Raw genomic sequence first — 72089 nt, 5'->3', positions numbered from 1 at the left:
TATTCAAAGTATATGAAAGATATTGTTACTAACAAAAGGAAAATCCCCAATGAGGAAATTTCCACTATGCTTGCTAATTACTCTTTCAATGGCAAAGTTCCAAAGAAGTTGGGCGACCTGGTATACCTACTATTCCTTGTTCTATTAAGAATAATTATGTTAAAACTGCTCTATGTGACTTGGGAGCCGGTGTTAGTGTTATGCCTTTTTCTCTTTATAAGAGACTTTACTTAGATAAGTTGATACCTACCGATATATCTTTGCAAATGGCTGATAAATCTACTGCTATTCCTGTTGGTATATGTGAGGATGTTCCTGTTCAAGTTACTAATAACCGCTTGATATTAACTGATTTTGTTGTGTTGGAAATGCCCGAAGATGATAATATGTCCATTATTCTTGGGAGACCTTTTCTTAACACCGCAGGGGCTGTTATTGATTGCAATAAAGGAAAGGTTACTTTCAATGTTGATGATAAGGAACACACCGTCTATTTCCCCAAGAGGATTGAAAAAGCCTCGCGGAGTTAATACTATTTCTCATGTGAGAACTATCAAAGTGGGAACTATTGATTGTCCTATATATGAGCCTAAAGAAGAATATCAAACTCTTGTGATTGGATCCATATCAATACAATTCAAGGTAACATGATTGATTTGAGATTTATTTCTTCATATGCTATGTAAAATTTATTTGGTGGCAAGACTTGATCAACCTTGTTAACAAATACCTTTTATATGCATAGAGGAGGTAAACAACATCTCTTTCTTCCTCCACTTGCTTTAGTTGCCTGTAGCACTTTTAATTTGCAAAGTTTCTTAGTTGATTTGAGATTTCAAAAATTTTCCTGGCCAGTAATAATAAACTTAATACCCAGAAAATGTGCATTTTTCAAAGTTTTCAAAAATTCGTGAAAATTATACCGTTGGTCTTATTTTTCGACGAGGCACCTGGGAGCACATGAGGATGACCTGTGGGGCACCAGAGGGCGCCAAACCACAGGCCGGCGCGGCCAAGGAGGTGGCCGCGCCACCATGTGGTGTGGGCCCCTCCTTGCCCCACTTTGCCATCTCTTCCTCCCAGCACCTTCTCTCTCCCGAAAAACTCGAACACATTTCCTCTCACTCGCGTTTTTGCTCAAGAACTCCAGATTTCTCGATCTCTTTGCTCAGCCTCGATTTCTGCTGAAATTTGGCACATTTGCTCCTTGGCATGTGACTCCTCCACCCATCCAAGTAGAATTTTGTTTGGTTGAGTATATCTTGAATATTTTGCTGCTGTAGGTAACATGTTTGGTGAGCTTGCATGCTTGTTCTAATTGGTAGAAATTAGTTTTGATGCATGATTAGTACTCTAGCAAGTTCCTATGGTAGTTTCCCTCAATTGTATGTCACCAAATCAAGTTTTATATTGTTTGTTAAAAATTTCAGAAAATGGAAGGAGGTAGGTACCAACTCAACCAACATGAGTTGGAGGTGCCACAGGTCATGAGAGTTCACCGGGAAGAAGGAGTATATCCCACTTATTATCCGTGTGTGGATTTCATGAGAAGTGCAGGGATTTTGCGGGACGTCCAAAATTTAATCTCTCGTGCAGGATTGGATGATTTTGTTGACGGGGAACCATGCCAATATGTGAAGCTGACTATGTCGGTAGTGCAAGATTTTAAATTCAATTGGTCACGGTCTAACCCCATGGTTCAAGTACAAAATTTATAATAAAACTGTCAACTTGCCATTCGAGTGATTTTTGTGCAAGCAATCAAAGTGCCGCAATGGGGATCATGCGAGAAGATAAAGGGATCGCCGCAAGAGCTCTTGGACCTCTTCGAGATGATTTGTCATGGAAGGAGTTTCTCAGGGGATGATGGTAAAATCAGTAGTATTCATTTCCCAGCTATTCGTTATTTCGCCTATTTCATTACCAAGTGCGTTCTAGCGAGAAAGATTGGAGGTAAAATAACTATCCCGGATCTAGCCTTTCTAGCTGCTGCATTACAAGGTAATAGGACTTATAACTTGGGAGCTTTGATAGCCAACAGACTTGCCACTAATCGTGATAAGGGAGGAATTTGTGGAGGTCTCATCGCCTCTCGTTTATTAGCTATGCATAATGTGAGACCTCACAGTCTTGATATTCCGCTCCCTATGGAGAAACTTGACATAGCTTCCATGATTAAGCATGAATTTCTTTCTAATTCGTCTAATGTTGGGAACCTGTCTTATAGAATAACATTTTACAAGAAATCTTGGACAAAGACTAAGAAAGTTGAAAAATCAGTAGGATTGCCTGCACCTTCTCTGTTTAACCTTGATTTCAGGGGGGATTGGTCAGTCACGGAAAGTGCAGTTAATGCATACATCGAGGGAGGAAGCCATCGTGCACGAGACAACACGGATGAGGTCGAGGAACACCTCGACTCGTCATCCGATGCAGCAAGCTCTTCGCATCCACCAGCTGGGTATGAGGAACCCCCACGCTTTTCTTCGCATCGGTACCTTATTATGACTACTCCACATATGATCCACCGGCGTGGAACCCGGGCCCTCGATGGGATTGAACTCCACTTAGGCCAAAAGCCTAAGCTTGGGGGAGGTATACCGGCATCACTCATTCTTTGCATATTATGATTGCTGGATACTTGTATATACTTGTTTGGTCTCTTTGAGTGGTTTTCTAATGAGAGGAAGATGATATTTGGGGAAGTGCTGCCTGAAAACAGATTCTGGGCTGTTACCGTAAAAATTCGTGCGCCCAGCCAGAACAGTATTTTGAGTTGCAAATTTTTGTGCAGGTTCCCCAGGTTGTTATCTAACTTTCATTAGTTGAACACTTTTTGAACTGAGCAACGTAAGATTTTTGTAAAAATCGATTTCTGTACTGCTGTCAGGTTTTGGCAGATTTCTGCCATCTCGCTTTTCTCGTGTTTCTTTTAGTTTGCTATTTCTTGTTTTTGCTTTGTTCCTTTCCAAAACACAAAAAGACCAAAAATATTTCTGTTGTTTCTCTTCACCATTTGTTTGCTTTGGTTTCTTGCATTTGTTTCGCTTTATTTGCTATTGCTAGTTTGCTATAAGAAAACCCAAAAAGATTTTGCTTTGTTTGCTTGTTTCCTCTTGTTCTTATTTGCAATTTGAAAACACCAAAAATATTTGCTGTTCTTCTTTGGTTTGTAAAGTTCTTTATGAGTTCAATGGTCTTCGGTGGCTGGAGCGTGGTTTTCATTTCATATTATCCAAGCTACACAAGTGAAAAGGCAATAATGACGATCTACGACAATCCGATTGTGGTGAGAGGTCTGGTATGAACTCTATTTGTTTTCATTTTTGTACATATACTCATCCATGTGAGCATGCTTAGTTGGTTCATGTGAGGTATATGTTATTTAAGAAAGTCTAGTAGTTCATGATCTCTCATGATTAGCTCCAATTTATTAATATGAGTAGCATGTCATGGATGTTTGCTTGCATTGTTTTATTCATAAGTAAGTATGGCATTGTGGTATCCTCCTCTGAATAATTCATTTATATCGACTTGGCACATGCTCACGCATGCATATGACTGAACAAAAAGTCAATTAAGCCTCGATGATCTATATTGCTTCGAGTTCTTGTATCACTTTTATGCCTCTGTTAATTTATTTTGCCGCAAGCATGATTATGACGAGTCATCGCTCTCTTGATTTGTCGCTCCCTAGTCTTTTTGCTAGCCTTCACTTGTACTCGAGCGGGAACGCTGCTCGTGCCTCCAAACACATGAAAACCAAGTTATTCCAGAGTGTCCACCATAAATACCTATTCATGGCATTTCAAACCATTCCAAGTAAATTCTCATGCGCTACTTTTAAAACCTTCAAAATGCTTCTCAATTTGTGTTAATGTTTCATAGCTCATGAGGAAGTATGTGGTGTTTAGCTTTCAACCTTGTCATTTACTTTTGACGGACTCTCATATGGAATAGTGGCACATCCGCTTATCCAATAATTTTGCAAAAAGAGCTGGCAATGGGATTCCCAGTCCCGAATTAATTAAACTTAAATAGACACTCCTCCATGGTTTGTGATTGTTGGACGGCACCCGAAGGATTCGGTTAGCCATGGCTTGTGTAAGCAAAGGTTGGGGGGAGTGTCATCATCATAATAAAACTAAAATAAAAAGGCACTCGTTCATGGTATGAGATTGTTGGCGTGCACCCGAGGATTCGGTTAGCCATGGTTTGTGCAAGAAAGGTTGGAAGGAGTGCCAAATAAATATGCAATAATTCATGGGAGCCGCTCTTGAAAGTCCGGTTGGCGAGGTAGTTAGTGTACCCATTACCATTCGTTGACAACAACAAACACCTCTCAAAATAATTTTACTCCTGATTTATAAAAATGAAAAGCTCTAGCGCATGTTAATCCCTGCTTCCCTCTGCGAAGGGTCAATCTTTTACTTTTATGTTGTGTCTCCATTATTTCTTTGAGTACTATCTTGAGAGCACAACTTTCATTCTTAGTACAATATGCTTGTCTCAAAATATGATTGATTGTGGTATAACTTTGATGCATTTATCTTTTGGCAATCACTACTTCTAGTCTTTCTATGAACTCCAGAGGTGCCCGGGCATTTATGTTTTGCCAATCAAATACGAGCAAGCGAGATACCACTTTATCATACTCTCTTATGAACATTGCAATCTTGCTTATGTACATGATTCTTGATGCTTATTATTAATTGTTGGTACCTCTCCATGATTGACATAGCTGTTAGATGATCTTATTTGCATGTGTCTCATTATGAACTCGCTTAAGTATTAGCCATAACATGGGAATATATATACATCATATGAGCAAATGTGTTCGTGAAAGTTCTTTTATCGCTCGCTTGTTAACTCGAATTGCTTGAGGACAAGCAATAAGCTAAGCTTGGGGGAGTTGATACGTCCAAAACGTATCTACTTTCCCGAACACTTTTGCTATTGTTTGGCCTCTAATTTGTCTATTTTGGATGCAACTAACACGGACTAACGCTGTTTTCAGCAGAATCGCTCCGGTGTCTCGTTTTTGTGCAGTAAATCCAACTTTCGGGAAAAACCTCGGAATTTATGCGAAGGCCCTATTTTCCCAGGAAACTAACGGAGCCGAAGGGCAATTGAAGTGGAGGCCCGAGGGCCCCACACCATAGGGCGGCGCGGCCCGGGGGGGCCCGCGCGGCCCGTGGTGTGGCCCCCTCGGCCGGCCTCCGACGCCCTCCTTCGGACTACTTATTCGCCTCGACCTAAAAACGCCAGAAGAGAAGTCAAAGTCGCCAGAAACCCTCCAGAACGCCGCCACATCGCGAAACTCCGTCGCGGGAGCCAGAAGTCTCCGTTCTGGCACTCCGCCGGGACGGGGAATTGGAGGAGATCATCACCGCCATCACCGCCAACGCCTCTACATCAACCAGCCATGTTTCCCCCATCCATGTGTGAGTAATTCCCCGCTCGTAGGTGAAGGGGATGGTAGGGATTGGATGAGATTGGTCATGTAATAGCATAAGATTGTTAGGGCATAGTGCGTAGTGTCCGTAGATGGTACTTTTATGATATTGTTGCAACTTGTTATGCTTAATGCTTGTCACTAGGGCCCGAGTGCCATGATCTCGGATCCGAACATGTTATTGTTTCATCATGATATTCATTGTTTATGGTCTTACCTATAAGTTGTATACACATGTCGTCGTCCGGAACCAATGGCCCCGAAGTGACGAAATCGGGACAACCGGAGGGAATGGCGGTGATGTGAGGATCACATGTGTTCACGGAGTGTTAATGCTTTGCTCCGGTACTCTATTAAAAGGAGTACCTTAATATCCAGATAGTTTCCCTTGAGGCCCGGCTGCCACCGGCTGGTAGGACAAAAGATGTTGTGCAAGTTTCTCATTGCGAGCACGTACGACTATAATTGGAACACATGCCTATTGATTTATTAGTACTTGGATACCGTTTTATTATTATCTGCAAATGCCCCGTTATGATTGTTACATGAGTTTCTCTCATCCATGCAACGCCCGTCATCCGTCCCCGTGCCTACAGTATTTTAATCCTGCTGTTTACTAAAATCACTACTGCTGTCTTTGTTACTCTGTCGCTGTTATTTCACTACCGCTACTTGCTATAAAGCTGTTACTATCGATAAACTCTTGCGAGCAAGTCTCGTTTCCAGTGCAGCTGAATTGACAACTCCGCTGTTAAGGCTTTCAAGTATTCTTTGTCTCCCCTTGTGTCGAATCAATAAATTGGGTAATACTTCCCTCGAAGACTGTTGCGATCCCCTATACTTGTGGGTCATCAATGCTCGTGCCGGCGTGACCGGCGGTGTCATGGTGGTATTCGTCTTCGTGGTCGGCGACGTGGTGATGCTTGTGACCGGTGTGAACGACGATGCCATGATGGTGTTCGTCTTCGTGGTCGACGGCATGGTGATGCTTGTGACCGGCGGTGTCATGGTGGTCTTCGTCTTCGTTGATGGTGACGTTGTGATGCTTGTGACCGGCGTGACTGGCGGTGCCATTGTGGTTGCTTGCTTCGTGGTCGGTGACGTGCTCATGCTTGTGATAGGTGAGGTAAGGTCACCATGTTACCTTATAGGTGAGGCTAGGAAAACCCCGTTTGGGCCTTGTTCGTTTAATCCCTATGCGGCTTGGATTGATCAGTTCCTGGTTTTCCTGCCCTAGGGTGATTTCTTTTCCAACTCTCTAAACTTGGCTCTTCGTTTACTCCCTCCCGGTAAAATTAGCCCATCCAATCCCGTCAACTTCTACTAACATGGTCTGGGAAAAAAGCATCCCCACCTGACATCTGGAAAAAAATTCCTGGCCATGACCGTGAGATAAAGCAAGCCAATGTGTGTGAAGCACAGGCTAACCGAACGGTTAGAAACATGCAAGCGATTAAGGGGGGGAATTAATGAGGGTTGTTGGGGTTTGGGTTGAGGGTTGGGATTAACCCATTCCCTGCCTGGATGGAATCGATGTCTGGATTCAATCCAATCAAACCGAACAGGGCCTTGGGGGGGGGGGTTGGGGCTCCCGCTGGGATGCTCTAACCAGTTAGTTGTGTAGGCACGGGACACGGTAGATTGCGGCATGATCGTTATTGTACTGTACTCTCTCCATTCACAATTACTTTGCGTTCTGGGTTTAGTTAAAGTTAAACTTTATAAAATCTCATTAAATATTTAGAAAAATTATAAATATATATAATGTAAAATCTATCTATACTATTAATATTGTCATAAAGTATACTTTTATATTATCTGCATTGGTATTATGGATGTTAACATTTTTTTATCAATTATTAATTAAAACCGACAAAGTTTGATTTCAACTAAATCCAGAACCACGAACTAAATAAAAACTCCCTAGTAGATGAGTGTTTGCAGTGAGATGAGCTAGGGCTGACGACACAGGAGCGGCAGTGAGGGAGACAGCACTGCCACTATGGCAAGTGGCAGCCACCCTTTGGCTCGATCGCACGGGTGCTTCTGCGTGCGCCACGGGCAACGTCCCAGCACGAGCAAAGGGAACCGGCTCACATGGCGAGCAACCGGAACCGACCACATGGACGGAGGCGCTCCAGACAGACCGGGACACCTCAACGCCGCCGGCCGATCGGGCATCAGTGTACGTCCACGCGTATGGCCAACCACCCCTCGGCGCCCCGTGGAGCCGATCGAGGCGAGCTACCGTGGGCGTCGGGATGCAGGTGGCCGGATCGATCTCGATCTTGAGCAGCAGGTCGCACGCGTCCATGGCCACCCCTCGCGGATCCTGTCTCCCCCTCGCCACCCACACCAACCGCCCCAACGTGCAACCAGCCACCGATGCAAAACGCACGAGCTCTCCCCACCCACCATGTCCCTCCATGGCCGGCGCCGCCCCTTGCCCATATATACACCTCCCAACCTTCTCCTTCTCCTCATCTCACAGCAACAAGCGCAAGTCAACAAGAGCCAACAGCTACCCTAGCTCTCTCTCCAGCAATGGCGCCCAGCTTCGGCCGCTCCATCTCCTTCCCGCTCAGCCCGGCGCGCGCCTCCCGACCACGCGCCGCCGCCTACCACGTCCGCTCCGTCTCCCTCCCCTGCCGCTCACACCCGCTCCTCGCCCACCTCTGTGCACACATCGCCGCTGTCCGCTCATGGGTTGCCGCCCCCGCCTCCCCATCCACTGGCCTCGCCCACCTTGATGCACTCCACGCTGCGCTCTCCGAGCTACTGCTCCTCCCGGAAGCACGCTCCGCGCTCCAGTACGGGTCGGCCACCGCCGCCTGCCTCCTCGACGGCTTCCTGGTCCTCGCCGACGCGCACCAAGGCTTCCAGGAGACGGTCGTCGAGCTCAGGGCCCACGCAGCCGATGCCCAGGCCGCGCTCCGGCGCCGCGACGACGCCAGGCTGGCCTCGGCCGTGCGCTCCCTCCGCCGCGCTGAGAAGGATCTCGCGCGCCTTGCCGCCTCCGTACGATCCGCAGCCAAGTTCCCAACTCCTTCCGCATCCAGCAGCGCGGCGGAGGTCGAGGTGTCTGGAGCACTCGCCGAGGCCATGGCCGCCGCGGCGTGCGCGTCAGCCGCAGTGTTCTCTGCGGTCGAGTCCGTGTCCTCCGCGGCCACGACGGCGATGGCATCCAAGAAGACCATGACATCATCGCTCAAGTCTCTCGTCAAGAGCAGCAAGCCTTCCTCCGACGAGGAGAAAGAGTTGGCCGCGCTGGAGAGGCTTGAGGAGGTGGAGGCGTGCGTGGCCGAGATCGATAGCGCCAGCGACAAGGTGTTCAGGAGCATCCTGCACACCAGGGTCGCGCTCCTCAACATCCAGACTCAGACGTGCTGTTAACTGATGACTGCCCTAGCTAGGTATTAGACCGGTGTAGCCTTTTGGACAAGAACTGTGGTGTCCAAACCCCAAGTGTACATACTCGATTGATCAAAGGATTAAAGCACAGCTCCATAACATACAGTTGTCTTGTTCTGTTATTATCTATATATGAGCTCTCGCTCTCAGCCTCTCACAATGAGTTTGCTTCATGCCAAGCTCTATTTACTGCAGTGGCAGTGCTAGACTTACCAACATGTTGGGTTTCATCAAGATGTCATAATAAACACGAGTTGGAAAAAACGGCAGGAAACAAGTTGACCTTTAATCTAAGATGATCTGAAAAACTTGAGTACCATTTGTGCACTAACTCACAGATCGTTGCATATGATGGAAGGAAACATATGAAGCATCATATATGGAGGAAATGCCTAAGAACCAAAACGCTTGGAGAGGCAAAGTCTGATCCGGTGCTTAGGATTTCTGAAGTGAGAACTGCAGTAGCAAGTCAGCACACAAAGATACCAATCCTTTGTATGTGAAGAACTTATCAGCTTGAGAAGAAAAACCACGGATCGAAGCCAACCAAATCGATCTTCTTTGACTATTATCAACTGGGGATAAAGCTTGTTCTTATCCAGAAAAAATAAAAAAATCTCATAAATCAAGGTATATACAAATCTTGAATGAAACGACAAAATTCAGGACACAAGAGAAAGATGGTGGAACCACGGCTTGAAGGAAACAAAGATGCATATTTTGTCTTCAAAATCTTGTGGGCAAGGCCCATGCTTGGTTTAGCTTCTTGTTCAACTCTCTCTCTCTCTTCTCTCTCTCATCATATCATGTTTCATCACATTAACTTTTGCACCGAGGGTTCTTCTATGCCCATCTAGTTAATAAACTGACATTTGATGGTTATTCATCACCCCCTCTCGTTAATTTATATTGAGTTTATCGTTTTGGTATGCCTACCAACTTAATTCAAACAATAATAGCATCAACATGCATGATAATAAGTAGTTAAGTTTATTTATTATAATGTAATTGGTGAGGTTTTAAGTTTTGATGATCCACAATGAGTAAAATTAAACCTTACTTCCAAATTTATTTTGAATTTTTTTACTTCAAATTAAATTACGTGCTTCTATATATAGTTTTTTTTTGTTAATGTGCCTTTTTAGATACACTATTCTAAGCAGTTTTTTCATGTACACTATGTAGAATTAATTATATAGATTGATATATTGTGAGATACATATTTGTTATTTAGTAATTTTTTATTTACCATTGCACATATTTCTTGATAAACTAAACTAGTTTACCAAAAAATGTTTTCCTATTGTTGCCTTGAGATATTTAATTAAATATTGTATTACAAGCATTTCCCTCTATATAAAGGAAAACCAGGTAGTTTATTTTAAAGGTTGCATTGCACTTTTATATGTCTGATTCATTCGATCATCACAGTTCTACATAAATTTTTAGAATCTTTTGAAGTATATAAATTGTCAACATGTACGAATACCATCAAAAGTAATTCTATGAGGTGTAAAGTAGTTTTCTCAAACCATCTACTCCACTCAGTCCAGTTTTACTAACAATAATATCCTTAAATATCTTGAAGATTCCAACTACATGTCACTTTAACGGCGGCCCTCCGAAATGCACAGACTCTATCTTTAGCATGTGGAAAGTGTTATGTATTAATTTTTCATCTAATGTACATATTATTCTCAAATATCTCGTTCACTGCAAAAATATATAATTGTTTTAGATATACATACATGCCTAGAGGTGAACTTTGACCTTTATTTTGTATATAATTACATATCTCAACGGGACAACAAAAGGGCTATACTCTTTTACTTATATAATTGGATTACTTATTAATTCCATTTTCTCATTAACCTCTTTGTTCAACATGGTATGCAGTTGTGCGTATACAAATAAAATTTGAGCCTGCTATATCAATTTTGGGTGCTATGTAGTGTAGGCTTGTAGTTATATGCATCTTTATCATTTTGTGCTTAGGTATAAACATAAATCTAGTGTGCCATATATCATCTCCCCGCAAAGAAGGAAGGATTGTGCCGAGTTCATTGCTCGAATACATAACTAAAATCAACTTCGTGAAGGAACAATTTTTAATGGATAAGAAAGGATGAAGTCGACGGGCCGCACGATTTATTTCCTATCTAGGAACCTTTCATCATGGAATTGGACAAAAGGCCCTCCTCGTGGCTAATCGACATGTCGGTGGTCAGGCACGACAACTGCCACCGATTGCTTGGCTATCCAGTGGACGACAAGGCCTGCTCGGCTTATGGTTCGCTGAAAGGTGCTTGTCGGCGTCCGTGTAGCCAAGGCTGTATTATTTTCGGAATTCCCTAATTTGCTAACATTGTAAAAATTAAATAAAAAACATATTATTGAAAAATAGCTCTACTTGAATCCTACATGATTTCGAACCTACACGATTTTTTAAGTAGCGTTCGGCTCACAAGAAAATATAAGAAATTATAACATTAGATTTAAGTGGATGGAATTTTTTCCTCCGGAGTGCAATGCAATCCTACAAAAACAAATTTAAATATTGCAAAGGATTCAAAATTTTACAAACAAACAATACACATAGGAAACTTGTGAATACATGAAAATCCTACAAAAAAAAATTATGCATTTCTTTGAATCAAACCAGATCGAGCTCACGCTTACTAGGTTAGTGCAATGAGAATGTTGGCTAATGCATGCCATGGACTATTATAAATGGTGGCTAGGCAGGGGAGGGAGACAGGACGGCACGAGCGGCAACACCCTTTGGCTCGATCGCACGGCAATGGCGACAGCAACGCAGGGCGGCACGAGGAAAACGAACCGGATCACATGGCGAGCTACCGGAGTCGACCACATGCTCCAGTTCAACTGGGACACCGCAACGCCGGCGCTTGCCGCTGTGGATCGGCCGGGCAACAGATCGACGAGCGAGGATCCACGCGTATGGCCAAGGCCGACGGGCCAACCACCTCGTCGGCGACCAAGCGTGTGGCGCTGCAGGTGGCCGATCGATCTGGAGCCCGATCCAGAGCAGCGCACGGAGCACCAGGTCGTGTCCGTCCACGCGTCAGCGGCCACCCCTCGCGGATCATGTCTCCCGCTCGCCACCACCCTCCACCAACAGCCCCAACATGCAGCGATGCCATCGGTGCACGCGCTCTCGCCACCCACCATGTCCCTCGGCTCCATGGCCGGCGCCGTCTCTCCCTCTTATATACCCCGGTCTAACTCCTCCCTCTCCCCAGATCACAGCAACGAGAAGCAACAAGCAAGTCGACCAGAACCAACAGCCAGCTCTCTGTCTCCGGCAATGGCGCCCAGCTTCGGCCGCTCCATCTCATTCCCTCTCAGCCCGGCGCGCGCCTCCAGGCCCCGCGCCGCCGCCTACCACGTCCGCTCCGTCTCCCTGCCCTGCACCTCCCACCCGCTCCTCGCCCACCTCTGCAACCACATCGCAGCTGTCCGCTCTTGGGTTGCTGACCCGATCTCGGCGTCCACGGGCCTCGCCCACCTCGACGCGCTCCACGCCGCGCTCGCCGAGCTATTCCTTCTCCCGGAAGTCCGCTCTGCGCTACACCACGGATCCGCCACCCCAGCTTGCCTCCTCGACGGCTTCCTTGTCCTCGCCGACGCGCACGGCGCGTTCCAGGAGACGGTCGTCGAGCTCAGGGCGCACACGGCCGACGCGCAGGTGGCGCTCCGGCGCCGCGACGACAACAGGCTCGCGTCCGCTGTGCGCTCCCTGCGCCGTGCCGAGAAGGACCTTGCGCGCCTCGCCTCGTCCGTACGATCCGTCACCAAGTTCCCAACGTTGCTCTCAGTTTCCGACAGCGTTGAAGAGGTCGAGGTGTCCGGGGCCCTCGCCGAGGCCGTGGCCGCCGCCGCGTGCGCGTCCGCCGCAGTGTTCTCAGCGGTCGAGACTGTGTCCTCCGCAGCTACGACCAAGAAGACCATGGCATCGTCGCTTAAATCTCTCGTCAAGAGCAGCAAGGCTTCCTCCGACGAGGAGAAAGAGGTGGCCGCATTAGAGAGGCTTGACGAGGTGGAGGCGTGCGTCGCCGAGATTGAGGGCGCGAGCGACAAGTTGTTCAGGAGCATCCTCCACACCAGGGTGGCGCTGCTCAACATCCAAACTCACACGTGCTGTTAATATTGATCTACCCACCTTTGCTAGGTACCGATACAATACTAGAGTAGTGTAGTCTTTTTTAGACAAACATTGTAGTATCCAAACCCCCAAGTGTACACACTCCAGTTGATCAACGGACTAAAACAAACCTTCATAACATACTGTTGTCTTGATTCCTTAACATGTATCTGCTCTAGCTTTCACATTGAGCTTTGCTTTATGACAAGTTCTATTTACCCCAGGTGCAATGCTAGACTTGCAAATTTGTGATGTGATGTTATTGGGTTTTTGCCATCAGGATGTATCAAAATAAAAATGTCTTAACAGACGCGTGCCAGTGCCAGAATACCTGCTGACCAAATGTACGTATTCTGTCTATTTTTTTCTTGAGTTACACGATTACATGCGCTGCATCTCAAATCTAGTGTAGCCTATTTCGTGCTTAGAAAGATATGAACCACCTCGCCGACTTTGTAAAACCTATTTCCTACTTATAAACCTTATCATATCACATGTTTTATCACACTATTTTGATAGTTATAGTTTACACCTCAAGTTAAAGAAAATTAAATTTAGTGTTATACTATGTCCCTCTAATTAATAAACCTAAAATGTGATGATTTAAATTAAATTTGTTTTAATTTTATATAAAACTTATACGACCGAAGCTTTTATTAATATAATCGTAGTTATAAGAGACTAGATGTTACTCTCTCCGTGCCGAAATATAAGACGTCGGCCGTTCTGCGTTCAACTTTTTTTCTACATGAACAATTTCCGAGTTTCCAAATTTACTCTCGGATCGCCTCGCGGTCTGACTCGTCTCCCTTCCCCTCGGTCACTCCTCTGTCCGCTCTCCTCCCTCCGTAGAGTTCACTCCTCTCCCTTCCCTCCGCCGCCGCCCCTCCATGGCCCATGTCGCCGCCTCCTTACCTTCCCTCTCCCCATGGCAGCCTTCTGCATCGCTGGAGTCAAATCTTGCTCCCCACTGCCACTTTTCTCCCCGCAGAAATAACCTCCTTTCGCGGGCAAAGGTCGCAATTTTACGCGCCTGATCTGCGAGGAACAACGACGATACCGGCCGATCTGCGGGGAACGACGACGATGCAGCCGGATTTGCCAGGTCCCGGCCTGGAAGGCGCCGAGAACCTCGAGCCCAACCAGCTGCTGGACCTGCAGAGGATATGCAGCGAGAAGGGTGCTTCCGTGCAGGGCGGCGTTGGCCCCGTTCGGGCTGCTCGTCCTGACCTCCGGTGCTGGACCGTGTGGTGCCGCTGTAATCCAGCTGCGCGGAGCCCATTCGGGCTGCTCGAGTCTGGCCGCCGTCGACTACCTCGGGCTTCTCTTCCACGCTCGAACCAGACGACCTCGCCACGCTAGGCAATGGAGGCACCTCCGCCTCCCTCCTTGTGTCGGCGGTGGTGCTGCTCGCCGTTGTCCTGCCCTGCTGATACCATACCCTCCTCCAAGGGCGGCCACACTGAAGGTCCGTGTCGCCCTCTGTCTCTCTGTACTACTATCTCCGAATCGATAGCTATGCGGATGTTTCTTCAGTCAAACCAAGAACGATGTGTATCTTGGATTGATCTTGGTTCCTGATTTTTGAAACATTTTGCCTGCAGTGCAAGCGTCTGATTTGGATCAAGAGCCTGCTGATCAAGGCCACCACTAGATGCTCATGAACTTGGGATCAGGACTCTATCAACCGCTGCAGCTTCGCCATGGTCACCTGCTCCCCAGACAACTTCGTCACCAGACTGTAAGCAACCTAAACTCAATCACCTCCCACTACTTGATATCTTCTTCTTGAATTTAGTATTGCTAGCTCGTCACCAGTACTCTTTAACACAACAACACTACAACGTTTTTTGTTCCACACAACAACATTGTTTATCAGATCTGGCCAAGAAGACAAAAAGGTAATAATAATCTACCACTCTCACATGCATCTCAGTCATGCACGAAACAAAGTTATTGTAAAGAAGTCTGATGGAATGATGGTCATGTACAGTGTTGTCTCATCTCAAGTCGTTTACTGTCTCAGTTTACGTATGTGATCATTTACATGAATATATTGTTAGTCTAACTGTGAAATCATCTCTGAAACAGTTCAAGAGTGTGTCGACATTGCTACCTCATGTTGTCACCCACGTTTGTGTCGGTGTCGTCCGTGGAGGAGCGTGAGAACGAGTAGGGCATCGCTGCGGTGGAGATCATCAAAGGTGAACCTGTGGATTTTGACCCTCTTCACGCTTTGCATCAGCCTCAGCGTCGTCGTGATCTTCTCCACCATAGCTGGTAAAGATTCAATTCCCCTCCAGTTCCCCTCTCCATTTTTTTGATCAGAGCAGATACCTGTCATGCGTGTGTGCAAAATATTTGGATTATGATGCTTTTATGTCATGTGCATGTGCAGAATCTTGCCATTGTTCATACAACTTCAGGCCATTAAAATTAGCAGATCATTTGATTAAGTGATTAATATTGTTGGAAGCAAGTGGCTTGTAGAAAATGAAGCAGAGCCTAATCCGTAGATAATGTGGTCCACAAGAAGAATGTACAGACATGAACAAATTCTTCTAGGACATTCAGAAAACTAATGTTCTATTACCTGATGGCCGATATGGCACAAGATGAACCAAGAAAGGTCTTTGCCCAGTTGTATTTTTGTGCATATCATGCCTAACATGTCACCTCTTGTATTCTGTACATGTATGTATTCTTGAACAGTTAAGTCTCCTACCTGTCATGCTTAATCGGCCAAGCATAAATGCATACTGCTGATCTGTGTAACAGGCTTAAGGTCCTATGTTAGATTTTATTTTTTAGCTTTATTTGCAGAGTATTAAAAGGATCTTCTGAAGTTTTCTTGCAAATTAGTTTTCTGAATTTAAATTACATTGGAAGCCACTGAATTGCAGTAGATAAACTTGCATGGTAGACATTTAACTCGATTAAGAACAACCTTGTTCCCATTCTCTCTACTAGGCTACTACAGAGAAATGTTTCTCGGTTGATTTGGTTTTCTGCAGAAACTATTAATCGATGTCCGTTTCCCATGTAACATGTTTCAATTTCTCCTTGTATTTGGATAGAACGAGACTGAACCCCACCCTTTTCACTATTGTGTGCTTGTTGCATCTATGTAAAAAACACTAAATTAATAATCACATTACCTAGTGCTCAGGTGCATGGCAATGCACAATACACTAAATTGAAGTTTAACTGTATTGCAGAGTGACAGATAAAACACAGCTATGTAAAAAACAACTTGTACAAGACCATGATCCCCAATCTATGTGCACATTGCATGTTAGATGGATTAGAGAAATAAAACATATTGTGAACGGCACATGGTCATGAAAATAAATCAAATATCTTCATTTTAACAGGTCAATGACCAATTGTTGCAAGCCGGAGAAAAGCAGGATCACGGCAAGCTGCTTGGCTATACGAGATGTGCAAGTGCTTGGCCAGAGATCATGGTGAGGTGTCATTGAGGTGCTTGGCCGGAGATGACAACAACGTGTCGGCGAGGTGCTTGGCCGGAGGAGATCACGGCGAGGTGCTTGGCCAGAGAAGATCACGGCGAAGTGCTTGGCTGGAGGAGATCAGGGCGAGATGGCGAGATGCTAGCTGGGGGCGGAGGAGCTGCTGGGGTGGGCTGAGGAGGAGGAGGAGCTGGGGCGGAGGAGGAGCTGCTGGGGCGGAGGAGGATGAACTGCTGGGGCGGAGGAGCTGCAGGGGCCGGCGAAGGAGGAACTGCTGGGGCGGAACGATCCATGGGCGCGAGATTCAGATCTTGCGAAGGGTAGAGATGTAAATTCGCATGTTTTCACCTGGTCGGAAAATTCATAGAATGTTTTATAAATCCGAACGGAGGGAGTATAAAGTATCCACTGAAGTTTTAACCGTGTGTAGATACTTCACCTTGGTCATCTTGGATGATTTAAAGTAAAATTTTGTTCCAAATTTATATTGATTTTTTTTACTTCATTGTAAATTAAGTGCTACAAAATATGTATTGTTTTTTGTTAATATATATTTTTAGATACACATTTGTAAACTAAATTAGCATGGCAAAACATCCTCTATATTATGGAACAGAGGGAGTATTTAGTTGTACAATTTTGTTATCCACCATTACATTGATTTCTTTTTCTAAGCTAAACTATATTTTATGAAAAGTGTTTTCCTTTTTGTTGGTTTGAGATATTTCTGAAAAAAAATTACAAGCATTTCACTCTATGTCCAAGAAAACCAAATAACTTATTTGAAATTTTAGGATTGTACTTTTATATGTACGCTTATCCATAGTATAATTACATATCAACATAACTTTGTTGAGACTTTGTATAGTCTATAACCGTCAAAGTGTATGAATACTGACAGGTGTAAGTGTAGTTTCTTCTCAAACCACCTCCTCAACTCACGCTAGTTTTACAAACTATAGTATAGTGAAATATCTCGAAGATTCCATGTACTTGTCTAGATATCATCGTCTATTGCTGTTAAACGTCAATGGCATCCAAAAAGACCTTGACATCTAGCTTGATGTCTCCCGTCAAGAGCGGCAAGGCTTCCTCGGACGGGTGGAAAAACTTTTTGGTGAATTTGATTCAATTAATATTTGGCACACAATGGTGGTGGTGGTGCGGAAAGTTGAGGTGGTTTGTGAAATTTCCAAATGTGTATGATCTACTTTTTGTTTCAAAGTTGGCACTTGTCACTCTTATATTAAGCAATTGAGACAGAGTAAACCATGCTGGTCAACACAAAAAGTGTTCACCTTGATGTGCTCTTGGATGAGGTGAAAAGAGTTGGGAGGGTTAGGTTTAAGATTTGCTTAATACAAGGGCTCAAAGTGAGTAACATTTTAATAGTGGCAGATTTGACCATTATCATATGTCACTTGCATTTGATTTTCCCTTGCTTTGATTTGTGTTTCTTTGATTCAAAAGTATTTGTTATGGGTCTAGGGATGTTTCCCAAGCATTGGCACAAGTCCAATTGGCCTAGGTTAGGTATTTTCAAAAATAGCCATAGCCATATGTGAGGTTTTTGCCATTTCTTATTTTCTTCTTTTCCTTTTTCTTTTGCTTCTCTTTGTGAACTCTAAAGATCATACTCTAGGGTTTTAGCAACTTTGGTAAGCTTACAAACAACTGTCATAGCAATGGCACCAAAGAATGCATGAACACTATGCACACTATATGCAAATAAAAGTTTTTTTTTAGGTCTAAAATTTGAAATTTGGAAACCACCTTTCTCATTGATTTGAAATTTTGGGATGTTACAACCACCATGTGACCTACTTCCACATTGGTCTCGTCGCAGCCGAGCTAGTAGCTTAATCATCTATGGTTATCAATGGATTTATCTTCTATGGCTATATAAATAAGTGACCCGATGTACTCCCGGGTCGGGTTAGTGGCTTCATCATCTATGGTTATCAATGGATTTATCTTCTATGGCTATATAAATAAGTGACCTGATGCACTCCCGGGTCAGTGGCTATACAAACCGGGTGTGTATGCACCCGGGATCAGTTTTGGTTTTCCGTTAATTAATTAGCTATAGAGTTTATTTTTATCTTTTTAGATGCCTCTAAATTGGAGAGAGAGAAAAAACGCTGGCAGAAGAGTTCTAACGACAACAGGCACAGCGAAAAGATGTAAAATACCAGTCGATTTTTCTAATCTCTCTCCAGGAATTGGTCCTACCCACGCATGCATTCTGAAGCAGAGAAGCGTTTAGTCACCGTTAGTCACCGGAAGAATCCCAACCGTGTACGACAATATCCAGCGATAATGGATGCATGCTCACGTACTCACCTGATCAACAAATCCACTCTCCTCCACTGTTACCCATTTGAGCCGTGTTACCTATCCGCTACCTATCACCGTTGTTTGTTGATTGAGGTTGCGAGTCATTGCGCATGTTTAGAGATCTGTTGGTATCTCATTATCTGTTAGGTTTATTGTGAGGTTATCACATGCTATATCAGTTGTTATAATCATGATTTATTTTAATGTTAACAATTAAAAGTGTAAGTAGTGGCATCTGTTATAAGCATCTAATGATAATCAACGAAAACAAAATACATTTTTATAAAGGTGGCGTTGTACTTTTATATGTGCCTTATAAAAGTATATGTTCAAGTCACGTTTTACAGGTTCTTTTCATGTACAATACAACATAATAAATACCTATACACATATACATATTTCTCGTTTAAAATCGGTCCAAATGTAACTATGGGGACTCTAATACAGATAAATATTTACCATTTTATATGGGACTGTCGATGGTGAGTTTATCACTAAACCCATATGAAAACTAATTAATGATAAGCTCTCATTATGTGATGAAGCTCTTCTGAAATTCGAGGATGCTAACCTTGTATCATATTGTTGTGGTCTCAGGTAACTTACTATTAGTAAAACTGTGCTACACAAGGACAATCTAGGACATTTGAGAGAGCTAAGCAGTGCTTCCAAAGCTGTTAGTTTCCCGAAGTAGATGACTCATTCTTTTGGGGGATATGAAATCCGAGGAATAGCTTGATTTCAAAGAAAAATAAAATTGAATCCATATTTATATTGAATTATTTTACTCCACCGTAACTTAGGTTCTACTAAAAAGTTGTTACTTTAGTTAGCATATCTTTTCCGATATTTAAATCATAACAATTTACTTTCATTTATATCTTGTACACTTAATTATGTAGTCAAGATCATGTATAGTGAGATACATATTTGTTTTTTTATGTTTTATATGTTTTAAATTACACATTTTTTTATAAATTAAAAAAATGTGAAAAAAATCTAACATATTTTTGTGAGATCTTTAAATAAATTTTTTTGTTAATATGTTTTCACAATAAATCAAGGTTAACCAATCATTGTATTTTGATGGAGGAATTGTACTTTTATATGTTCACTTGTGCATTGCATCATTGAAGATATACATAACTTGATAGATTCTCCTAAGGGTATAAATCTGTCAAAGCATATGTATATCAATGAGAGTAAGTGTATGAGTGTCAAGTATTTTTTTCTCAAACTAGCTGGGCTGCTCTCTCGCTAGTTTTACTAACTATGATATCATTCAACATCTCCAAGATTCCAAGTAGATGTTTTCTAGATATTCTTGTCTACTATATTTGACTAGCACGGTGGCCCTCGAAAATGCAAGGGCTTCTTTAGCATGCTGAAAGTGTTAGGTATTAATTTCCGTCCTATGGAGATATTGTTCCCCTATAGAGGCTGTAAATATCTGAAATATCAGAACCAAAGTGATTTACCCTTTTGTTTTAAGTGGAGAAGTTTTATACTGTGAATTGATTCCGTTAAAAATGAGGGACCAAAATGTAAACATGCTATAGCTGATTCTTCGATCACATGGGGAGCGTTTGGTAGGCTGCATGCCCCTTGGCTCACGTCGGGCCAACAATTTTCGGCCCGTTTGTTTGCCTGGACCGAGCCGCGTTCTTGCAGGAACCGGTTCTCAAAGCAGTGTCGGTCTAGGCCCTGGAGAAACGCCTGGTTCGGCAGTTTCCAACGGTGCAGGCAAATCTCCATGCTCGCTGATGCAAAAGGGAATCTTCGGCGCACGAGCGAGAGACGAGATTGGAGATGGCGGGAGCTGCAGCGCGTATCGGCGAAAAGCGAAAAGGGGGGCGGGAAGGATTTCATCACCTCCCGCCGCGCCCCATGGCCTATTTCTACCCCCTCCTCCACTCTCCCCCCAATTTTCGAGCTCCTCCTCCCGTCGGCAAGCAGGTAAGAGGCGCACGCATCTTCGGTCGGTGACGATTGCAGCGGCGGCGGTGAGTACATCTAGGCTGCTTCATCTACTTCCTGGTACAACGCATCTTCACCTCCCGGCGCTGCTCCTATCTTCCTCTGCCGGCCATGCCGGTTGGACAAGAGATGGAGTTGGCTGCTGGGCGTCCCTGTATAGAGTAGGTTTGCTGGCTCTCGCTGTAGTTGTAGGTGTAGGAGTAGTTGTGTGCGCCTCCGTGGCGTATGGCGAGATGCCGCTGGGCCTCTTCCACTCGGTGCCGCCGCTCGGCGCCGGCAGGCCTTCCTTGCTGACCTTCGTCGAGCTCCCAAGGTGGGAGATTCATGGAGTAACTGTCAAGGTTGGAGACCCCAAGAATAAGAGCGATGGTCAACGTTGGAGCTCGGGATGTGTAGCGGTGATTCCTCTTCTGGCCGGCCGAGGCGACGAGGGGAAGTGGAGGAGCTGCAGCATCCCCCGCAGTGCCAAAGTCTGGCAAGGAGGTGGCCTTGGGCTGCCTCGGAGCTTTCTCTAAGTGAGTGCAAGCAACGCCGGGATTGGGGGATTTTGGCTCTTCCGTTGGCGTCCATGGTGGGCGGCGGCCGAAGCTGGTTTTCTCTAAAGTTCCTTAAATAAAGTGGAGGCTTGCGGCCACCAAACGATGCAGAGATGCTACTGTGTATTTCTATCTCTTCCGACCGGCTGTGGAGGCGAGGGGAGGAGACGATGCACCCGGTTCTCTGCAGATGGGAGGTGGGAAGCAATTTTCTTGAGCAGATCCAAGGCCACTCCATGGCCTATCCAATTGCCGGCGATGGATTCCGGCGAATCAACCTCCTTTGCGAGGCCCATCCTGAGGTTTGCAGTCGCATACTACGGCTGCGTAGAGGCAAGTGCTTCCGTCCCCGCCTCTTCGCATGACGGCGGTGTAGCAGACCTCTGGCTCGACGGTGGGGAAAGAGAAGGACCTGATTGCGTTTTATCATCTCTCAATGAGGTCTTTTCTGCAAATGCTAGGGACCTATATGTGTATTTAGATCTTATGGGGTCCTTTGTAATATTTTGTACCTCCTCCGTTTGGATTTAATGAGAAGCTTCCTGGCCCTTCGGGGCACTCCTTGTTAAAAAAAAAAATAACTTGCTTATGATATAACTGCTGGAATCCTATGTCTTGGTATGGTAGGAGAAGTTGAGGTGCAAAGAATGATGGTTCCAGCAGTATACAACTCATGGGGCAAGTGCCAGAAACATTTCGAGCCTTCTGCCTAAAAATAAAGTGTAAGAAACAAGCGAATGGATATACTACGATAACAACTATAGACTGTAAAAATAGAGGGGTCAGAAGAAGATTGGGAACCATGAAGTTGGAAAGAAGGCAGCTCAGATGGGGTCTAGTTGGTTGAAGGAATTCAGCATGATTGGGGTAAATGTCACCGTTACAAGTTGGAAAGTAGTTTATTTTGCTTAGATATGTGATGTATCTGTTGTAAATTGCTAAATTGTTTGTTACACCAGTTAGTTCTTTTAAAATGTGGGTCGATCAGTATTGGCACTTCGGTCAACAGAGGCTTGGCATGAAGTAATTAATAAGCCCGACTGAGAGCGAGAGAGGATAGATATAACAAAAGAAAGCAACTGTATGTGATGGAGCTTTGCTTTAATCTGTTAATCAATTGTAGAGTATTTACACTTGGCTTTGGACACCACAATTTCTGCCCAAAAAACTACACTACACTAGGATTGTATACCTAGCTAATTAGGCAGTGATGATCAATTAACAGCATGTCTCAGTCTGGATGTTGAGCAGCGCGACCCTGGTGTGCAGGATGCTCCTGAACACCTTGTCGCTCGCGCCCTCAATCACGGCGACGCACGCCTCTACCTCGTCAAGACTCTCCAGTGCCGCCGCCTCCTTCTCGTCGTCGGATGCGGGCTTGCCGCTCTTGACGAGAGACATGATTGATGAAGCCATGGTCTTCTTGGAGGCCAGAGCGGTTGTGGCCGCAGAGGACACGGACTCGACCGCGGAGAACACGTTAGCGGACGCGCACGCCGCGGCAGCCACGGCCTCGACGAGTGCTCCGGACACCTCGACCTCCGCCGAGCTGGTGGATGCCGACGGCATCGTCGGGAACTTGGCGGCGGATCGTACGGTGGTGGCGAGGCGTGCGAGATCCTTCTCGGCGCGGCGGAGTGAGCGCACGGCCGAGGCGAGCCTGGCGTCGTCGCGGCGCCGGAGCGCGGCCTGCGCGTCGGACGCGTGCGCCCGGAGCTCGACGACCGTCTCCTGGAACGCGCCGTGCGCGTCGGCGAGGAGGAGGAAGCCGTCGAGGAGGCATGTTGCGGTGGCGGATCCGTGGTGTAGCGCGGCGCGAGCTTCGGGGAGGAGCAGGAGCTCTGCCAGAGCGGCGTGGAGCGCGTCGAGGTGGGCGAGCCCCGTAGATGGGGAGGAGGGTGCGGCGACCCAGGAGCGGACGGCGGTGATGTGGTTGCAGAGATGGGCGAGGAGCGGGTGGGAGCTGCATGGGAGGGAGACGGAGCGGACGTGGTAGGCGGCGGCGCGGGGCCTGGAGGCGCGCGCCGGGCTGAGGGGGAATGAGATGGAGCGGCCAAAGCTGGGTGCCATTGCTGTAGCTTGCTAGCTAGCTGTTGGATTGGATCTTGCTGACTTTCTTCTTGTGCTTGCGCTTGTTGCTGTGAGATGGGAAGATGGAGGATGCAGTGGTATATAAAGGGGAGGGCGGCGCCGGCCATGGATCGAGGGACATGGTGGGTGGGGCGAGCGCGTGCGTGCGTTTTGCATCGATGGCATCGGTGGCTGGGTGCACGTTGGGGCGGTTGGTGTGGGTGGCGAGGGGGAGACAGGATCCGCGAGGGGTGGCCATGGACGCGTGCGAGCTGCTGCTCAAGATCGAGATCGATCCGGCCACCTGCATCCCGACGCGGTAGCTCGCCTCGATCGGCTCCACGGGGTGCCGAGGGGTGGTTGGCCATACGCGTGGATGGAACCAGCTCCCTCCTCCGGAGGTGCAAGCGCCGGCGTTGAGGTGTCCCGGTCTGTCTGGAGCGCCTCCGTCCATGTGATCCGCGGTTCCGGTTGCTCGCCATGTGCTCCGGCTCCCTTTGCTCTCGCTGCTGGGACGTTTACCGTGGCGCACGCAGAAGCACATGTGCGATCGAGCTGCCACTTGGCACACTCGCATTGCTGTCAAAACGCCGGTGCACCATGGACACATCTGTTGTGGGAATTAAGAGAAGAAAACAGTTGACAATTGCATGTGGGATCATTGAGGGTGACAAACTGTCACGGGTTAACTTTCGATTCTCTACACCACTCTCGTGAATTGGTTCTGGATACAAGTGTTGGATTCTAGAGCAGCATGAAAGGGGACAAGGATTCAGGAGCTCAGGTGGGAGAGAGGAGGATACAACCAGAGGAAGGAGAAGACGTTTCTAAACTCTGTTCTTCGATGCCGTGACCAGAGATGCTTCCCCGTCTTATCTCATACCGTCCACTCGTCCGAAGCGTAGCGAAGACTCTTCTTCCCGACGCGGTGAGGACGATGGCCCAGTCCACCTTGAAGCCCAGGTGTTGTCGTGGGCCCATTGGTTGTCGAGGTAGCTGGGCCCATGACATTTCCTCCCCCTTTACCGCTGGCTTGTCCCCAAGCCGGGGCTCGTGGAAACCTTGCCTTCAGTTCCTCGACATTCTCCCAGGTGGACAACGATGCCGGCAAACTGGACCACTTGATCAAGCCTTGCTCCCGAGTCTTGTGTCGATGACGCACCTGACGGGTCTGCAACACTTGTTCAGGAATTTGAAGTGGAGGATTCGAATCGTCCATCAGTGGAAGCTCTTGATGCACTTGCTCCTGTGGAACCCCTTTACGCAACTGCGACACATGGAAGACAGGGTGCAATTTGCAATTGGGTGGCAGGCGAAGGCGATAGGAACGCTCACCAATGCGCTGCTCCACTTGGAACGGTCCAAAGTAGCGGAAGGCCAGTTTGGCATTAGCTCGAATTGCCAGCGAGGTTTGGATATAAGGCTGGAGCCGTAGATAAACTGAATCACCCACCTGGAAAGAGCGTTCAGACCTTTTTTCATCAGCGAAATGCTTCATCCTGCGATTGGCACGATGCAGATGTTGTCGCAGCACTGCTGTGACCAACTGACGCTCCTGCAACCAAATGTTCAAGTCCTGGATGGGCACTGAGTTAGCTGAAATCCCCATGTAGCGCGGAGCATGGCCATACAGTGCTTGGAATGGAGTGGTTTTGATCGCGGAATGGTATGATGTATTGTACCAAAACTCCGCAAGAGGCAACCACTTACTCCATTTAGACGGACAAGAACTGATAAAGCAGCGGAGGTATGTCTCGAGGCACTGGTTAACCCTCTCAGTTTGACCATCAGTCTGCGGATGATATGCCGTACTCATTCGCATCTCCGTCTTGGACAGCTTGAAGAGATTTTGCCAGAAGTGACTAGTGAACACACGATCCCTGTCGGACACAATCGCTGCTGGCATACTGTGTAGTTTGAAGACATTATCCACATAGACTTGAGCTACTTGGGCAGCTGTGTAGGGATGAGCCAATGGCAAAAAATGTGCATATTTCGTCATTTTGTCCACCACCACCAAGATAGAATTGAAGCCAAAGGATTTAGGTAAACCCTCCACGAAGTCAATTGAGACTACCTGCCATGCAGAATCTGGCACAGCCAACGGCTTAAGCAAGCCTGGATACTTCACATGCTCTGGCTTTGCTTGCTTGCATACAGTACACCGATCGATGAACTGTTGGATTGTAGCTCTCATGTGTGGCCAAGCAAACAGCTGGCGCACTCGTTGCAGAGTGGCGTGGATGCCAGAGTGACCGCCGATAGCGCCAGCGTGGAGCGACTGAAGGATCTGCTGCTGCATTGGTTCATTACCACCCACCCAAATGCGATGTTTATAACGCAAAATATCTCCATCCCAGACCAGATGTTTCACCGTGCAATCTGGTTTTTGCATCTGCAAAAGAATTTGTTGCGTTACCGAGTCAGTTTCATATCCTTTGCGGATGTCTTGTAGCCACTCAGGCGTTCCCATAGTAATTGCAAGCACTTCACCAATTGGAATAGCGGGATGCCTGGATAATGCATCAGCTACCTGATTGGTACTCCCTTTTTTATACTCAATACTGTATTGCAATCCCAGGAGTTTGGTCAGTGCCTTATGCTGCCAAGGCGTTGTCAGCCGTTGTTCATGAAGGTGAGACAACGCTCTTTGATCTGTACGAATTATGAAAGGTGACTGACGAAGGTAAGATCGCCAACGGTCCACCGCCAACAATATGGCCAGACTTTCTTTTTCATAAGTTGATAGCCCTCGTAGACGTGGCCCCAAGGCTCTGCTTAGATACGCCACGGGATGTTGATCCTGCATCAGAACCGCACCCAGTCCACGATCGCTGGCGTCAGTTTCGACAATAAATGGTCGCTCGAAATCAGGTAACGCCAGCACTGGAGCAGTCAGCAATGCTTGCTTCAATGACAGAAATGCTTGCTGGTGATTTGACGTCCACACAAACATAGTATCCTTTTTCAACAGGTCCGTGAGTACTCGACTGATAAGGCCGAAATTTTTGACAAATTTGCGGTAATACCCTGCCAAACCTAGAAATTTTCTCACATCTTTCACATTCTGAGGAACGGGCCAGGTACGAACAGCTTCAATGGTTTTTGGGTCTGTCGATACGCCAGCTGCTGATATCACATGCCCTAGGTATTTCAGTTGTGGTTGAGCAAAAGTGCATTTAGTTTTCTTCACCTTAAGTTGATGATCCGCCAAAAGTTTGAACACAGATTTCAGATGTTCGAGATGCTCCTCTAAAGTTTTGCTGTAGATAAGAATATCATCTATGAACACTAAAACACAACGGCGCAGTAGTGGAGCAAAGATTGTGTTCATGGCATTTTGAAAGGTTGCCGGAGCCCCTGTCAGTCCATATGGCATAACTCTGAATTCGTAATGCCCTTGGTGAGTTTGGAATGCCGTCTTGTACTCCTCTCCTTCAGCCATGCGAATCTGATGGTACCCAGCTCGCAGATCAAGACTTGTAAACCATGCCGCGCCGGATAATTCGTCCAATAGCTCATCAATAATTGGCAGTGGGTAACGGTTCTTGAGAGTGAGGGCATTGAGATAGCGAAAATCAATACAAAACCTCCACGTCCCGTCCTTCTTCTGCACCAATAACACAGGAGATGCAAAAGGACTAGTGCTGAAGCGAATAATGCCCTGTCTCAGCATCTCTGCCACTTGTTTTTCAATCTCATTTTTCTGCTCTGGATTGTAGCGGTATGGTCGCTGATTTACAGGTTTGGATCCCGGCAGAAGAGAGATATGGTGATCAAACTCTCTATGAGGTGGCAATCCTTGAGGCTCATCAAAAAGGAAATCAAACTCCTGAAGTAACTTGCCCACATGTACAGGAAATGGTGTTGGGTCTCGTGGTTCTTTGATCTCACTTAACTGAACTAGGTGACAAATGGCGTTTTCATTGTATAATACTTCCAAATCACTCACCGAAATAGCCTGAAACGAAGTAACATTAGCTGCCAGACCTTGAAGCTGTACTGTTTGACCTCCGTGCTGAAATGACAACCTCTTCAATCCCCAGTGCACATTCATATCACCAATTCCTTGCAACCAATCCATCCCCAGAATAATATCATAGCATCCCAAAGGAAACAACCTCAAGGTGGTCGAAAATTCTGTCCCTTGGACCTGCCATTTACAGTCTGGTACTTCCAAGCAGCATTTCAATAGACCCCCATCAGCAACCTTTACATGCATTGGTTTACCGTGACGAACTTCTGGCCATGTCGAGGCAATAGCTTCACTAATGAAGCTGTGAGTACTCCCTGAATCCACTAGCATGAGGACTGCTTGATCATGAACCAAACCATGGAGCCTGATAGTATTTGGTGGTTCAGATCCTCGCTGAGCAGCATCAGATATGGCACAGAGATCTGACGCATCATCCGGCGAGGAATCCGGTCCCCTCTCGCCACCCAGAAGGCCAAGCAATTCCTGAACAACGTGCAGTTGCACCGTCGGACCGCAAACATGGTCCCGAGAATACTTTTCACCACAAGTATAACAGAGGTTTTTGGCGCGGCGGTAGTTGCGTAGAGCTTGCACTTTATCATCAGTGGACTGTGCATGTGATGCAATTGGTCCACGACGATCTTCACCCCGTGCGCCATGAGCTGCACCGAAGTGTCCTGGTGGCCGCCCCACAGGTGGAGGAGGAAGCGGCATCGCAGTACGTTGAGGTGGTCGAGGAAGAGAAAATTGACCCCCACCCTGTCGTCCTGATTCTCGAGTCAATTCCATCGCTTCTTCCTGCAAACCAGCCAAGACAACAGCAGTATCCAAATTCTTCGGTTGTTGAACCATAACTACGACACGAATATCAGGACGTAACCCATCTACAAATTTAGTAACAAAGTACAGAGGATCCCATGATTTATGGTGAGCAATCAACCCATTCATGGCTACTGTGAATTGTGCGGCATATTCAGCCACTGTGCCGGTCTGACGGAGACGAGCGAACTGCCGTAGCAAGTGCTCAAACTCGCGCCTGCCAAACTTGTCACACACAGCATAAACGAAATCCTCCCAGGAAGGTGCGTCAACATGAGCATTAGTCCACTGAAGCCAAAGAGCGGCCTCTCCCGAGAAGTAAACTACTGAAGTATCTACCCATAACTCCTTATCAATGCGACAAACCCGGAAGTATGATTCACATTTTAGTTTCCACTCTAAAGGACTTTCACCATCGAAACCAGGGCAATCCATCCGTGGAGTTTTGCTCCAATTTTCCCTAGGAAAAGGCTGTGATGACTCGGGATGGGGGAAACCGTACGTACCCTTGGCCGGGGTCGAGTGAGGGAGAGGCCCCAGCACTGAGCCCCGGTTCGTGAATTCGACGCGGTGGCCAACTGGCCCGTGACGCCCGCCGTCACCAGGTGGAGCACATCCCACATCCGCGCGCAACTCGGAACGTCGATCGGGGTTGGGCATCAGAGGAGGCGCGCTTGGAAAAGCCGAAGGTGTCGTGCTTGGGGGAGCCGATGACGTTGTCGTGGTGGCGAAGTGGTCGAAGGCGATGCGCAGATCTCCGAGCTCCACTTGCAGCGCACCCACGACCTGATCGATTTTGGGCTTCCACAACGCCAAATCGACCAGGGCCGGCTTGATCTCCTCCAGGGACGTCACCGTGGTCTTCACGGACGACATCTCGCCCGAGATCCCATCGAGCTTGGCGTTCTGCTCGCGCACCGAGGCGACCAGGGCAGCGATTTGATCCCTGAGTTCCAATTCCGCCATGATTTGCTTAACGGAACGCGTACGAGGTGCCAGATCGGGGGCTCTGATACCAGAATGTCACGGGTTAACTTTCGATTCTCTACACCACTCTCGTGAATTGGTTCTGGATACAAGTGTTGGATTCTAGAGCAGCATGAAAGGGGACAAGGATTCAGGAGCTCAGGTGGGAGAGAGGAGGATACAACCAGAGGAAGGAGAAGACGTTTCTAAACTCTGTTCTTCGATGCCGTGACCAGAGATGCTTCCCCGTCTTATCTCATACCGTCCACTCGTCCGAAGCGTAGCGAAGACTCTTCTTCCCGACGCGGTGAGGACGATGGCCCAGTCCACCTTGAAGCCCAGGTGTTGTCGTGGGCCCATTGGTTGTCGAGGTAGCTGGGCCCATGACACAAACCTATGAACGCTGAACGCAGGGAGACAACCAGAGTGGAGACCTCGCAGTCCCACACACGGACATTGGCTACTGGCGCAAGGAGTTCATGAAGGTCGTGCTAGGATTTGTGCAGCACGCCGGCATGGTGTACTATGCGCACATACTGGCAGTGATCGACACGGCTCGCAGGCCGGTGCGCTAGATGACTCCACAAACAGGTATTTAAACGTCAAGGCAACATCGACTCAATTAAATGGAGCAGTTTCTTCCGTGTTTGCGTGGTAATGGATGGTGGTGAATGTTAAGATGCATGCGGCCGTTTCTTGTACATTTGTGGCCATGAAATGGTGTGTCGCCGCGGCGCTAGTGGCGAGGAAGTTGAGCCGTGAGCGAGACGAAGGGTTGCCAAGGAGGCAGGTACGTAGCAAATTCTGGGCTGGCTTTTTATTATCTTCTTATGTGAACAAGGGCTAGCTTGTTTGTTCATGGGCTAACGTGCTCGTGTATGAGACAACACGGGTTGATAAAGGAATTGTCTGGTACGACCCACGTTCAGAAGGAAAGCAGGGCGAGTGGAACATTGGGCGTGGGGGGCAAATAAAGATGACGTGGCTGTATGAGGAGTCAGGAAAATCTAGTAGTGGGGGGCTGCTATCACTAGTAGAAAATCTCTCATGCGTACCGGTTCCAGAGGGGCATTCGTACCGGTTTTGCAACCGGTACAAATTATTCGGCACTAAAGCCCCCCCCCCCTTTCGTACCGGTTGCTTACGAACCGGTATAAAACGGGCCTCCACGTGGGCCACCGGGAGAGCTCGGGGCTAAGGATCTTTGGTACCGGTTGGTAATACGAACCGGTACCAAAGGTTCCCCCGCGGCAGGGAATTTGCCCAAATCTCGCCGCGGCGAGAATTGGCTTTTTAGGGTTTTGGAGAGGTTTAGGGATATCGGTTTGATTCATATCGCGTCGATGCACCGAAACGCGTTTGGGTTTAGGTAGTACATGAAGATCAAGATGATGCATAGCAAGTTGGTGCATATAATATAACACACATGTTATTGCATGAGATCGCAAATTAAGTAGCACTATGCATGAAGATCGATCTTCATGCATAGTGGTGCTCTCCGAGGCGTACTCTATATATGTCTATTACATGTAGCATAGTGGTACTCTTCGAGTCAACTATATATGTAACATGTACATCTTCATTCATAGTGGTGCTCTGCGAGTTGTGGTATGACGTCCCGAAGGAAAAATCCCGCCAATTCCTCGCCTATTGCTATGAAGCGGTCATCGATTGAGAGCTTGTTCCGCTTTCTTGCCAACTATAAAAGAATAAGATACAAATGAATACATGAAACAACTATTACCGAAACTCAGCACAACTTATGATAACAAAACAAATTTGTGAAGATTGTTTTTGTACCTCTTTATTTCTTTCATTATTCGTTCTCTCGTTGACAATTCTCGCGGATGTACTCGCAAACGAAGAATCCACAGAGATCGGTCCCCGGAGGTTGTTGCGGGCATTTCTTTACAAGAATATAATTCAATCAAACAATAGTCAAGTATGATAATTAAAAGGTGTGTGGACCTAGGTAGTAGTACTTACTTTCGCACGCCATCGCAGCTTCGGTGTCCATTCACGGGACGTATCTTCCTTGATGAAAGTTTGCCATACGCTGCTCGACAAAAGAAAATGCATAAAAGAGTCATACGCTGCTCGACAAAATTAACGAAACAAACCGATAAGAATTAAAATTACCTTCTGAGCATTAAAAAACAAGACAAGTATAGATCCTTTTTTTGCTTAGTGAGTCCAAGACTTCAACTTCTCCGATTTCCAAATTGATGACGAGAAGAATAAAGTGAAACCTACGCACGTTTCAATATGTAGTGTCATATATATAAGTCATTAGTTAAAATTTTGACATACGGTGAGCAAAATATAATGTGTTATAAGACAAGTAAGACTCACTCGAAGTTGTAAGGCCAAAGTATTAGCTTTTTGTCACGTTGTCGCTTCAAAAACCTTAGCAAAGTCTGCGGTGTATCCTTGTTATAGAGGGGATTCTCTATGGTTTTGACATGCATTGTGTTCGGGTCAATGAACCCAATGTCCGTGATATCGTCCCTTTTGCATTCGAGCATCTTCGATCTGCATAATATAGCGCACAAAAGATTATAATCTGCGTACAATGAACGACTTCTCAAATTAAATAAATAAATCACTTACGTACAATAGCAACCGATGATTGATTTGTCGAGGGCCCGGAGATTGTATAACTGAAAGAGTTCGGCGAAGTCAACGTTCACACAGTACTCCTGGAAGTAGTGCTCTTCCCTAACTCGCACCATGATAGTCTCGATCCCTTCCTTTGAGGCCTTAAGGTACCACGAATGCAAGTTACGCATACTTGTTGGTAACTTCCTGACATTCTCGACCAAATCTTTCCCTTGAACAAACCGATATGCTCGTTCAGCTAAGGCGTAATCGGTTGCGTCTTGTCGAGAACTTTGAACGGTCTTCCCGTCAAACACCTTGAGAGGGCGACCGATTGAACGGGTTGTTGTCCGAGCTGGTAGACACTGTGTATCCCTTTTATCTCCCTGATACCCGATTGAACGGGTTTTGTCGCCTCGATCATCTTGTCATACGACCTTTCAATAGAACGCACATAGTCAGATGGCGGCGATGGTACGGGTCATATAGATTGTCAACGGTACGCACAACTTTCTCCCGATCTAGTGTCTTCTCGAAAGGTATCTCCGGCACTTTCGGTGCAAAAATTTCTTCACCTCGGCCCGAACGGCCTCGCGTTTTCCTCTCGGAGTTTTTTCCCAAGGTAACTTCTCGTAGGCGGCAGTTGTTTCTCCTTTCTAGCTTTCTTCCTAGGCGGCGTACCGTTCCGCTTAACGGACGCCGTCTTACGCGGAGGATCTCGAGATGGTGGACTCACGCCGGGGTCCCTCTCGGTAGGTGTGGACTTGGCTGCTCACCGGGACTGCCACCAGGAGGAGTCGATGGCATTTGCTGCTCATGTGTAGGAGTCGGTGGCCTTTGCAAAAGGACGACGTACTTCTTCGGCCATAGGGCGAAACCGTGCTTGACATCGGCCTGTGTCCTCTCATCTTCACCTCTAGGAATATCAAGCTCCACTTTTTCAAAACCCGAAACAACTTCATCCACCCCGACACGAACACAACCAGGTGGAATGGGCATATGATGGTGCATTGCTCCATCTTCACTTGGGTACACATAGCCGACCGCCACCTTAACGGACGCGGTCCCGATTAACATATGTAGCTCGCAATCTGTCTTCTCCGTGACATAATCCACGGGGTAGCTTCCTCCACATCCGTCAAGATGCGAGGAACCGACACCGCTTCTTCGCCGAGATGGGGCAGCATCGGCTTGTGGATCCCGTAGAAACAACGGCTGATCGAGTGCCCTCTCGATTTCTCTCAAGAGCCTCCACCCTAGATAACAACTCCGTTACAATGTCGGCGTCCTTCTTCTTCTTTCGCGAACGGCTTCTATAAGTGTCGGCGCTGTCCGGCCACGCTTCCTTCATGGTGAGACCTGGGCGAGCTCGTACCCGTCCAACATGTTCAGTGGTTCCCGCGAGCGAGTGTCGGCTCGTCATTCTCTCGATCGGGAATGTACTCTCCCTTTCCGACCTTGTCAATTGCATCTACAAGCTTCGGTACAATTGCCTCAATTTTTTCCTTCCATTTTCCCTTCGCAACGATCAACCCTGTCTTTGGGTCCAACCCTGCCCCATGAGCGAACAACCAGAACTTGGACCGTTCGGGCCAGTCCCATGTCTGTGGAGTGATTCCATGATCCATCAGTTTATTCTCAAACGATGTCCACTTCGGAATGGCACTCTTGTAGCCACCTGACCCCAAATGATGCGGAAGTTTCTTCTTTGCAGCATTTTCGGTATTTTTCTTCGATCGGGACACAAAAGTAGACGATTGCTTATACTCCTTAAATGCGGCCCGAGTGATCTTTTATCTTCACTAGATTATCATCGAATACTGGATCTTCATTCTTATATTTGTCCCATAAATTTTTCTTGAAGGTCCGGAATTGTATGGCCATCTTCTTCCATGTCCATTCCTTGACTTTATTCTTCCGGCCTTCCGTCATGTCTTCCGGTAGGCTGAACTTTGTCATGAGCGTGTCCCAAAGAAATTTTTTCATCGCGTCGTTGACATAACTAGCACCACTCTCCGGGTTCTTCGGCTTATGCCACTCTTGAATGCTGATCGGTACATGGTCCCTAACAATAACTCCGGATTGACTTGTAAATTTGCGGCAAAACTCCTTGGGCTCCAGTGGTTCACCATTATCCTTGAATGCCGTGAGGGCTAACCTGCCCTCGCACTTTAGCACCCGCGTCGGGCCTCGTTTTGATCTAACGAGACTTGCTCGATGATCCGGAAGGCTAAAAGAAAAAATTATTCGTTAATAAGTGCAATACAAATAAATGAATGCATCTAGGGATGAACATATAGACTAATTGATACATAGATATACACCTCGCCGGAGTTTGTGATGGACACTTCGTTGTCTCTTCTAATTTGTTCAGACTCAAGTCCCTCGCCGAAATCATTCAGAAAGTCTTGGAAATCGTTGTCTCCATCGTCGGGTTCCGGACCACGGGCACTCTCATAGATCAATTGCTGCACCGCTTCTTCCCCTCCTCATCTCGGACGAAGGTGCCGTCCTCCATACCTCAATGTCACTGCAAAATTAAGAAAGCAATTGTATTTCATTCATCATGTAATGATCATATAACAGATTTCTAGATGAATAACAAATTGAAATGAAGAAAGCAAGAAAACCCTAACAGATTTCTCGACCCTAACCCTAACACTCGGCGCTCCTCCTCTCCCTCTTCTCTCTATGTCGCGGCGGCACCGCCATCGGACTCGGCACCGCTACGTACCCTAACCCTAACACTCGGCGCTCCTCCTCTCGCTCTTCTCTCTATGACACGGCGGCACCGCCACGGACTCTAGCACCGCTACGGACCCTAACCCTAACACTCTGGCGCTCCTCCTCTCACTTTCTTCCCTTTTTCTTTGATTTTCTTTGACCCAAATGGTGTTGTCTTGTGTTGAAATGGTATAGGGTTGTGTTTTAATAATTCAAACCAAGAAAGTATGGCCTTTGCTCAAATTTGCAAATTGGCCATACACTCACATATACCCAAATGTTGTTGTCTTGTGTTGAAATGGTATAGAGCATGGCAGCGGCACGGCAGACAGGGCAGCGCACAGCGGCACGGCAGGGCACGCACGGCACGGCAGCGGCGGCACGCGCGAGCGGGCACGTGGCAGCGGCACGGGCGGGCACCGCAGGCAGCCCGGCGAGGGGCGAGGGCACGGGCAGGAGCACGGCAGCGGCAAGCGTGCGCACGGGCAGGGCACAGGCGGCACGGCAGCGGCAGGGGCGGGCACGGCGGCAGGGCGCGGGCAGGGCACGGGCAGGGCACCGGCAGGGCAGCGGCGGGCAGCGGGCACGCAGGGGCAGGGCACGGCAGGGCACGGCAACGGCGGCCCGCGGGGGCAGGGGCATGGGCGTCGTCGGCGTCGGCGTCGCGCGAGCGTCGGGGAACGGCGGGCGTGGTGAGCGGCGGCGTCGGCGCGGCGGGGCGTGGTGAGGCGAAGTCGGCGGCAGGCAGTGGCAGGGCAGGGCAGGGCGGCGGGCGGGCACCGCGGCGGCCGCGCGCGGCAGGCGAGGGCGTGGCGCGCTAGCTGGTGGCGGCGCGCGGCGCGGCTTTCCTCGAGCACCCGCGCGGGCGTGCGTGGAGGGAGGCCGGCGGCGACCGTGGCGCGGCAGCCGACGCGCGCGCGGGCTCCTCCCGGCGAGGCGCGCCGGCCAGGGAGGCGAGGGAGGCGAGGAGGCGAGGGAGGAGAGGAGGGGCCGGGTGCTCACCTCGGTGAGGGCGACGACGGCGGGGAGAGGTGGAGCGGCGAGGGCGACGCGCGGCGACGACGGCGGCGGCTTCGGTCGAGGGCGACGGCGGCGGCTACGGCGAGGGCGACGGCGAGGGGCGGCCGCTACGGCGACGGCGACGCGGCGACGGCGGCGGCTACGGCGACGGCGAGGGCGAGGGCGACGGAGCTCGCGAGTTGCGCGCGCGCGGAAGAAGAGAAGTTGGGAATTTTTGCCCGCGCTAAGTCCCTTACTAGGGGGAAATACCTTTGGTACCGGTTGGTACCACCAACCGGTACGAAAGGTCTTTCGTACCGGTTGGTGGTACCAACCGGTACCAAAGGTTTTTTTTTGTTTTTCTTTTCGTTGTTTCTTTTGTTTTTCTTTTTCTTTTCTTTTTCTTTCTCTGTTTCTTTTCGTTGTTTTCGTTTCTTTTCTTTTTATTTTCTGTTTCTTTTCTTTTGCTTTTCTATTTCTTTTTTCTATTGCTTTTCTTTTTTTCTGTTTCTTTTCTATTCCTGTTTCTTTTTCTTTATTTTCTATTTATTTTTTCTATTTATTTTTTCTATTACTTTTCTTTTTCCTTTCTTTTCTATTTCTTTTCTATTTATTTTTTCTATTGCTTTTGTTTTTCTTTTCTATTTCTTTTCTATTTCTTTTCTCTATTCTATTTCTTTTCTTTACTCTCGCCACGACGCCGTCCGCACAGGAAACTTTCCCGTCCCGACGTCGCGCGGAAACTTTCCGGCCACGACGCGCGCGGAAAATAAAGGGCGGGAATGAAATTTTATTACGATTGAACTCGAATTAAAAGTACATAGCTTAACTGAAAATTAAAGATACATGACCAAATTCTACCGGAGTCATTCGGTCATACTCGTGCCTAGCCCCGTAGTAGTCGCCACCGTAGTCGTCGTAGTCGCCGTCATCATCGTCGCCGGCATCGGGGTCGCGGTACTCGAACGTCGGCGGGTGAGCACGCGTGGGCTGGGACCGAGGGTAGCGCAGCGGGGGCCACGGTAGGCCATGACGCCTGGAGAGTCCGGCCGCGCCACCACAGCCGACGGCCGGCCTCGTTGAAGTTCGGAGGAGGCGGGCCGCCCTCCTCGTGCTCGGCAAGCGCCCTCTCACGCCGATTGATGAAGAAGCTTTCCCAAGTCGGGCCGTAGTCGGGATGCCACCGGGGATTCCTCCGCCGCTCCGGCGTGAGCTCGAAGTAGTAGTGGTTCGTGATGGCCATCTCGCGCGCCACACCTAGAGGGACCGGAGGGACCGGTACGCCTCCGACGCTTAGCAACCAGCCGGTCGGGACGCGGTAGCCCGGCGGGCAGGGGTAGTTCGAGGCGCAAAGCGCCTCCGCCTCCCGGGGGTTAGAGATGCGATGGAAGCCATGGGAGAGAATGATGAGGTTTGCGAGATATGAGTCTAGATGTGATATGTAAATGGTGGCCAAGCCTACATATATATAGTGAAAAAATGGCGGGAAGACAGAGGCGGGAACCGGTGGAAAGCGCGGGAAGAAAATAGGCGGGAAGACGAGATCGAGGCAAACCTTTAGTACCGGTTGGTGGGTGCAACCGGTACTAAAGCTGTCGGCAGGATAAGGACGCCCCGCTCGATGAGATATAGTATGTAGCGCACGGCGCCCGTCGGTGGGATAAGGACGCGTGGGTAACCTTTAGTACCGGTTGGTGGGTGCAACCGGTACTAAAGCCGTCGGCGGGATAAGGACGCCCGCTCGATGAGATAAAGTATGTAGCGCACGACGCCCGTCGGTGGGATAAGGACGCGTGGGTAACCTTTAGTACCGGTTCGTGTCCGCAACCGGTACTAAAGCTGTCGGCGGGATAAGGACGCGTGGGTAACCTTTAGTACCGGTTCGTGTCCGCAACCGGTACTAAAGCCGTCGGCAGGATAAGGACGCTCCGCCTATAAAAGGAGCATCGATAGACCATGGGAAGCAGCTCAACAAGCCAACATGGATGGAGAGTTTCATCACCATGGATGGAGGAAAGGGTTGGGAAATCTCCGTGGCGGAACTTGTCGAAGATGCCCTTGGTGCACACGCCCTATGGCATCTTCGGAAGTTCCGCCTCGGAAAAATTTCCCGCAAGCCCGTGGAAGACTCCATCTCCTCTAACAATGTTGGGGAAAGGGTTGGGAAATCTCCCGTGGCGGAACTTGTCGAAGATGCCCTTGGTGCACACGCCCTATGGCATCTTCGGAAGTTCCGCCTCGGAAAAATTTCCCTGCAAGCCCGTGGAAGACTCCATCTCCTCTAACAATGTTGGGGAAAGGGTTGGGAAATCTCCGTGGCGGAACTTGTCGAAGATGCCCTTGGTGCACACGCCCTATGGCATCTTCGGAAGTTCCGCCTCGGAATTTTTTTCCTGCAAGCCCGTGGAAGACTCCATCTCCTCTAACAATGTTGCGGAAAGGGTTGGGAAATCTCCGTGGCGGAACTTCTCGAATATGCCCTTGGTGCACATGCCCTATATATGGCATATTCGAGAAGTTCCGCCCTGCAAGCCCGTGACTTAACTAGTAAAACAAGCCAACCATCTCCATTGTTAATATCTTACATACGAGTAACATCATTACACAAAAGTGATTTCCATATTGAGATACACAAGTTATACTCCATCTCCTCTAGTCTTCCGAGTTTTCTTCGCCCGTTTCCCTTTCTTCTTACTCGCGACGCAACCATGGACAATCTTCATTGTTTAAGATGATGCTTGGGTCAATTTTTACCTTGAAGGGTGGAATATCGTCAAACTTATTATAATCTTCCGACATGTCTGTCTTGTCCTCTACTCCCACGATGTTTCTTTTTCCGAAAGAACTATGTGCCGCTTTGGCTCATCGTATGATGTGTCCTCTTGCCTTTCTTTTCTTTTTTTTCGGTTTGCTAGACATATCCTTCACATAAAAACCTCGAGCCACTTCATCGGCTAGGACGAATGGTTCGGTGTCGTACCCAAGATTCTTGAAATCCACCTGTAGTCATTCCGATCTGTGGTCTACCCGTACCCCGTCTTTCAGAGTTGAACCATTTACACCGGAACAAAGGGACCTTGAAATTAGGTCCATAGTCAAGTTCCCATATCTCCTCTATGTACCCATAATATGTGACCTTGTTCCCATTGCCATCTTCTCGCATCAAAGCGGACACCACTCGTTTTGGTTGGTGCTCTTTTTGTCTTGGGCGAAAGTGTAAAATGTGTTCCCATTAATCTCGTACCCTTGAAAAGTCGATATAGTAGAAGATGGTTGCTTGGCCAACAAGTACAGCTGCTCGTCATCGGTGACATTCATGAGACGTGTTTGCAACCAACCGCCGAAAGTCTTCATGTGTTCTCCATCAATCCAATCTTCACGTTGCTCCGGGTATTTAGAGCGTAAGATCTCCTTGTGTTCCTCTTTGTACGGAGCCACCAAGATGGAATTAAGTAGAACCGTGTAGTGTGCTTGAGTGAAAGAATGTCCGTCCATACACGTTGCTGATTTCTTTCCTAGCGTGCCTTTTCCACGCAGTCTCCCCTCATAGCGCGATTCGGGAACACCGATCGGCTTAAGGTCGGGAATAAAGTCAACACAAAACTCAATGACCTCCTCTCGTTCCATAGCCCTTGGAGATGCTTCCTTCCGGCCTAGCACGGTTATGAACGTACTTCTTTAAGACTCCCATGAATCTCTCAAAGGGGAACATGTTGTGTAGAAATACAGGACCGAGAACGCCAATCTCTTCGACCAGGTGAACTAGGAGATGTGTCATAATATTGAAGAAGGATGGTGGGAACACCAACTCGAAGCCGACTAGACATTGGACCACATCCTTCCGTAAATTTTGTAGAGTAAGTGGATTGATCACCTTCTGAGAAATTGCATTGAGGAACGCACATAGCTTCACAATGGGTACTCGAACATTTTCCGGCGAAGCCCCCTCAATGCAACCGGAAGTAATTGTGTCATAATCACGTGCGCAGTCATGAGACTTTAGGTTTTGAAACTTTTTCTCCGACATGTTTATTATTCCCTTTATATTCGACGAGAAGCCGGACGGGACCTTGATGCTACTCGGGACTTCAAAAAGATCTCCTTCTCCTCTTTGGTAAGAGCATAGCCGGCAGGACCTTGATACTTCTCTGGATTCGAGGTTGTTTCCTTCGTGGATACTTTGCTTGGTCTCGCCGTGCATCCGGTGTATCTTTTGTCTTCCCATACACGCCCAAGAAGTTTAGCAGGTTCACGCAAAGATTTTTCGTCACGTGCATCACGTCGATTGCGAGTGAACCTCTAAGAATTTCCAGTAGGGTAGCTCCCAAAATATCGACTTCTTCTTCCACATGGGTACGTGTCCGTCAACATCATGCGGAACGATTGTCCGCCGGGACCCTTTCCAAAGATCACTTTTAAATCCTTGACCATATCATATATAACTTCCCCATTAGGGCGGGTAGGCTTCGTTCGGTTATCTGCCTCACCTCCGAAATGCTTTCCTCTCTTTCTTACGTGATGTTGTTTTGGAAGAAATCGACGATGCCCCGTGTACACATTCTTGTTTCCCAAATAATTACTATCGAGCCTCACCTAAACGAGTGTGTGCATGCATTGCATCCCTTGTTTGACTGCCTCGAAATGTTACCAAGAGCAGGCCAATCATTGATGGTTACAAATAACAACGCTCGTAGGTTAAATTCCTTTTGTTCGTGCTCATCCCACACAGGTACACCTTCGTCACGCCACAACTCTAAAAGTTCTTCAACCAATGGCCTCGAGTACACATCAATGTCGTTGCCGGGTTGCTTCGGGCCCTGGATGAGCACCGGCATCATAATGAACTTCCGCTTCATGCACAACCAAGGAGGAAGGTTATAGATACATAGAGTCACCGGCCAGGTGCTATGACCGGAGCTCGCTCCCCGAAAGGATTAAAGCCATCTCGTACTTAGACCAAATCTTAAGTTCCTTGCGTCATCCGAAAATGACTTGAACTCTCTGTCGATTTTTCTCCACCGCGACCCGTCGCCGGGTGTCTCAAGCATCACATCTTTCTTACGGTCCTCTTTGTGCCATCGCAACAACTTGGCATGCTCTTTGTTCCGGAACAAACGTTTCAACCGTGGTATTATAGGAGCATACCACATCACCTTCGCAGGAACCCTATTCCCGGGGGTGGACTCACCCTCAACATCGCCGGGGTCATCTCGCCCGATCTTATACCTCAATGCACTACATACCGGGCATGCATTCAAATTCTCGTACTCCCCGCGGTAGAGGATGCAGTCATTGATGCATGCATGTATCTTCTGCACCTCTAATCCTAGAGGGCATACAACCTTCTTTGCTTCGTACGTGCTAGAGGGCAACACGTTCTCCCCGGAAGCATCTTCTTTATTATTTTCAGCAACTTTTCAAATCCCTTGTCGAAGTACCATTCTCTCGCCTTCCACTCGCAGCAATTCCAGCGTGGTACCCAGCTTTTTCCGACCATTTTCGCAATTTGGGTACAACAGTTTGTTGTGATCCTCTAACATTTTCTCCAACTTCAACCTCTCCTTTTCATTTCCGCAGTTCATCTTCGCATCAAGAATGGCCCGACCCAAATCGTCATCCGGGTCATCAAAAATCGGCTCATCGAAAATGAGCTCTTCTTCAGCCTTCGTCTTCCCCCATTCTACTACCACCGTCTTCGTTGAATAAGGGATAGTTGTCACTATCCTCTTCTTCTTCGTTGTCTTCCAATATAACCCCTCTTTCTCCGTGCTTGGTCCAACAATTATAGCTGGGCATGAAACCATTCTCCAGCAGTGGACGTGAAGGGTCTTCGAGGTAGAGTAATCCTTCATATTCTTACAGGAACTACATGGACAATACATGAAACCATTCGATCGCCTGTTTGCCTCAGCCACGTTGAGAAAATAATGCATGCCGGTAATGAACTCGGGATGGCACCGGTCACCGTACATCCATTGTCGACTCATCCGCATTTTATATGTATATCAAAAATCATTAAGTACACAACATCATGGATATATGAGTGACCAACTTAATTAATATTCAAGTTCATCACATAAAACTAAGTTTTTTTTATAAAAAAGAAGAGGCTCACCGAGGTTGTACGGTGCCGGCTAGGGGACGACGCTAGCGATCGACGGCGGTGAGGACGGGGATGATACTAATTAAAACCTACAAAATATACCATAATTTCAGCTCAAATTGATTATAAAAAAGTAAAATCCCTAACTTAGGCATTTCATCAAACACCTTGCTAGCACTAGAAAAATAGTACGAGTTAAACTACCAAAGAAATGAGCTAAATTAGGAACGCCGGAAGAAAGGATGATATTGCTAACCCTTGGATAGATGGAGGTCGTTAATCTTGTTAAAATGGTGGAGAAAAATAAAGATTATTGGAGTGTGAGAGGTGGAGAAAAATTTAGAGTGTGAGGAAGAAGAGAAAATGAGAGCCACATGCAGTGGGGCTCGGAAGGGATCCGGGCGATTGATATAGCTGGGTACCCTTTGGTACCGGTTCGTGTTAAGAACCGGTACCAAAGGTCCAGCCCGGGCCCCACCACGCGTCCGAATTTTGGCCGAAGACCTTTCGTACCGGTTCCTAACACGAACCGGTACGAAAGCCCCTCCCAAACCGGTACCAAAGCTCCTCGCCCACCTGAGCCCTCAAACCGGTACAAATGGCCCCATTGGTACCGGTTCGTAAGGGAACCGGTACCAATGGCTTAGATGGATGAGAGGTTTTCTACTAGTGAGTATTTTCATGATCCTCAGTCATGTATTCATCATTGTATTGAACAACACGCAATTTACTTCGTGTCATATCTGCTCTAGGAGAAAAACAATATCATTAAGTGAACGAACAGAAAAATTAAGATATACATAGGCATTGCAAAAAAATCAGTAATGTCAAGGATAAGACCTTATAAATAAACTAATCGTTAATCATCAAGTATTTTCTTTTCCTCTAGGCATTAATTTGCAATTGATCAAACAAATAACTAACAGTATATAGCGACAATATATATGGTTTAATAGATCGGTAGTTACAACCTAGAGGATACAGGACCATGAGCGCTAGCGGCTGCTGAAAGGGAATGCATGGTTCATCTCTCTCTGGTCACGTACATGGGCCTGAAGTTTTTTCAGTACATCGGTTGTTACAGCCTAGAGGAGCTAACAGAAGAGAACTTTCGATTGATTGAGGTCGACGCACCGGCCGCCAAAACATAGAGTAGGCAGACTACTAGCAGACAGAAGAGAACTTAGAGAGAAGAAAGCCTGATAGGAGGAGCTACCGAGCTGCAACATCTGGGTGCCTGCCTGCGTCCGCGCGTCCGGGGTCGCCGAGGGCCTCTGCTGGCTGCTACTTGCACCGTTGCAGACCTTGCCCCTGCGTGGTGCCGCTGGAATTATGGTGCTGGTCGGCACTCGCCTCGCGTGCGGCGATGTCATCGCAGCCTCGCAGATCGGCCTGAGATGCCGCCGGCAGCATAACGCTTGCTTTGCGAGACACTCGGACGCGGAAGCCGGATGGATTAGAGAGAGAGGAGAGAATACCCAGGGGAGAGGAGGCACTGACCTGCAATGAAAGAGAATACACCGAATCGGCCGCCGGCCGCCACCACCAGTCGGCAGATATTCACTGGAGTTTTTGTTGGAGAAGATGAGACCCACGATTTGGGATAGGGAGGTGCGGGGATGGGAGGTGCGGAGATTTAGAGGAAGTTACAATAATCTTTTCTGTTTGCATTTTAAGTAATCCATTTCACGATTTAGTTTCTACTAGTAAGCGTGCACGTGTAACACACGTCTTACAATCTAAATTAAAAATAGTGTATATTAAATATTATTTATCTTTTAGCGAGTTTATGTACTGCCAAATGATTAGAGAAGTGTGTGTAACACATGATCCGCACACACATGTCTTCACATAAAATTTCTAATCACCTAGATGTATTACAGTTAGTTACAAAAATACTTTAAAAATAACTAAGGAATTTCAGATGATGTGTTCGATGTTTATATTTTTTGGATGGTCCAACCACAATCAGACAATCTGTGGGATATGTGTTATTTTCATCATCTTAATGTGTTCCAGAAAGTCTGATAAATATCCCAGCGAAGTATTTCATGAAATTTAACATCATACCACACGATGATCCTCATGATTAAGGATTTTTGATGACACAAAAGTTGATATATATATTCAGCAAAATAATTATAATTTTTATATTGGAATTTTAAGCAACTCACTTACTCCACAATGATCTAATTCCACCCGTATCATTTTTAACCCGACACGCCTCACAGCTGTACGGAAAAAAAACCAGGCACATACCCGGCCCGATTCAGACACACGTCACACACCCCAGTGCGGCAGTGCCCACTGCCCCAGTGCCGCCACCCCTCACCTCACTGCCGCCAGGCCATGTCTAGCGCCCCCTTTCCCCTGTCTCGCCGCTGCTCCCTATCGCCTGGTCGCTGGCCTCGCATGCCCTCATCGATTCCGGTCTCCGAATAGGCGGAGGCACTGGAGCTTGGCACGGGACGACCCAGCGCAAGGCCAGACGGAGGCGGAGGCAGTCGCGCGGGCCATGCCTCCAGCGGATCCTCGGCGCGCCCAACACGCGTTGGAGGGCGCCAGTGCGTCGGCCTCGCCCCGCGCCGGCCAACTATATACGGCCAGCTGATGAATCAGAGCAAGCACCGAGTGGCCGCCCTAGGCCTCTTCGAGCTGGATACCTGTGGCAGGGGGATTGGGGTGCTGCCGCCCTGGGCCTCGTCGAGCTCGACACCCGCAGCGGAGGGATTGGCGTGCTGACTCCACAAGAGCTCTCCAAAAATAAGGAGAGTCGTCGCGTCCGCTAGTCGGCTGTGAGGTGAGTAATCCCCTCATGCATAAAATTTACGAAATGCTCGATGAATTAGGCATGAAAATGAAGAGCATGGGTTACAAACCAACTACCGATGTGGTGATGTTCGATTCCGAAGATTAGGATAAGGAACAGACTCTAGTTAACCCAAGCAGGGGAGGCCATTAGGGTCACCAAGAACCTAAGGGTTTGCACTGGCTACCACACTGCTATTAAATTTATATCGAGCATAGCTCACTGGGAGATAATTGTTCGGGATAACAACCGATTTCATTGTTACAGAGATGGCTGTTGTTCTTGCAACGATACCTAGTAGAAGTACAAAAACTCGTTTGTTTGCTGGAAGGATTGAGAAATGTTGTTCTTTTTCTCTTCTTGAAAATTAACAAAGCACTGGTTTGTTTGTTCTTATGTGTTGGTTCAGTTGTTACAAAACAAAATATAAGTATTGCTGACATTTTTGTTAGAGGAATCGTGAGCTTTAAGGAGACCACAACGTGGTAACAATGTGCTATTGAATTAGCTGGGCTTGGTTTTATATAGCAACCTGAGGAATTTACTCATGGGACGTTAATATAAAATTTACATGTCTGCAACTAATATATAGTGAACTCGACCATTATTGCCCTTTGGGGGCTTTGGTTTAGTTTATAGTAGGATGATTTCAGTAATCCCTGACGCACTTGTCTGCATAGGGACTCAGGAAGACTTGTGATTCAGAACAATGTGTAAAAATAAGTCTTTAAGTAATGTTACAATAAGTGCAGCTAAGAGATGACCCTCTTCAGCGAACAGGTCACTGAAAATAGTGAATTCTTGAAGTATTAAGCTAGCGTCTTATATGATGGCAAGGCAAGGGAATGTTTGTCACGGGCGTCCTCTCTTCTTCTTTTTTGTCACGTGCAGGTAAATAGAGATGTGGATGATAGCTTTATCATCACTGTTTTTACATTTCCTGCTTACACTTAGGCCTTGTTTGGTTGAAGTGTATTACCGAGTAAGTGGGAGTGTTTTTTTCAAGGGGATTGGGTGAAAACACTTCTGTCACCCAAAACACTTCGTTACACCAAAAAACCCTTGGAAGCAAATACTCTCCATTTATTCATCTGTTTGGCAGGCAGGGATAATTCTACAACCAAAAATGCAATTTACACAACAAGGCTAGGACGATCATAGTAATTCAAATAAAAATTAAACTTTTACACTCTGGTCACAAGCACATTACATAAATAGATGCTGGATCAGAGGCGCAGGGGCCTTGACTTCTGTCAGCTTGGGGACATAAGGTGATGCGACTTAAAGATGGACGCGGTAGCATCGGCGAATATTAAGTCAGCAGAGGCCGGGCAAGTGACAGTGTCATCGCTCCGCCGCACCAACGGAGCCATGCATCATGTTGAGAAGCTGTCTCCGATGCACTTCCACCCAACAGAGTTTCTGCCAAACCAAGTATGTGTATTAATCAGCATCTTAGTAAAACAACAAATCATGATGCAACCAGGACTTCAAAAGAAAGCATAGCTAACTTGAAGCACTAGGCAACCTAACTCAATCAGGAAGCACCAAACCAAACATCCAGCAATAGTAATCATTATGTCCTAGCTAAATTACAATCATGCCATGAATAAGAAATAAAAGACGGATATTATAACAGGGATGCAGACAAGTAAAGAATAAATTTCATGTTACTGGTTCAGTAACATGGCAGTGGTGAAATGGTTACAGATACAGAAACAGGGTAAAGATGAAATGGTTTAGAAGCACGACAATAAATGAGAAGGAAGAATATTGTTTAGCAAAATATACCTACCTCCACTCTTCTCACAAAGGATGAAATGGACTGAAATCAACATAACATACAAATGCATCAGTGTGATAGGATGAACGAGCTAATTGAGCAAACTATAAGCATCAGTTTTTGTTTGCGAAATTCCTTCTTTTAGAACCGATTGTCTAGACCCTATCTTGCAATGCAAATATATTTGGTTGTAAAACATCTGTGTGCTAAAGTGAATTTTATTTAATTGATACAAGATTTGCAAGAAACTGCACAGGGTCACTCTACAGATCACAAGTTCAGTTATTTATAATAGCACAACTCGGCTCTGAATTCCTCACACCGTCAGATCATTGGAACCTCCATCGTTACTAGACTACAATGATGATAAGAAAAAATCAAGACTTGTTCAATCTACTGAAGCAAACATAAGCAAGATTTTTTTATTACAATTTATAAGTATTGCCCATGGACTGAATCGGAATATGCACATCTATCAAATTAGCCTATGTTCACAAGTATACTTCGTGCTCCTATGCAACTAGCCAAGAGATCGTACCTCATCCATAAATTGTAGCTCACGTGAGGAATAAAGCAAGAAAAGAAATTACCTCTGTCATGTGTCCTGGGAGGTGAAGCGAATAACTGGCGGATGAACGAATGGAGCGCATGCGACCACTCCATCCATCTGGAGATCTGCTAGTCTGCAGCCTCCAAGTCTGCCATTCAGCGCAGCCATAAGTTCCTTTTGATAGAGAAATGACTATGGACATTTCAGTTTTTATACACTACTTATGTTCCTTTTGATAGAGAAATGACATGCTGATTTAATTTTGCTAATTTCTACAGATGAGGCACTTGTCCTCATGCAGAGCAGGCATAAAAAACTAGAGGCAATTAACAAATCCAAAAGGAAGTGCAATGGAACACAAATCATATATTATTAGAGGCAATTAACAGATCAAAAGGACATGCAGTTGCATCAAGAACTAGAGGCAAACACTGTAATCATATATTAGTACAGTAATTGACAGAATGAAAGATCCAACAGAAATCTGAATCCGTAGCCACTAGCTCACCCTAGGCATCAAGAACTAGAGGCAACTAACAGGATCTCACGGGAGGCATCAAGAACCCTAGGTCATTCATGTAGCAGTTGTATCTGGCACTAGATAGGGAGGGAAGGGCGAGTTGAAAGAGAACTTACACGAGAGGACGGACGGCCGAAGGAGCCTACGTCGGCAGGAACCTCAGCGGCGGCGGCATCAGGTTCTGAGGCGGCGGGGGCGGGTACTGAGTCAACGGCGGCGGCGGATGCTGAGTCGGCGGCATAAGGTGCTGAAGGAGGCGTCGCCAGAGCTGTTACTTTCTGTTTGCGGGGCAACGGAGCCGCCGGCGTCGCTGCGAGAGGAGATCTGGCGTCGCCGCGAGAGGAAATCCGGTGCTGCTGCGACGCGCGTGAACCAAAAAACGCGAGGTGGGTGGAGCGTCTGGAAAACTCGTCGGGTCGACGTGTATTGCGGGGTTTACTCGGGCTGAACCCGGCCAAGACCGGCCTGCCAAACGGCTCGCTCGCGGTTTCACGTGTATAAAGTTTAGGCCGGGATAATACTCCACAAACCCGGTTAAAACTCCTGTGCCAAACGAGGCCTTATAGAGAATATAGAGTCATGGTACTTGTTACAGTCCCTCTGATCACCCCAGTTCATATTTCCTAAATACCAAACAAATATGGTAGTAATACTAATGTCTAATCAAAGTATGAATAGCTGCATCGGCCTACATATATTTTAGTACATGTATTCAGTTTGGTACATTTGGATGTCTGGTACCTATTAAAATCTGGGAGGTCACTTGCATAGTATGCAGTCTGATCACCATATATAAACTACTGCAAATGTCGGAAACCGTACAGCAGCCCAATATACAGTTGTAAGATATATGTGCTGTAACAATGATATATAGTATACACGTAACACTACCTGGTTTATTGTTTGATGGTGTAGCAGTAATAAGATCAAAAGTTCTTACTCGCTGGTATGCATTGCTCCTGTGGAGCCAATCACTGTCATCATGTGGAGTAATGGTTGGCTCCATGGCTGCAGTAGCAAGTACACTTTAGCGTCCCTCCTAGCTGGGTGAGTACGGATTGCCTCGATCCTATTTGAGAAATATCTAAAATAGAAGTCATGTATTAGAACCAATTGCTTCAGTCTGCACCGTTATTCTGAACTAATTATTGCTCATACCACTGGGCAAGATGCTTCCAGTTTAGCCATATTCTGTCCGAGAGCGGCTACTTTTTTTTGTTGGCAAGATAATCGCAGCTTCTCAAGATATGCTGCTTCTTTCTTGTCTGAAAGTCGTGTGTACCAGGATGTACCACTACTCCCTTTATGATTTTGTTGCAATGGTTCATCGACAACAGTGGGGTTTACAGATCCACTTTTATTATCACCTGCATACAGTACACAACCGGGTTAGATTTTAGCATTAGAGGGGTACAACTTGAGATAACAAAAAAAAAACATGTAAGCTGAATTACCATATGCTATTAATATGTTTGTTACATCTTTAAGAGGGGTAGAACCCACAGACCCCAGCAAAGAAGACGGTGGGTCAGCGAGATTAAAAACCAACGCTGTTGCAGCTTTCGTTTTGTTGTCAGGATACACGCAACTTATTCATGTATTCAGATTTCTTCTCATTCTACATTTTTGCATACCATCCTAATTTCCGGCTGGAGCTTTTTTCCTCTCTAGTTGGCTCCTCGATCCTGTAGGCCCACTGGCTGTAATGTTTGTTACGTCTTTCATTGGGGAACATTCTCCTTTTTTAAAAGAAGATTATCTTGCTTGATGCGGTATCTGCAAGGTAGAATAAGATCAATAAACATAAACAGGATTGTATCGGTCCACTTAAGAGGAGAAAAAGTGCATTGCAGAATTACTGTCAATTTAAAATTATGCTTATGTGGTTCTACATTACTCCCCCAAGCAACAACATTGAGAAGGTGATTCTGTGGTTAACTGAATACTAAACATGTCAAGTTGATTCAGAACAAGTCGACGGCATCATCAATGTATGCAGCCGCGCATAGCTCTACGCAAACAACTGCACCACACCACTTTAACCTTCCTTGGCGACGCATCTCCCTGACCAGCACCTTCATCACATCTAACAAGATCATCATCACCTGAACACCGAGAATAATTGTACATGAGATTGTAGAGCATATATAGTACATAATTGGGCGATTGAACATGATAATTGAAGTCTGGATGATATTATAGTACGTGATGCATGTTATTATACTACCTGATAATTGGACGACTGAACCCGTCGCAACATTATTGGACTGGGCAATCAGAATATGTGTAGTTCCTCCTGGTTTTGGTTGCACCTGGTATGCATCATTTCTGTGGAACCAATCGGAATCATCGTCACCGCCCACGTGAGATGCATTATGCTGAACATCTATCGGCATACCTGAAAATTCATTGCAGCTTTAGAAAGTCAGCCTTTTCATATAATATAGATCCAGAATAGAAGCTAGAAGTATAGAACACAAGACCTTGAGAAGGCATGTATTGTATGATTCCAGAGTTTCCAACATTTGCCTGTGTATGAGATGGTATGTTTTCAACATTCGCAGCGTCCATTGACTCTTTTTTGAGATCCCGTAAATGGCGTCGACGTTTTAAAATTTCATCTTTATTATTTGCATACCGATCCCTTTCCCTCCGCCTTTTGACTTCTTTAGTATCTGCATACATATAGCACTTCAGAATTTGACATACTAATGGGTACTGATCATTGCGTTTGTTTCGAAGTACCTTGACTTAGCCCATTGGTTATATCATGAAATGGATTGCGCCTGGATGATGACATTCAGATTTATGGCTTCTCTTTCTGCAAAATTAAGATGATGATAAACAATACCACCTCTCTGTAGAAGCCAATATATGGCAGAATTGTGTGTAATTCCCTGTAGGATGTCAAAAACTCCAGTATATCCTATCTTGTATATGTAGCATTTTTTTCGTTGCCTATTATTCAGACTACTATTATTCGGATGAATAGTAGTTTGCCTACACTGTATAACCTTGTGATCAGTTTATTTATGCTCAATCTTTATGCTTTCGAATGATGCATGCGCGTTCATGCTTTGGTAGGATTCAGTTCGTTGGATATGGATCATGAACTGTCAATAAGAATATTTGGTGCTTAAGATTGACTATTGTTCAATCATGTCATGTTTTTAATTAGTGGAGATCAGTTGAGTCAAATGCAGATACAGGTAATTATCGCCGAAATGTAACACAGTATGTACAAACCAGCTATTGTAAATTGTTATAGAAAAAACTTCAATAGTTTCTCCATTCAAATGCAGGTCCAAATGCAGGTCCATTGATTGAGAAAAATATTGTGTTGAAAATAAAGGCGTCAGACCTGCAGGTACTTGTGGAGTTGCTTGTCGAGCGTCGAGAAATTGTTCTTCCTTGTCGTGAAATTGTTCTTCCTTGAGGTTAAGATTGAATTTTGGACTGAAAGGTTGCAACTGTTTGATAGGTTTACAGGTTCAGATTGAACTGGTAAATGCCAATTGTGAAGAAACATGAAGAAGCTGCTGTTTGGGCAGCCGGCCGGGTACCGTCAGCGTCCTCGACTCCCAGGCGAGGGTGTCGTCGTGGCGGCCGTCTTCGTGGAGGTGACAGGGCGTCGGCGAGGGTGAGAAGGACTGCTGTGGCGGCAGGGACGCGATGGCGGCCGTGTTCGTGGAGGTGACAGGGCGTCGGCGAGGGCGAGAAGGACTGCTGTGGCGGCAGGGACGCGAAGGCGGCCGTCTTCGTGGAGGTGACAGGGCGTCGGCGAGGGCGAGAAGGACTGCTGTGGCGGCAGGGACGCGAAGGCGGCCGTCTTCGTGGAGGTGACAGGGCGTCGGCGAGGGCGAGAAGGACTGCTGTCGCGGCAGGGACGCGATAGCGGCAGCTTGGGCGAGAAGGATTCGTGCGTCGGCAGGTGAGGCGACGACGGCGAGAAGTACTGGTGCGGCTGTAGGTGAGGCGACGACGGCGGCAACAGCTTGAAGGACTGATGCGGCGTGCAGGAGAGGCGATGATCGTGTGGAGTGGTGCGTTGGTGGTGATGAACGGTTATGGTGCTGAATGTAGAGAAAAACTGTTTGCGTGGTGGATGGTGGACGTTGTCTGCCAATGTAAATCACGGAATAGATGTGGGGCGTCTGATTTTTTGCTTGTACGGCTGAGATGCATTGGATGGGACTGTCTGTGCCTTTTTATATTAGTGGAGATGAAACGTGGGGTCAATAAACTAATACCATGCCATCCGGAAGTTCTTAGCATTAAAATGTAGAAAAACACGCGGGTAATCAGTAGCCCCGAAAATAATCGGAGGGAACGAAAACATCGAAGGGCAGAAATGGAGGGAAAGGGGGAATCAAGAAAAAAGCGCCATAAATAAAGAAAAAACAAAAGTTATGCTATATGTTCGTCTCCTCCCAACGCGCCAGCCTAAAAAATCTACTGATTCTGTCCTGATTCGGTTGAGTTACTCTATTTTTATTTATTTTTCACTTGACCAAGCGCTAGTCTCTAGTCAAACTGATCATGCATAATTTTTTCTCTAGAGCGCCCAGGATGGCGAGATTGACCATGAATTAGACGAAATAGTCGGAAATAGGATCCTAGCGCTAAGCGCCATGTTGTACTTTATTTTGGTGTGTCCCAACTGCTGGCGCGTAGTTGACGTGGGAGTTAGAAATCTTTGTGGTGTAGCTTTTCTTCAGTTCCCCGGCAACGGCGCCAGAAAATATGCTTGATGGCGTGTATTTCACACGTTCGTTGGGCAACCCCAAGAGGAAGGTATGATGAGCACAGCGAGCAAGTTTTCCCTCGAGAAAGAAACCAAGGTTTATCGAACCAGGAGGAGCCAAGAAGCACGTTGAAGGTTGATGGCGGCGGGATGTAGTGCGGCGCAACACCAGAGATTCCGGCGCCAACGTGGAACCTGCACAACACAACCAAAGTACTTTGCCCCAACGAAACTGTGAGGTTGTCAATCTCACCGGCTTGCTGTAACAAAGGATTAACCGTATTGTGTGGAAGATGATTGTTTGCAGAGAAAACAGTAAAAACAAGTATTGCAAGTAGATTGTATTTCAAGTAAAGAGAATTGGACCGGGGTCCACAGTTCACTAGAGGTGTCTCTCCCATAAGACGAACAGCATGTTGGGTGAACAAATTACGGTTGGGCAATTGACAAATAAAGAGAGCATGACAATGCACATACATATCATGATGAGTATAGTGAGATTTAATTGGGCATTACGACAAAGTACATAGACCGCCATCCAACCGCATCTATGCCTAAAAAGTCCACCTTCGAGGTTATCATCCGAACCCCTCCAGTATTAAGTTGCAAAGCAACGGACAATTGCATTAAGTATGGTGCGTAATGTAATCAACAACTACATCCTTAGACATAGCATCAATGTTTTATCCCTAGTGGCAACAGCACAACACAACCTTAGAACTTTCTGTCACCGTCCCAGGTGTCAATGCAGGCATGAACCCACTATCGAGCATAAGTACTCCCTCTTGGAGTTAAAAGCACTACTTGGCCAGAGCATCTACTAGTAACGGAGAGCATGCAAGATCATAAACAACACATAAGCATAACTTTGATAATCAACATAACAAGTATTCTCTATTCATCGGATCCCAACAAACGCAACATATAGAATTACATATAGATGATCTTGATCATGATAGGCAGCTCACAAGATCCGACAATGATAGCACAATGGGAGAAGACAACCATCTAGCTACTGCTATGGACCCATAGTCCAGGGGTAGACTACTCACTCATCACTCCGGAGGCGACCATGGCGGTGTAGAGTCCTCCGGGAGATGATTCCCCTCTCCGGCAGGGTGCCGGAGGCGATCTCCTGGATCCCCCGAGATGGGATCGGCGGCGACGGCGTCTTAGTAAGGTTTTCCGTATCGTGGCTCTCGGTACTGGGAAGTTTCGTCACGGAGGCTTTAAGTAGGCGGAAGGGCAAGTCGAGAGGGGGCACGGGGGCCCCGGATGACAGGCGGCGCGGCCAAGGGGGGGCCGCGCCGCCCTAGGGTTTGGCTCCCCGTGGCCCCACTTCCTTTCGTCTTCGGACTTCGGAAGCTTCGTGAGAAAATAGGCCTCCGGGCTTTTATTTCGTCCAATTCCGAGAATATTTCTTTACTAGGATTTCCGAAACCAAAAACAGCAGAAAACAGACAATCGGCACTTCGGCATCTTGTTAATAGGTTAGTTCCAGAAAATGCACGAATATGACATAAAGTGTGCATAAAACATGTAGATAACATCAATAATGTGGCATGGAACACAAGAAATTATCGATACGTTGGAGACGTATCACCAACGTATAGACTGCAACGCATGAAATTCGTTGTCACTCGTGTAGTCCGTAACGGATGGACTTACCAACGCAAATATCCGTAGCTATGTCGGTATTTTGCAGCGCATTTTTAAAGCGTTGCAGAGCATGCGATGCTATATGGGGGGGGGGGGCTTGTTGTAGTGACATTAAAAGCTAAGAACACATGTGTTTATATGAACCAGCGGAGCGTGTCTCTCTCCCACACAAGCATTTATTCAAACAAAAACAAAAACAAAAACAAACAGACGCTCCAAGTAAAGCTTAGATGCTTGAGTATTCTTGAAATATGCAGGGATGAACCACGGGGGCATCCCCAAGCTTTGACTTTTCACTCTTCTTGATCATATTGTATCATCCTCCTCTCTTGACCCTTGAAAACTTCCTCCACACCAAACTCGAAACAAACTCATTAGAGGGTTAGTGCATAATCAAAAATTCACATGTTCAGAGGTGACACAATCATTCTTAACACTTTTGGACATTGCTCAAAGCTACTGGAAGGTCATGGAACAAAGAAATCCATCCAACATAGCAAAAGAAGCAATGCGAAATAAAAGGCAGAATCTGTCAAAACAGAACAGTCCGTAAAGACGAATTTTATTGAGGCACCAGACTTGCTCAAATGAAAATGCTCAAATTGAATGAAAGTTGCGTACATATCTGAGGATCACTCACGTAAATTGGCATAATTTTCTGAGTTACCTACAGAGAATTAGGCCCAGATTCGTGACAGCAAGAAATCTGTTTCTGTGCAGTAATCCAAATCTAGTATGAACCTTTCTATCAAAGACTTTACTTGGCACAACTATGCAATAAAAATAAGATAAGGAGAGGTTGCTACAGTAGTAACAACTTCCAAGACACAAATACAAAATAAAAGTACTGTAGCAAAATAAACACATGGGTTATCTCCCAAGAAGTCCTTTCTTTATAGCCATTAAGATGGGCTCAGCAGTTTTAATGATGCACTCGCAAGAGATAGTATTTGAAGCAAAAGAGAGCATAAAGAGGCAAATTCAAAATACATTTAAGCCTAACATGCTTCCTATGAAAATGAATCTTGTAAAGAAACAAATTCATGAAGCATGATGCAACAAGCATGGAAAGATAAAACAAGTGTAACTTCGAAAATTTCAGCATATAGAGAGGCATTTTAGTAACATGAAAATTTATACAAACATATTTTCCTCTCTCATAATAACTTTCAGTAGCATCATGAGCAAACTCAACAATATAACTATCACATAAAGCATTCTTATCATGAGTCTCATGCATAAAATTATTACTCTCCACATAAGCATAATCAATTTTATTGGTAATAGTGGGAGCAAATTCAACAAAGTAGCTATCATTATTATTCTCATCATCAAATATAGGAGGCATATTGTAATCATAATCAAATTTATCCTCCATAACAGGCGGTACTAAAAGACTACTATCATTATAATCATCATAAATAGGAGGCATATCATAATCAACATAAACTTTCTCCTCAATACCCGGAGGGCTAAAGAGATCATTTTCATCAAAACCGACCTCCCCAAGCTTAGAATTTTCCATAGCATTAGCAACAATACTGTTCAAAGCATTCATATTAATAACATTCCCATTAGCATGCATATAAAGTTCCATGGGTTTTTTAATTCTCTCCTCAAACACATCATGTCCTAATTCAAGATAAAGTTCATAAAGATCTCTCATATTTTTGTTGTTTTCCATTATGCCTAACTAGTGTAAACAAGAAACAAAAAGATGCAATTGCAGGATCTAAAGGAAATAGCTTCAAGTACTTACAACGGTGCCGGAAAAGTGCTTAGTAGTCGAGATCCGGAGTGTGAGTACCTTTTACCTTTCCTCCCCGGCAACGGCGCCAGAAAAGTGCTTGATGTCTACGGGTGCTTCTATTCTTGTAGGCAGTGTTGGGCCTCCAAGAGCAGAGGTTTGTAGAACAGCGGCAAGTTTCCCTTAAGTGGATCACCCAAGGTTTATCGAACTCAGGGAGGAAGAGGTCAAAGATATCCCTCTCATGCAACCCTGCAACCACAAAGCAAAAAGTCTCTTGTGTCCCCAACACACCTAATAGGTGCACTAGTTCGGCGAAGAGATAGTGAAATACAGGTGGTTGATGTCTACGGGTGCTTCTATTCTTGTAGACAGTGTTGGGCCTCCAAGAGCAGAGGTTTGTAGAACAGCAGCAAGTTTCCCTTAAGTGGATCACCCAAGGTTTATCGATCTCAGGGAGGAAGAGGTCAAAGATATCCCTCTCAAGCAACCCTGCGACCACAAAGCAAGAAGTCTCTTGTGTCCCCAACACACCTAATAGGTGCACTAGTTCGGCGAAGAGGTAGTGAAATACAGGTGGTATGAATAAATATAAGCAGTAGCAATGGCACCAGAAAAGTGCTTGCTGACGTGTGGTTGATGGTGGTAATATTGCAGGAAGTACAGATGCAAGAAAACGAAGAAACAATCAGCGGTAGCAGTATTTAGGAACAAGGCCTAGGGATCATACTTTCACTAGTGGACACTCTCGACATTGATCACATAACAGAATAAATAGATAGATGCTAGACTCTACACCCTCTTGTTGGATGATGAACACCACTAATCGTGTAGGATTACACGAACCCTCAATGCCGGAGTTAACAAGCTCCACAATATTCGATATTCATGTTTAAATAACCTTAGAGTGCATGACAGCATCAACACAACTAAACCAAGTACTAACATAGCATGCACATCGTCACCTTCATGCTACGAAAGGAGGCATAGATCACATCAATACCATCATAGCAATAGTTAACTTCATAATCTACAAGAGATCACAATCATAGCCTACGCCAAGTACTACACGATGCACACACCGTCACCATTACACCGTGCGGAGGAATAAACTACTTTAATAACATCACTAGAGTAGCACATGAGATAAATTGTGATACAAAACACATTGCAATCATAAAGAGATATAAATAAGCACTTCACTATGCCATTCATAACAGTGAATAAGTATTCCGTGAAATATAGCCTAAGAGACCCACACGGTGCACACACTCGTCACCTTTACACACGTGGGACAAGGAGTCTCCGAAGATCACATAAGTAAAACCCACTTGACTAGCATAATAACATCTAGATTACAAGCATCATCATATGAATCTCAATCATGTAAGGCAGCTCATGAGATTATTGTATTGAAGTACATAGGAGAGAGATTAACCACATAGCTACCGGTACAGCCCTTAGCCTCGATGGAGAACTACTCCCTCCTCATGGGAGACAGCAGCGTTGATGAAGATGGCGGTGGTGTCGATGGAGGAGCCTTCCGGGGCACTTCCCCGTCCCGCGGCGTGCCGAACAGAGACTCCTGTCCCCGGATCTTGGCTTCGCGATGGCGGCGGCTCGGGAAGGTTTCTCGTACCGTGGCTTTTTTCGTATCGTGTTTTAGGTCGTGGACCTTTATAGGCGAAGAGGCGAAGTCGGAAGGTCAACGAGGCGACGACACAACAGAGGGCGCGGGCCCCCCTTGGTCGCGCCTGTGGTGTCATCCGGTGGCCCCGTGGCCCCTCTCCGGCGACTCTCGAGTGTTCCGGAAGCTTCGTGCAATCCTAAGATGCCGGGCGTTGATTTCGTCCGATTCCGAGAATATTTCCTTACTAGGATTTCTGAAACCAAAAACAGCAGAAAACAAGAACCGGCCCTTCGGCATCTCGTCAATAGGTTAGTTCCGGAAAACGCATAAATATGACATAAAGTATGCATAAAACATGTAGATATCATCAATAATGTGGCATGGAACATAAGAAATCATCGATACGTCGGAGACGTATCAGTGGTATGAATAAATATAAGCAGTAGTAACGGCGCCAGAAAAGTGCTTGCTGGCGTGTGGTTGATGGTGGTAATATTGCAGGAAGTACAGATGCAGTAAAACAGTAAATAAGCAGCGGTAGCAGTATTTAGGAACAAGGCCTAGGGATCATACTTTCACTAGTGGACACTCTCAACATTGATCACATAACAGAATAAATAGATAGATGCTAGACTCTACACTCTTTTGTTGGATGATGAACACCACTAATCGTGTAGGATTACACGAACCCTCAATGCCGGAGTTAACAAGCTCCACAATATTCGATGTTCATATTTAAATAACCTTAGAGTGCACGACAGATCAACATAACCAAACCAAGTACTAACATAGCATGCACACCGTCACCTTCACGCTACGAAAGGAGGCATAGATCACATCAATACCATCATAGCAATAGTTAACTTCATAATCTATAAGAGATCACAATCATAGCCTACGCCAAGTACTACACTATGCACACACTTGTCACCATTACACCGTGCAAGGAGGAATAAACTACTTTAATAACATCACTAGAGTAGCACACGGATAAATTGTGATACAAAACACATTGCAATCATAAAGAGATATAAATAAGCACTTCACTATGCCATTCATAACAATGAATAAGTATTCCGTGAAATATAGCCTAAGAGAGACCCACACGGTGCACACACCGTCACCTTTACACACGTGGGACAAGGAGTCTCCGGAGATCACATAAGTAAAACCCACTTGACTAGCATAATGACATCTAGATTACAAGCATCATCATATGAATCTCAATCATGTAAGGCAGCTCATGAGATTATTGTATTGAAGTACATAGGAGAGAGATTAACCACATAGCTACCGGTACAGCCCTTAGCCTCGATGGAGAACTACTCCCTCCTCATGGGAGACAGCGAGCGTTGATGAAGATGGCGGTGGTGTCGATGGAGGAGCCTTCCGGGGCACTTCCCCGTCCCGGCGGCGTGCCGGAACGGAGACTCCTGTCCCCCAGATCTTGGCTTCGCGATGGCGGCGGCTCTGGAAGGTTTCTCGTACCGTGGCTTTTCCGTCTCGAGGTTTTAGGTCAGGGACCTTTATATAGGCGAAGAGGCGGAGTCGGAGGGTCGACGAGGCGGTGACACACTAGGGGGGTGTGGCCAAGGCCTGGGTCGCGCCACCCTGGCGCCTGGTGGCCCAGTGGCCCCCCTCTGGCCTCTCTCGGGTGTTCTGGAAGCTTCGAGTGATCCTAAGATGCTGGGCGTTGATTTCGTCCGATTCCGAGAATATTTCCTTACTAGGATTTCTGAAACAAAAAATAGCGTAAAACGAAGAATCGGCCCTTCGACATCTCGTCAATAGGTTAGTTCCGGAAAACGCATAAATATGACATAAAGTGTGCATAAAACATGTAGATATCATCAATAATGTGGCATGGAACATAAGAAATTATCGATACATCGGAGACGTATCAGTGCGCCAGCACCAGTTGCCACCGGCGCATGAAAAAAGTGTTGCGCCGGCAGCACCACTTCCACCTATAGGTGTTTTCCTAGTAGTGTGGCCATTAACTTTTCTTTCAGTTAATTAATGAACGCGCTTACCCGGCCACTATCACTATAGGAAATTGGTAATTTCATATGTCCCTGTTAAGTTACTTCTCCGGCAAACATCTTATTTGTCGTGTGCCTCATTTTTGCTCACAGCAAAGCTGCAAACTAGTCCTTGGTGGTGGGATTTTGCTCCTAATGTGGCGAATGGAAGGACATCCCACTTTGTGTGAACATATGACTCCCATGCTTTCATCCATGAAAGTGAGGCTTGTGAGCTAGCCAATGGTGCGAGAATGTTCCCTCACAATTCCTCTATGATGCCCAATGTCGCCAAATCCTGATGCTTCCTACTCCTATATAGAAACCGTAGAGGGTGTTGTATATGTAACATGTAGCTACAACTTAGCTATACTCATTGTTTCTTCTTTGGTAAAACTTAGATACTTTGTTTGTGAGTAAGGATACTAGCTACTTAGGTTTTCTCTTAAATAGGAAGAGCAATGGGTCACAACATGTGGTGCAATATTGCACATGACATGTACGCATATAGATGTCGATAGGTAATGAGCAAAATAACGTTTACTTAAAAAAAGCATTAGAAAACATTGTCACCACCCCTTGTACAAGGTGTTACTAGTCCATACCAAGTAACATTTTGTGCATTTGTGGATAATTTCCAGCAAGTATGATGTTTTGTGACACCCTTACAAAAAAAACAGCCTCAAACCATAGGTTTACCTTACAGGCATAGTATAACTAGATAGAAAAATTAAAAACATTATCATAATAGTAGCCCGTTTGGTTGAGTATTATGTATGTAAGTATTGGTCTTGATTTAAATACCTCCTTCCAAGCATTTATTTCATTATCTCTGCTTTTTTACTTGTACTTTTCTTTGTTTGTATTACTTACACTTGCATGTGCGTCCTAAGTTATGATCCATAAATTTTCATGAAAATAATTTGCAAGCTGGGACTCAAACGACGCTCATCGAAATGTCAAGAGTAGATTGAAAAGCTCAAAGTGATTTACCACTCACTCCACACTCTCTTATTGATCCTTTTACAATTATATTTCTTCCAAATCCAAACAATTTTTATTAACTTCCCCGGTGTAAATTGACTCGATTTCAGAAATTTTGGTCCCATGCTGCTATAAGTACAAAATTTTATATATCAAAATCCTAACCCTTGTGTAAGGGCGTAGAAACGACAAAGGGTGGTCACAGACATGATATGCCTACGGAGGAAAATGGCCGCACATGAGTCCTTTCCACATTGTTGCTTCAGATGTATTTTTAGTTTGGACATTATACAGTGCACACGATCTTAGGCTCACCTTATTGGGGAAACGATATTGCATTTTTCACGTGGTGCTAATTCTTTATTGATTTTTTGTTGTCCCTAAATTTATATCCTTCATGGTTTTATTCTCTCAATACTCATCCTGAGTAACATTTGCCACACCACTATTTTTTGGCTCTCATTATGTGATAGCTGCTTTGCCTTAATTATGTGTATGATTCCAATTTTGATATGATTTATCTACTCGTCATCATATAGAGAAAACTCTGAAGGCTGCATTTACACATTCTCTACATGATTTATCATGTTCCTCTAACTGTTTACTGTTTGTTGACTGTACTAATGTAATTGTCAAAACCAGTCACACTTAACTCGGTGAGAATCACAACACCATGAACTCTATAAAGAAGCTTGTGTTGCAGCTTGGGCAGCCAGCTATGGAAGAAAACAACCCAGTTAACGTGAATCTTGTGTGGCCTAGTGCCAATGCTAATGTGGCAAATGAGAGAACATGTGACTCCCGTGCTCTGATCTAGAAAAGTGTCGGCTTATGAGCTAGCCAGTGGTGCCAGATTGTTCCTTCACGAGAGTGGAATGGTACCCACTATTGTAAAATCCTGATGCTTCCAACTCCTATGTACACGCACTGTACTCACAATTTGGTGTATGTGATATGTTGCCAACTTAGTTTTACTCATTGTTTCTTCTCCGGTAAACCTTGGATGATTTGTTTGTTAGTAAGGATACTAGCTACTTGGTTTCTCTCTTCTTAAATAGAAAGAGAGTAATATGTCATAGATACCATGTGATGCAATAATGTACAGCCGTAAATGTTGGCAGGCAATAAGCAAAAGAAGGTGTGCTCTGAAAAGCAATTGTAAATATTACCACCATCCCTAGTATTTTGTTAATCGTTGAGCATTTTGTTGAGTTTTATCATGTATGCAAGTATTTGTTTTGATTTAAATACCTCCATCCGAGCATTCATTTTCTCTAGTTTACTTGCTTGAACTTTTCTTTGTGTGTCGTGAATTGTATCTTGATTCAGTAGGTATGGTTCCGTTGCCCTTTTTTTTTTTGCTAGTTACACATAGAATTGAGTGACGTCATCTGACCAAGAATTAAGTTAATTCTAGATTTCTAGATGAACCGAGAACTAACCGCCTCCTTGATCCTTTGTTTTATCGCACCCTACATATTTTCAGCCGGTTCCATTCCAGCCGCATCCACGCTTGCATAAGAGCATCTCTAGAAGAAGTCTCAAACCGTAAATCCTAACGTATTTGCGGGTTGAAAAATTCGCGATTTGGAGGCTAAAAAATGCCTACACGGAGATCCCGTAAATAGAAACTATAAAATAGCATATTCCCGAATATTTTACCTAGGTGACAGTTTTTTTTACTCCACCTTCTTCTTCTTCCCAACCCACCCCACGCCGCCACACCACGCCGCCGGCCCGCGCTCCGCTGCCCCGCGCCGGCCATGCCCGCCCCGCGTCCGCGCCGCGCCGGCCGCAACCCGCCCGCGCTCGCAGCACCCCGCGCGCTGGCCACGCCGCAGCAGCCACCAGCTGCTAGCCACGCTCGCGCGCAGCCGCCCGTCCGCGCCGCCGGCTGCAGGCCACGCCCACGCCCCGCGTCGCCGGATGCCGGCCACGCCCACGCCCCGCGTCGCCGGCTGCCGGCCACGCCCACGCCGCCGGCTGCAGGCCACGCCCACGCCCCGCGTCGCCGGATGCCGGCCACGCCCACGCCCCGCGTCGCCGGCTGCCGGCCACGCCCACGCCCTGTGCTCGGCCGCCCCGAGCATCCTCGCCACACTGCTCGACCGACTCTGCCCGAGTTCAACCGACGGCTAATTCCGGCGAGCGCGGTTTGATTTTTCCTAATCCCCGGTCTAATTACGTGGAAGTTCGCCGGTATTTGGCCGGACTCCGGCGAGTTTATCGGCGAACTGTGTTGGAGCGAGCTGTCGTGAAAGCATTGACCGTATCTAGGTTGGCCTGCAAAAATGCTTTCAAAACCCCAACTATAGAGATCGCGGGCTTGATCTGCAAACAAATCTCAAAAGAAATTACGGGTTTAACCACTTTGGGGTGTAAAACACCCCAAATTCTCAAACCGGCCTGCAAATATCCGGGTTTGACCAATTAGGAAGATTTGCTAGAGAAGATCTAAACCAGTAGAAGATGCTCCACGAATGCAACTTTTTTTTTCTGAAATCGAACACAAAATTTCGACGCTGTATATCCCCGCGCGCACATCCCCGCGCGCACGTAGGCCGGCCCCATGCTATCCTAGTAGAACTGATAGAAAACAACACAAACCACATACGGAGTACATGCATACTTCCTCCGTCCACAAATAAGTGTACATGCGGGGTTTTCAAGATACATTATGAAGTGAAGTAAAAAATGCATTGGGAATGTGCATCTCCCCTCTTTAATTAGTTCACCTCCAATGAGCTAAGTGCTTGTAGAAAACAAGGAGAACATATGCTCAATATTATTGGATTTGATTTTCGTGCGATGAGAGAAAAACAATTAAAATGCATTAGGCAGATAGGAGTACACTCTTTTGTGGACAAAGTTTAGGACTAGATGTCCACTTATTTGTGGACGGAGGGATTTACTCCCGAGCGAGCTACAGCAAGAGCACTCTGCCTCCTCCCTTGGCCCAAGAGTCGGCTAGCCACACGGGTGTGTTTAGGTTAGTTTAGTTTAGCAGCAGTCACACTAGTGGCCAGTGAGTAGCGACTGCTATGTAGCAAGATCTGCAGTTATATTAGCGAGGTAGAACAAAGGGCACATCGACATGCACGCCGTACGCACAGTTGATATTGTTAGTACTAAAAGGGAGCAGATGATTGGCTGTGAAAAGTGATTAAAGTAACAGGAAGGTGATTGGCATCTGCCTTGCGCTCGCTGCCGCTGATTGTCCTTGGTGCTGCTGGACTTGGATGATCCTTGGCGGCAGGCAGAAAACGAAGGGGATTCCGGCATTCCGCGGCTACCAGAGGCCGTTTCGTCCCGTCTCCATCTCCTTTTCTGCCAGCGGAGAAACGAAACGACCACCCGCACCATGTTTTTTTGGATCGTTGCTGGCTGCACACTCACGGTCACGATGGGGAAGGAAAACGAGTTGCCGCACAACCCACAGAAAAGAATTAAGGACAACCATAGAAACGCATAGTTTTGCTCCTCTTCTGTGGAAGCATATTTGTTTCGTTTGAATCGCCGTTAAAGGAAATGTGCGTCATCGTCACAACGTGAAATGAAATTATCCGAATATTTTCGAGCAGAGGGAAGACATATACTCCCTCCGTTCCGATTTATAAGACTTTTAGGAATCCACGGTCACCGCTCGCACAGTACAACGAAATTGCCGAGTTTCCGACTTTACCCCACGGTCACAACGTGATGAAGACCAATTGTTGCAGGCTGGAGAATAGCAGGAGGTGCTTGGTCGTAGGAGATGCACAAGTGCTTGGCCAGAGATCGTGTCGAGGTGCTTGGCCGAAGTAGATCATGGCAAGGTGCTTGATCGGAAGAGATCACAGCAAGGTGCTGGCTAGAGGTGCTTGGCCCGAGGAGATCACCATGAAGTGCTTGGCCGGAGGAGATCAGGGCGAGATGCTAGCTGTGGGCGGAGGAGGAGATGGGTCGGGCGGAGGACGAGCTTGGGGTCGGGCGGAGGAGGAGTTGGGGGTCGGGCGGAGGAGGCGCTGGGGCGGAACGCGGTCGAAGACGAGGATGACACGAGATTTAGATCTAGCGAAGGGTAGAGATGTAAATTCACCCGTTTTTCACCTGGTCGGTAAATTTCCAGAATGTCTTATAAATCGGAACGGAGGGAGTACAAGATAATCCAATAGCTTGGTCCGATTGAATAGAGAACGATCGATGTCGTGCGGTGTACGTCCTATGGATATATCTATCTTCGTGCTGTGGAATGTTAGATTTTTTTTCTTCTTTTGGTGAGGTTGAGCTACCACATGAAATTAGTGGGAGAGCATGCGATTCATATTGTTCCTTTGAAAGCTGTAGATAATATAATCCAAGAGCTTTGTTGGATTGGATGGAAAGGGATGCCGGAATACCATTTGAGACTATATATGTTCGCATCGAATCTCACGTATGCGAGTGGTATTAGAATTTTCACGAGATTATGTTGGGACAAACAATTTGGTGTCGACCATATGCAATTCACGTTAATGAGAAAAAAAAGTTACATTTACAACACTCAACGGCTATACATTTTCACGTCTCTACTTGATTTGTCGTGTTCTTTTTTTTTTTGAAACAGGTTCTTCCAATTGTTAAGTATATACCGAGCGTGCTCCTGTAATTGCCAAAAAAACCCTACGGAATCAACACTTGTCTCATTGCAAGACAACTAAGAGCATCTCCAGTCGCGTCCCTCAAATCGTCCCCCAAAGGGATTTGGGGTGCGCCGGACAAAAAAAAGTTCTCAGCCGCGTCCCCCAAATCTACTTTTTATCCGGCGCCTCCCGATACGGTGTTCGGCGCTCCGAGCCCGTCCCCGCCCCACAGGGGACGCTCCGGGCACGCCGCACACAACGAAAAGCGAGGCCGGCTCCTACATGTCGGCGAATATTTCCATAAATCGTTGGTTCGCGCCTTTTTTTTTCTCGTCGCTCCTTCCCTCCCGCGCATCCCACCCCTCCACCGCCGTTGGATTTGCCGGCCGTTTCGACGTCTGATCTCTTCTGAGAGTCGGCACCATCGTCGCGGCTGGCACTCTCGCCGGTCGTTCCGCTGCCGTCGCTGCGCCAGCGCGTCCCAGAACGCGTCGTCAAATCCGCCCCACCTCCGCGCACACAAGGTGCTCGACGACTTGCAAGGTACGCGCGATTGGCCGATGTTCATTTCCTCGTCTACCACGGCGCAATTTTAACCATTGATTTTGCTTCAGACATGGATAGCGACGACAAGATGCTTGCCCTACTGCTGGAGGACGAGCAAGCCTTCGACGACGACCTCCGGGAGCATTTGCTGATCATCGCGTCCCTCTAGGACTTGCTTGACGCCGAGGCGGAGAAGAGGAAGAGGCCGCGCTGCGGAGGATCAAGGCCGGGGAGAAAGAAGTCGAAGCCCCGACAGAGGATGGAGGGGCATACCATGCTGCACGACGACTACTTCGCAGATGAGGCAACACATGCCGACAATTTTTGGCGCCGGTATAGGATGGACAAAGGTCTGTTCATGAATATCCTCCACGGCGTTCGAGAGTTCGACCCCTACTTCAAGCTCAAGCACGACGCTGTACGCGTTGTCGGGTTCTCGTCGATTCAGAAGTGCACCGCCGCCATGAGGATGCTTGCATACGGAGCACCTGCCGATACACAGGACGACTACCTTCGCATGAGTGAGTGATACGTCTCAAACGTATCTATATTTTCTTATGTTCCATGCTAGTTTTATGACAATAATCACATGTTTTATATACACTTTACATCATTTTGATGCATTTTCCGGCACTAACCTATTAACAAGATGTCGAAGCGCCAGTTCCTGTTTTCTGCTGTTTTTGGTTTCAGAAATCTTACACAGGAAATATTCTCGGAATTGGACGAAACAAAAGCCCACGGTCTTATTTTCCACGGAGCTTTCCAGAACACCGAAGGAGAGACGGAGAGGGGCCAAGGTGGCCCCACACCCTAGGGCGGCGCGGCCAGGAGGGGGGCGCGCCGGCCTGTGGGGTGGGCCCCTCGGGCGCCCTCCGACTCTGCCCCTTCGCCTATTTATTCTCTCCGTCGCGAAAACCCTAGTACCGAGAGCCACGATACGAGAAAACATACTGTGACGCCGTCGCCGCCAATCCCATCTCGGGGGATTCGGAAGATCGCCTCCGGCACCCTGCCGGGAGAGGGAATCATCACCGGAGGACTCTACATCATCATGCTCGCCTCCGGATTGATGCGTGAGTTGTTCATCCTTGGACTATGGGTCCATAGCAGTAGCTAGATGGTTGTCTTCTCCTCTTGTGCTATCATGTTTAGATCTTGTGAGCTGCCTATCATGATCAAGATCGTCTATTTGTAATGCTACATGTTGTGTTTGTTGGGATCCGATGAATATGGATTACTATGTCAAGTTGATTATTGATCTATCATATATGTGTTGTTTATGATCTTGCATGCTCTCCGTTGCTAGTAGAGGCTCTGGCCAAGTTGGTACTTGTGACTCCAAGAGGGGGTATTTATGCTCGATGGTGGGTTCATGCCTCCACTGAATCTGGGACAGTGATAGAAAGTTCTAAGGTTATAGATGTGTTGTTGCCACTAGGGATAAAACATCAATGCTTTGTCTAAGGATATTTGTGTTGATTACATTGCGCACCATACTTAATGCAATTGTCTGTTGTTTGCAACTTAATACTGGAAGGGGTGCGGATGCTAACCCGAAGGTGGATTTTTTAGGCATAGATTCATGCTGGATAGCGGTCTATGTTATTTGTCATAATGCCCTAAGTAAATCTCATATTAGTCATCATGATATGTATGTGCATTGTTATGCCTCTTTATTTGTCAATTGCCCAACTGTAATTTGTTCACCCAACATGCTATTTATCATATTGGAGAGACACCACTAGTGAACTGTGGACCCCGGTCCATTCTTTTACATCTGAAATACAATCTACTGCAATCTCTGTTCTCTGTTGTTCTTCACAAGCAAACATCATTCTCCACACCATACGTTTAATCCTTTGTTTACGAGCAAGCCGGTGAGATTGACAACCTCACTGTTAAGTTGGGGCAAAGTATTTTGATTGTGTTGTGCAGGTTCCACGTTGGCGCCGGAATCCCTGGTGTTGCGTCGCACTACACTCCTTCACCAACAACCTTCACGTGGCCTTCATCTCTTACTGGTTCGATAAACCTTGGTTTCTTACTGAGGGAAACTTGCTGTTGTACGCATCACACCTTCCTCTTGGGGTTCCCAACGGGCGTGTGCTTCACGCGTCATCAAGCTAATTTCTGGCGCCGTTGCCGGGGATATCAAGACACGCTGCAAGGGGAGTCTCTCACATCCAATCTATTTACTTTGTTATTTGTCTTGCTTTACTTTATTTTATTTTCTGTTTTGTTTGCTTTCATTATATCAAAAACACAAAAAAATTAGTTACTTGCATTTACTTTATTTACCTTTTGTTTATTTCATCATGCTTCCCCCTAAGTTCACTTTGAATGATATACCGGTAGGGCGTGGGTCTATCATTGGAAGAGATAATATAGAAGAATTCTTCACTCATGTTAGTACGGTTAAAGATTTTGAAGATAGATCCTTGGTAGAACTTGCTCCTACTTATGAAATTGCTACTGCCTCTTGAGTGCACATGTTGAAAGCTATATTTGTTAATCTTAATCCTATAATGCAACATATGTTTCTTACACTTTCTGATATGGAAGAAGGAGAGAAGAAAGATTTTGTTTTAGAAACCCTTCTTAAAGAATTTTGTGATGTAGCTAGAGAGGCTGGAAAAGTCTTTATTCAATATAAGATGCTTGGCTTTTATACCAATTTTGCAAATATCCTTGAAAAGATGGAAAAAGATAGGCTAAAGTACACTAATAAAACCAATAGTGAGGGGGAGACTAAAGTGCCAATACCTTTTAAGCTCATAGGAATGCATGAGGCACTAGAAAAGAATTTTGATTGGATTGTTCGTGAAAATTTATTTGAGGAGGATAGTAAACCTAAAAGTAATGAAAGAGGAGCCTCTGAAACTTACATAGATAAGATACAATGCATTGTTGAGGAAACTCCCAACTCTTCTGTTTATGCTTCATCTCTTGATAATACTTGAGTTACACTTTCTGCGCCTAGCTGAAAGGCGTTAAAGAAAAGCGCTTATGGGAGACAACCCATTATTTTATTTCTGCAATTTTTGTTTTATATTTGTGTCTTGGAAGTTGTTACTACTGTAGCAACCTCTCCTTATCTTTACTTTATTGCATTGTTGTGCCAAGTAAAGTCTTTGATAGTAAGGTTGATACTAGATTTGGATTTCTGCGCAGAAACAGATTTCTAGCTGTCACTAATTTGAGTAAAACTCTCTGTAGGAAACTCGGAAAAATCTACGAAAATTCATGAGTGATCATCAGATATGTACGTAACTTTCATTAAATTTGAGCTTCTTCATCTGAGCACGTTAAGTGCCTCTAAAAAATTCGTCTTTACGGACTGTTCTGTTTTGACAGATTCTGCCTTTTATTTCACATTGCCTCTTTTACTGTGTTGAATGGATTTCTTTGTTCCATTAACTTTCAGTAGCTTTGAGTAATGTCCAGAAGTGTTAGGAATGATTGTGTCCTCTCTGAACATGTGAATTTTTGATTATGCACTAACCCTTTAATGAGTTTGTTTTGAGTTTGGTGTGGAGGAAGTTTTCAAGGATCAAGAGAGGAGGATGATATAATATGATCAAGAAGAGTGAAAAGTCTAAGCTTGGGGATGCCCCCGTGGTTCATCCCTGCATATTTCAAGAAGACTCAAGCATCTAAGCTTGGGGATGCCCAAGGCATCCCCTTCTTCATCGACAACTTATCAGGTCACCTCGAGTGAAACTATATTTTTATTCCGTCACATCTTATGTGCTTTACTTGGAGCGTCTGTATGTTTTTATTTTTGTTTTTGTTTGAATAAATTCGGATCCTAGCATTCTTTGTGTGGGAGAAAGACACGCTCCGTTGTTTCATATGAACACCTGGTGTTCTTAGCTTTACTTTTAATGTTCATGGCGAAGGTTGAAAACCGCTTCGTTCATTGCTATTTGGTTGGAAACAGAAAATGATCCATGTGGTAATTGGTATATTGTCTTGAATAATTTGATACTTGGCAATTGTTTTGAGCTCTCAAATAGATCATGTTTAAGCTCTTGCATCATGTAGATTGAACCTATTAGTGGAGAATTACCATAGAGCTTGCTGAAATTTGGTTTGCATGATTGGTCTCTCTAAAAGTCTAGATATTTTCTGGTAAAGGTGTTTGAACAACAAGGAGACAGTGTAGAGTCTTATAATGCTTGCAATATGTTCTTATGTAAGTTTTGTTGTACCGGTTCATACTTGAGTTTGCTTCAGATAACCTTGCTATCCAAAGTCTTGTACTGAGAGGGAATGCTTCTCGTGCATCCAAAATCTTGAGCCAAAACCTATGCCATTTGTGTCCACAATAACTACCTACTATGTGGTATTTTTCTGCCATTCCAAGTAAATTTCTTGCCATCTACCTTTAAAATTTCATTCCTTGTCTTTGCAATACATAGCTCATGGTAAAATAGCTTAAAAAACTATTGTGGTATTGAATATGTTGTTTATGTATCTTATTTCTTATAAGTTGCTTGTTGAGCGGTAACCATGTTTCTGGGGACGCCATCAACTATTACACCTTTGTTGATTATCCTGTGAGTTGCTATGCATGTTCGTCTTGTCTGAAGTAAGGGTGATTTATCATGATTAAATGGTTTGAGTATGCATATTGTTAGAGAAGAACATTGGGCCGCCAACCAAAGCCATGTATCATGGTGGAAGTTTCAGTTTGGACATTAATCCTCAATCTCTTATGAGAATATTATCTGTTGTTGAATGCTTAAGCATTAAAGAGGAGTCCATATCTTTTTTCTATGTTGTCCCGATATGGATGTCCTTAAGTCGAGATCTATCAAAATCGAGAAATCAAATGCGATCTATCTCCTTGGACCTTTGTACAGGTGACATAGAGGTACCCCTTTGTGACACTTGGTTGAAACATATGTAATGCAATGATAATCCATGTAAATCCGAGCTAATTAGGACAAGGTGCGAGCACTATTGGTATTCTATGCATGAGGCTTGCAACTTATAGGATGTTTTATGCATAACACATATGAATTATTACTACCGTTGACAAAATTGTTTCTATGTTTCCAAAATAGAAAAGCTCTAGCACAATAGTAATCCCTGCTTCCCTCTGCGAAGGGGCCTTTCTTTTACTTTATGTTGAGTCAGTTTACCTACTTCTTTCTATCTTAGAAGCAAACACTTGTGTCAACTGTGCGCATTGATTCTTACATACTTGCTTATTTGCATTCATCATATTACTTTGTGTTGACAATTATCCATGAGATAAACATGTTGAAGTTGAAAGCAACTGCTGAAACTTATATCTTCCTTTGTGTTGCTTCAAAACCTTCTATTAAGAATCTATTGCTTTATGAGTTAACTCCTATGCAAGACTTATTGATGCTTGTCTTGAAAGTACTATTCATGAAAAGTCTTTGCTATATGATTCGAGTTGTTTAGTCATTATCTTTACCATTGCTTTGAATCACTTCATTCATCTCATATGCTTTACAATAGTATTGATCAAGATTATGATAGCAGCATGTCACTTCAGAAATTATCCTTGTTATCGTTTACCTACTCGAGGGCGAGTAGGAACTAAGCTTAGGGATGCTTGATACGTCTCAAACGTATCTATAATTTCTTATGTTCCATGCTAGTTTTATGACAATACTCACATCTTTTATATACACTTTACATCATTCCGATGCATTTTCCAGCACTAACCTATTAACAAGATGCCGAAGTGCCGGTTCTCGTTTTCTCGCTGTTTTTGGTTTCGAAATCTTACACGGAAATATTCTCGGAATTGGACGAAACAAAAGCCCCCGGTCTTATTTTCCACGGAGCTTTCCGAACACCGAAGGAGAGACGGAGAGGGGCCAAGGTGGCCCCACACCCTAGGGCGGCGCGGCCAGGAGGGGGGCGCGCCGGCCTGTGGGGTGGGCCCCTCGGGCGCCCTCTGACTCTGCCCCTTCGCCTATTTATTCTCTCCGTCGTGAAACCCTAGTACCGAGAGCCACGATACGAGAAAACATACTGTGACGCCGTCGCCGCCAATCCCATCTTGGGGGATTCAGGAGATCGCCTCCGGCACCCTGCCGGAGAGGGGAATCATCACCGGAGGACTCTACATCATCATGCCCGCCTCCGGATTGATGCGTGAGTAGTTCATCATTGGACTATGGGTCCATAGCAGTAGCTAGATGGTTGTCTTCTCCTCTTGTGCTATCATGTTTAGATCTTGTGAGCTGCCTATCATGATCAAGATCGTCTATTTGTAATGCTACATGTTGTGTTTGTTGGGATCCGATGAATATGGAATACTATGTCAAGTTGATTATTGATCTATCATATATGTGTTGTTTATGATCTTGCATGCTCTCCGTTGCTAGTAGAGGCTCGGCCAAGTTGATACTTGTGACTCCAAGAGGGGTATTTATGCTCGATAGTGGGTTCATGCCTCCATTGAATGCGGGACGATGACGTGAAAGTTCTAAGGTTATAGATGTGTTGTTGCCACTAGGGATAAAACATCAATGCTTTGTCTAAGTATATTTGTGTTGATTACATTACGCACCATACTTAATGCAATTGTCTCGTTGTTTGCAACTTAATATCGGAAGGGGTGCGGATGCTAACCCGAAGGTGGACTTTTTAGGCATAGATGCATGCTGGATAGCGGTCTATGTTATTTGTCGTAATGCCCTAAGTAAATCTCATATTAGTCATCATGATATGTATGTGCATTGTTATGCCCTCTCTATTTGTCAATTCCCCAATTGTAATTTGTTCACCCAACATGCTATTTATCTTATTGGAGAGACACCACTAGTGAACTGTGGACCCCGGTCCATTCTTTTAATCTGAAATACAATCTACTGCAATCTCTGTTCTCTGTTGTTCT

At 46.0% G+C, this 72089-nt stretch overlaps 4 protein-coding genes and 1 long non-coding RNA gene across 6 annotated transcripts; 2 read left to right on the top strand and 3 right to left on the bottom strand.

Annotated features, from left to right (window-relative positions):
• The first annotated feature begins 7999 nt into the window (after nt 1-7999).
• On the top strand, nt 8000-8967 carry LOC124684629. Its single transcript, XM_047218905.1, has one exon. It carries the CDS (start codon nt 8000-8002, stop codon nt 8846-8848), a length of 849 nt encoding a protein of 282 aa, XP_047074861.1. The 3' UTR covers nt 8849-8967.
• A 3081-nt stretch (nt 8968-12048) lies between these two features.
• LOC124684628 lies at nt 12049-13034 on the top strand. The gene has a single exon (XM_047218903.1). The coding sequence runs from the start codon at nt 12057-12059 to the stop codon at nt 13032-13034; it is 978 nt and encodes a 325-aa protein (XP_047074859.1). The 5' UTR covers nt 12049-12056.
• A 9538-nt stretch (nt 13035-22572) lies between these two features.
• LOC124684627 lies at nt 22573-23424 on the bottom strand. Its single transcript, XM_047218902.1, has one exon. The coding sequence runs from the start codon at nt 23422-23424 to the stop codon at nt 22573-22575; it is 852 nt and encodes a 283-aa protein (XP_047074858.1).
• A 24297-nt stretch (nt 23425-47721) lies between these two features.
• On the bottom strand, nt 47722-49241 carry LOC124702016. Its single transcript, XR_007002306.1, has 3 exons — nt 48726-49241; nt 48430-48638; nt 47722-48355 (listed from the first exon to the last, which is right to left on the bottom strand). It is a non-coding gene; the product is annotated as an uncharacterized LOC124702016 (long non-coding RNA).
• A 16-nt stretch (nt 49242-49257) lies between these two features.
• On the bottom strand, nt 49258-50715 carry LOC124701998. 2 transcript variants are annotated; one of them, XM_047234100.1, is made up of 5 exons: nt 50633-50715; nt 50017-50092; nt 49755-49946; nt 49499-49669; nt 49258-49376 (listed from the first exon to the last, which is right to left on the bottom strand). In XM_047234100.1, the coding sequence occupies exons 2-5, from the start codon at nt 50069-50071 to the stop codon at nt 49258-49260; spliced, it is 537 nt and encodes a 178-aa protein (XP_047090056.1). In that variant the 5' UTR covers nt 50072-50092; nt 50633-50715. The 2 variants fall into 2 exon arrangements, with proteins under 2 accessions (XP_047090056.1, XP_047090061.1); XM_047234105.1 differs by lacking the exon at nt 50633-50715 and having other exon boundaries at nt 50017-50236.
• Nucleotides 50716-72089: the final 21374 nt, after the last annotated feature.

The sequence above is a fragment of the Lolium rigidum genome, chromosome 1 (genome assembly GCF_022539505.1).
Source record: "Lolium rigidum isolate FL_2022 chromosome 1, APGP_CSIRO_Lrig_0.1, whole genome shotgun sequence".
NCBI lineage: Eukaryota > Viridiplantae > Streptophyta > Magnoliopsida > Poales > Poaceae > Lolium > Lolium rigidum.
This window is presented reverse-complemented; position numbering and strand designations above follow the sequence as displayed.

Bases quoted from the DNA above. Each gene is read 5' to 3' on its own strand.
- LOC124684629 (XM_047218905.1), top strand. From the start codon at position 8,000: ATGGCGCCCAGCTTCGGCCGCTCCATCTCCTTCCCGCTCAGCCCGGCG.
- LOC124684628 (XM_047218903.1), top strand. From the start codon at position 12,057: ATGTCCCTCGGCTCCATGGCCGGCGCCGTCTCTCCCTCTTATATACCC.
- LOC124684627 (XM_047218902.1), bottom strand. From the start codon at position 23,424: ATGGCACCCAGCTTTGGCCGCTCCATCTCATTCCCCCTCAGCCCGGCG.
- LOC124701998 (XM_047234100.1), bottom strand. From the start codon at position 50,071: ATGTCATCATCCAGGCGCAATCCATTTCATGATATAACCAATGGGCTA. The intron at 49,947-50,016 runs GTACTTCGAAAC...ATATGTATGCAG, and splicing joins AACCAATGGGCTAAGTCAAG to ATACTAAAGAAGTCAAAAGG. The intron at 49,670-49,754 runs GTCTTGTGTTCT...ATGAATTTTCAG, and splicing joins ACAATACATGCCTTCTCAAG to GTATGCCGATAGATGTTCAG.